Below are 72089 nucleotides of genomic sequence, written 5' to 3' on the forward strand. Positions count from 1 at the left end.
TAATGAGCATAAAGCAAACAAGTCTCTCCCTTGCATCATATTTGTCATTTAATTTTGCCTGTGTGGTACTGGGAAGATTAGCATAGCTAGATGTAGCAGCCCAAGCACTGACTAACTCATTCGCCCTATGTAAGGGATGAGGGTGCGCGATCTGCCCAGTTCTGTTACCCTTAATTCTATTTATGTCCCTCCATGCTCGGCTAAGTGGGGTGTGAGCATTAAGACAGTTGACAAATTTTTCCCAGTCTGTTTGCCGCAGCTCTGTCATACGCTCTCTGGCAGCAGCAAGGGCAGTTTGGAAGAGCCTCAGCATTCCAGGGGTACGATGTTTTCTATAGGCTAGGCCTAGTCTGCGAGCAGTACGTTTCAGTGTACGAAGTTTAGAATCATTGTAATAAGTATGGTTTTTGAAGGAGGTACGATTATTATGGAAGTTTGTTGGGTTTAGAGTACCAAGAGGTTTCAGTGGCGGCTCTAAGTAGTTCTGAATACTGCTCACAAGATCATTGTTAAAGGTCTCTACAGAGGAACACTCATAGGAATTATACCAGTCAGTCATATGTGCAACAAAGTCATCATGCTGATCAGTGGGAACATTAAAACGTTTCCGTTTGAATATCCCACCAGGAAGGATAGTATTACCAATATCTAGTGAGGTTAGCCTAGGGAAATGATCAGACGCTATATCTGTTACAATGGAAGACTCACAGCTGGCAGAAGTAATGTTGAAGCCCAGGTACAGATCAAGGATGCCTCCATAGATATGTGTGGGTTCAAGGTCACCTACAATTTGGACATTATCATGACTGTTTAAGAGTGACAACAGTTGATTGCCATTATGATTACCAAACTGTGAGTTTCCAATGCTTTTGTGTCTCGCATTGTAATCGCCAATAATAAGAGTAGGCTCAGAATAAGCACAAGTTGGGAGCTCCAAGTAATTGAATTTATCAGCAGGAGCATACAAGTTAAATATGTTGAGAGCAGAGTTCCCTATATAAATCCTAACACCGTGATATTGTAGCCCCTCTGTTTTCTTGTGTGCAAGAAGGTGATGGGGAAGCGATTTTTTAATATATAGAACACAAGAGTTAGTAGATTTGAGGTTATATGCAACAAATGATGGTAATTTAGGGGGTTGGGATTTTTCAGGGACTCTGCACTCTTGTAGACACACAACATCAATGGGTTCGGTGGTTACTTTATGATGAAGGTCAGGAAGTCTTTTTCTAAGTGATGCAATATTCCAGCTTAATATAGAAAGTTTATACGAGTTTTGATCCATTATAGTAGTCCTGGGATCATCTTGAGGTTCTCAGCATAATGAAAAAATTGTTCATATAAATAGCAGACCTTATCAATGTTAACAGTGCTACCCTTGTCCATGAGTTTAAGTGCACCTCCAGTTGTAAGGCCTCGTGGGAGTCTTCGTAAACCCAGAGCATGACGCTGTTTATGTGTGAATGTATGATAGGTGACACCACCACTCACATTCCCTCCTCCACTAACATTACACGCAACACTACAACTGTCATCACCAGCGCCACTACCAACATTGTGTTCATTACATTTATCAACAGTATTGTATTCAACATTAATGTCTATGTGGTTAACCTCATCACACTCTGCACCACCACTTATATTACGCTCATCACTATTACTAACATTATAGACACCACCGCTCTCATCACTCTCTTCACCACCACTTATATTACGCTCATCACTATTACTAACATTATAGACACCATTGCCCTCATCACACTCTTCACCACCACTTCCATTACGGTCATCACTATTACTAACATCATTGACACCATAGCCTTCATTATGATGCTCACTATAGTTATCAACACAAGTATTATATTCGTCATTACTGTAATTAAGAACACCACCACCACCTTGTTCAGCAACCTTATACTTGCTTTCACAGATTGTGACAATCTTGTTATTGGTACACTCTACACATCTTTCCTTGTGTTGTTCAAGTTGTTGTTTCAGGAGAAATTGTTGTGTTTCCAGTACTTTTATGCGCGACATCAGGTTGTATACCACAGAAGCAAGACTTGGAACATCTGGAGACGTGAAGTCCCGTTCAGCTGAGCTCGTTGGCTGACTGTCAGCTGACTCAGCTAGGCTAGTATTGACAGCCGACGTGATGGGGGTCTGTTGACGTGCTCCCCAGGTGAGGTGCTCAACCCCATTGTCTGAGGGCAGGTATGAGCCAGTATTCAGACTCGAGGAACCTGGTAGTCCTGGGGGGTCATAATGAGGGGTACAGTGTGAAGTGCGGTTGGCTGCGATGCGATCAGCCCTCACACTGCAGTCAGTATGAGCTGCTGTGACTCCTGAGGTCTTACAATTGATACATTGTTTAGCAACAGTCTGTTGCTGTTTGATCATATCATAACACCGTTCAGAAGGATGAGCATTGGCACACATTGCACACCAGTGTGACTTAGATGGGCATTTCCTGGCAATGTGGCCCCAGCGTTGACACTTATAACATCGACGTTGAGGAGGTCTGTACAATGCAATGTAATAGCGTCTGTTGAGGGCTGTGCGGGATTGAATATAGCGTGGCAGAGTCCCCTGGCCAGTCCACTCAGCTAATATCAGACCGTTGGAAAGTCGACAAGGGCTTGCAACTTGCTCTGACACCAGATATTGAGGATTCAAGTGCTTGTTGACGTTATAGATGACAATAAGCACTTTATGTGCCCTTGGTGGGGCTGCTCGGAGTTTGATGTTGGCATATTCGCGAGTGAGAAGTTTGTCTATAAATGCTGATTCATTAGGCACAAAGACATAGTTATCCTCATCGTGGACAAACTTGATCGTTTTCTCTAGGTTGTCTGTACTAGCTTCGAAAAACCAGTTACACTTGGTCTCTTGATCAGTGTTGTTAGGGAAATCTAACCTGACAGCTTTGGGAGGGTGTGCGCCCACTGTATTGCTTTCAGCAAGCTTTCTCTGGAAGCCTCGTTCTTTTTTCCGAGCCTGTTTACTAAAATATGTTTCAAATCTGCCTTCACCATCATCTATGTCAACACCATCAGCTATACTCATAGCTGACAGGAGTTTCACACTGGCGATGGGCTAAAGGATACCGGTGAATAGAAGGGACAAGGAAGGGATATTCACCTCGCTAGACACAGGCAATATGGGTGTAGTGGCCTGCGGGTCGCAGTGCGATTTTCAAGGTCATTCACGGGGCCACAGTCGTCTCGAGAGTTACCAATATTGCACTACTCGTTAATTACTCCAAACCCACAGCACTTAACACAGCTAGCACACGTGTCTAGGAATGACAGACAAATTTTCACTGTGGACAAACAAATCAGCACAAACTTAATATGTTTATAGATGAACCTCTGGCTTGTTACAGTTAAAAAGCCGTCTCCAAAGGAGTTACCAGGTACTAGCCTTTCAAAACGGAAAACTAATTCCAGTGTTTCACTAAGTATATCCCCAGTCACAACTCACACACAAGAGTTCTCACAACACCAAAGATACGGCCGGAACACTGTAGAACGTTCACAAAGGCATTCTGGGATTCAGAACAGATGTAACTGCATGTAACTTGGCCTTCACTGGCTGGCTTGGAGTGCTGTTCATCCTGGATCGGCTAAACTCGCCCTTATCCCATATGTAGATAATGGCGACGAGCTAAGGGATACCAGTGAATAGGAAAGTCGAGGAAGGGACATTCACCTCACTAGACACACGCAGTATGGGTGTAAGTGGCATGCGGGTCTTATAGTGCCATTTTCAAGGTCACCCAGCAGGCCAGACATTCCTCACTCATTTTAAGCCTACGTAGGTACTGATGGTAGCACAATGTCCTAAGTCAGTGAAATCCACTCGTGCAAATAGTTACAACAAACCTGCAGCACTTAACACTTCTAGCACACGTATGACAGAAGAATGTTCACTCTGTGGTGAATGCACTTAGCACAAACTTACTATGTTTATAGGTGAACCTCTGGCATGTCCCACTTAAAAAGTTAGTACTGCAATGCTCGTTAAATTGTTCTTAACTAAGCCACTACAGGAAACACTGGTACGCCAGCAGCACTGTAGAACGTATACGTAGACATGCTGGGGGTCAGGAGCTGTAACTGCAGGCTGCCTTAGCTTGTCCTGGCTAGCTTGGAGTGCTGCTCTCAAGCCTGCTTGAATGTGCTTGCTAAGCCCGTGTCAACCACTTGGATATTTGATTGTAGCAGGCAGGTAGGCACACAGGAGACATATTCATAAGATGAATGGAGTGCGGCACAGAGGACTGACACGGGCACTCAAGCATTTACGTGGTCTGGCAAAAACCGCCTCTAGACCATAAGTAAATAGAGGCGAATGGCTGAGTTCCAAATCGAGGAAGGAGGGGAGACAGGCGAGGTGGAGTGAAGGAAGGCCTCCTACAGCCACTTCAAATCAACGTTTGTGTTTCACTAGGTATATCACTGGTCACAGTTCACACATAAGAGTTCCAGCAGCAATTCAGCTGCGCTCCAATGATATTTGTTGCATGATGAGTTATCAGTCGGGTGAGATAAGCAGTTCTGATATAGAAGGCCTAGAACCTCACTCAACACACACGTCCTCTCCCCTCAACCACTCAGGCCTTACTGGGGGTTGAAGCAGTGGTGGAAGAAGTGGTTGACGCATCATCAGTCAGTGTGCCTTTGCTTATGCTGGAGTGAGCATTAGTCTCCACACTTTCAAACATTTCACAATAATTCATTGTGTTTGGTGCTTGCAGATTGAGTGCAACTGGAGTGGTTGAGGCACTGGTTGAGGCAGTGGTAGAGGCAGTGGTTGAGGCAGCAGTTGAGGCAGTGGTTGAGGCAGCAGTAGAGGCAGTGGTTGAGGTAACGGTTGAGGCAGTGGTATTTAATAAGATACATGTATGTTATTAATAATAATACATATTATTAACCCCTTCAGGGTCCAAGGCCAAAATCTGAAGTGGTGCTCCAGTGTCCAAGAAATTTTGAAAAAAAACAAAAAAAAATTTTTTCTTACAGAATTGAAGAGTATATTTTTGTGAAGGTAATAAGACAAAAAAAAAAATTCTGATCAGTACTTGCTGAGATACAGCGGCGAGAAGTTGACCCAAAATTACCGGGTGGCGGCAACATCAGTGACTTCCGCAAAATCCCATTTTTTTTATTTTACGTTTTTTATACTTTTTTCTTTTCTTTTCTAATTTTTTCTTTTTCTAATAACATTTGTGGCCTGTGAGACCAGTATAATGTATACTGTATAAGTGTACACTCATTGTATTCCATGCAATAACTGCACTAATTTGTTTATCATTATATTGCTTACAAAACTTGTTTACAAGTTTATTGTAAACAAAATGATGAAAATATTAGTGCGGTTATTGTGTTGAATACAATGGTACCATATAGTACCATATGGTACAATGGTGCCATAGGGTGCAATGGTACCATATGGTACAATGGCACCATATGATACAATGGTACCATATGGTACAATATGGCACAATGTCACATGATACCATGGTACCATATAGTACCATATGGTACAATGGTGCCATAGGGTGCAATTGTACCATATGGTACAATGGCACCATATGATACAATGGTACCATATGATACAGTGGTACCATATGGTACAATGGCACCATTTAGTACAATGGTACCATATGGTACAACAGCACCATTTGGTACAATGGTACCATATGATACAATGGTACCTTATGGTACCATATGGTGTAATGGTACCATATGATGCAATGGTACTATATGGTACTGTTGTATTCAACACAATAAACACTAATATTTTCATTATTATTTTGTTTACAATAGTTGTTTACAACAAAAATATGCAAAAATGTTATATATTAGTAATGTTCTATTATATATTTACAAGTGTACAGGATCTTGACGTGTTCCTTGAGGTGGATGACAAAGCACTTTGTCTAGGAAACTAGGCGCTGTATAATCCTCCGGGCTTAGCGCTTCCCCCTTGATTATAATAATAATAATCATAATGGTGCTCATTTGAACTGGTGCTCCCACAAGGTACTAAATGGTTCCAGATTTTTTTAATACAGTGCACACTGAGTGTTAAGACCCATTCTATGCTGTGGCATGCAAAGAGTATGTAACCTTTATTCGGTGCATGTACACACCCTCATTGAAAGGCTATCCCCCCCCCCAACCAGCGAACCAGGTACTAAGGGTTGATGATGGGGCCCCATCATTCAATCAGTACCCAGGTTCCAGCCAATGAGTACCACACACCTGTCTGCCCTTGTCATTCCCATTCTAGAGCTGGTTGAAGCACGGTCTACTCTCTAGTGGCTTCTATTCTGCCTTGCTTACTGTGGAGTGCACTAATACCTATTGTTGTACATAGTGTACATACTTCTGTTCTAAATTGGTGAAGGATAATACAAATCAAAAGTTTTTCTGCTGTATTTATTTTGCTCTCTTTACACCCGTTTGGGGAACTAGCGGTAAGAACGTATATATACGTTTGTACCATTTACAGATTAAATATCAAATTTAACACATCGATAAATTGTTCCCTGATTACAAGACACACTAAGGGTAAATTTCTAGGTCTTCACCTTGACTGTAATCTTAAGATTTCATTCCCACATCCAGCATATATCCAAGAAAATTTCCAAATCAGTAGGCATCCTTCCCAAGATACGGTACTATGTACCTCAAACAACACTCCTTGCCCTGTACCACTCTCTAATATATTCCTACCTCACCTCTGGTATTTGTGCCTGGGGATTGACCACGTCCAACCACCTTAAACCTTCAAGAACCCAACAAAAAGCTGTGGTGCGGATGATCACCACCTCCTGTGCTAGACAGCACACCTCACCACTTTACAAAAAGCTTGAACCTACTAAATATACGAGACATACACTCATATTGTGTATGTATACTATGTATACAGGACATTATACTCCAGTATAAGCATTCCACTCAAACTTCTTCATAGCTACAACAGAACGCACTCTCTAGAAAGGCGTAGAATTAGGGGATATGACTGAGGTTTATAAATGGAAAACAGGAATAAATAAAGGGGATGTCAATAGCGTGCTGAAAATATCCAGCCAAGACAGGACTCGCAGCAATGGCTTCAAGTTGGAAAAGTTCAGATTCAGGAAGGATATAGGAAAGCACTGGTTTGGTAATAGAGTTGTGGAGGAGTGGAACAAACTCCCGAGTACTGTCATAGATGTTAAGACGTTGTGTAGTTTTAAAAATAGGTTTGATGAATACATGAGTGGGCATGGGTGGGTGTGAGTTAGACCTGACTAGCTTGTGCTACCAGGTCTGGTGCCATGCTCCTTCCTTAACCCTTTGACTGTCGCAGGCCCCTTTCTGAAACTGTCATTCCATGTCGCAAAATTTTTGAAAAAAAAAAATTATTTTTTCTTGTGAAATGATAGAGAATCTTTTCCTGGTGGTAATGACACCAAAAGTTCGAAATTTGGTCGAAAACTCACGGAATTACGCTCTTGCAAAGTTAGCGGTCTCGGCGACATATACGTATCGGTGATTTCACCGACTTTGAGCCGTTTTTAGCCAATTCTGTTGTTCCAGTTGACCAAACTCATAACTATTTCTTATGAACTCCATTTTATCTATCAGTTGAGTACAAGAAACCGCCCATTTACTGATTAGAACTACCCAATAAAGTGGTCAGAAATTGGCAATTTGGCCAATTTCACGCAAATCAAAAAAGATGCCAATTGCAAAATAGGGTCCAGAATAAACAAGGTAGACATTTTTGGCACTAAAATAACATATCCTCTGTTCATTAGCCACATCTCTAGGCCCCTCTTATATTACTATTGCTTTCTATTTTGATTTTTTATTCATACAAAAAAATACAAAATTTACTGGTATGCAGACTACTGCATTATTTTAAAAATGGTATAAATAATATCAGTGCACTAGTGAAAGAATATTAGACTCCCCAGTTGACATGTATTGGACGTGTGGTGTGATTTGCTTACTCCTGAACATTGGTAAAAATTGAACATTTCCACTACTTTGAGCTCAGTTTCAAGGTTGTTTTCATCGTGAAAGTAATGAAAATCATCTCTATTTCTGTAATATGTTTTCCATTTTATCACCTAAGACCATGAAAATGAGAATACAACGATAAATATTATACGAAAATACACCTCAGAGTCGGCATTTTTATCCAAAAAAATGGTCAGTTTTTTGTTTTTTTTATCATTATGCACTGTGTGCTGCAGGATTTTTTTTATGTGGTGCACACTGACCACACAGACCCATTCTCTCACATGTGGGCCTACCAGGTTTCTCCTGCTTGATTTGAAACTGCTAGAATTTATGAGTATATATACATCAGAAACAGTGGCGCGTAAGACGTATTTATATGGTGTAAACAGTCAAAGGGTTAAATGGAAGTGACCTGACTAAGTGGTCACTGTTCTAGGCCAGGGGGGTGGCATGGACCTGCTTTGCATGGGTCAGTAGACCTGTTGCAATGTTCCTTCTTTCTTATGTTCTTATGTCACAACACAAGGCACAAAGCACTCTTTGACATCCCTTGTGTCAATCTCTCACTTTGCAAAAATGCATTGCACATAAAGGGCCCAAAGATCTGGAATTTACTACCTGAACTGAAAAAAGATCTGACTGCGTACAAATTTAGGGCTATGCTTAAAAATCATCTCCCATCTCAATACTAACCAAAACAATGTACTTATCCATAAAATAGTACTATTTGAACCATTATTTGTAATATTTGTTATGTGCAACTACAAGATTATTATTCTGATAAACCTCCATCTTTGACTACCTCACATTAGTATTAAGATAAAATAAAGATTTATTAAAAAGATAACCACTCTTATCCTGTCTAAGTATTAGGATTAGTCTTCCCAAAGTACTCTGGCATGATAGTGGCTTTCTTTGTACTTAACAAATCAAAATTGTAATTACACATTGTAACCTTTGCAAAGAAATAAAATCTTTCTGTTTAATGCACACAAAAGGGCCCTAAGATCTGGAATTCACTGCCCGAACTAGCAAAAGGTCCCCTGCCTGCAAATCTGTTTAGGGCTATACTTAAAAATTATCTCATCTCCCAAAATTAACTATACCAACACTATGCTAAATCATTCGATCAGTTTGAATTGACTCAAAAATCCCCTAGAATTTATGATGACTTAATGAATTAAGAACATTACACATGCTTAAAATTGTACTGTCGTAACACTGTAAATTGTACTAACTGTAATAGTGTTATTTGTTTTGTTGTATCTCACTACTGTGAATCTTATTAATTATAAAATTATTTGGCTACCTCACTTTAGTAATAAGGGAATGAATAATTAAAACTTACCACCCTGTAACCCATGTCTAGTTTTAAGTAATCTGTAAGCATTAGGATTAGTCTGGTGAAATGCTCCAGCATGTTAGTGGCTTTCTTTGCACTTAACCCATTAACTATCCAAACATAGATCTACAGTCTCTTGCCCAGCATTCTGAATATTTTGAAAAAAAAAAAAAATCTTTTAAATTAAAGAGGACAATTTTCTGTGTGTAATAAGACCAAAAAATAATTTAGGGTCAGTACTTACCAAGATATAAGACCACAAAGTTGGCACTGAATGCTCACCTGACAGTAACATGAGATCCTGCCGCTTGCAGAAGTGTTGCCAAAATACCTTTTTTCCTCTTTTTTTTTTAATTTATATAATTTTTATGTTCTGATAATTACAGTTTGTAGTAGTTCTTGTGAATTCATAGCCAGTGTTTGTTCTGATACTAATACAGTATTAGGTACTCAAATAGTCACAGATACACTGACAGGTGAATATTTTCACCTGCTTTGGTCACCTACTGTTGTCTAGAAATATATACAAAGTATTTCTAGATCCCAGCAATGTTTTAGACATGCTGGAGTATATATCAAACTCCTTGAAGCACTGTGTAAGACAAGTGTCACTCCATTGCTGACAGTGCAGCAGTAGAATGACACTTGATGATCATGCACAGCTTTAGCTTTGTTTGTTTTCACTGCTATATACGAACATGTCTGTTTGTCTGTCTATCTATTTGTCTGTGTCTATTTATCTCTGTCTGTCTATTTGTCTGTCTAGCTCTATCTCTTCATCTCTGTCTCTGCTTATCTGTCTTTCCATCTGCCTGTGTGTCTGTCTGCTTGTCTCAACAGAGAGTTTGCATAAATGGGGAAAAATTAGAATGGGGGCACGTCACAAGCGGTATTCCTCAGGGGTCAGTGTTGGGCCCGTTGTTGTTCACAATTTACATAAACGACATAGATGAGGGAATGGTATAAACCTTGGTAATAAATACCGACAAGTTGGTTTAGAAAGACACATAAGCAAACACTATAACATATTTATTAGAAAACATTTCGGTCCTGGGACCTTGATCACTTCTAACATACAGAGGTAGAAAGACATTATATATATAGGCGGAGAGTGAGATGTGACGCACGTGACCTGAGGAATGTCATAAGAACATAAGAATGGAGGAACATTGTAGAAGGCCTACTGGCCCATGCGAGGCAGGTCCTTATCAAAACAACCTCTACCTATGATGAGGACGGGTAGACGATGAAATCATGTGACTCCTGTGTTGTTGGGTTGGTGCTGCTTAAGTATCCTGTATGCCAATGGTTTTGAAATTTTGTAGTTTCCAGTGTTGCGTTCTATAGTGTCGGTAACGGCGATTAGTGAGGCTTCTAGGCACCGTCAGCGTCTGAGGTCTGGTTCGGTGAGAACGAGTTGTGCCTTGTTCCAGTTCATCAAATGCCCCGTGGAGTCTCTGTGGAGGACACAGGCGTACCTTACATCGTCTCTGTTAGAGGCATTTCGATGTTCATTCAGGCGGACTGCAAGATCTCTGCCTGTCTCGCCTACATATTTCTTGGGACAGAACCCACAGGGGATAGTGTAGACGCCTGCTGTAGAAGTTAGTGGTGTGGGGCTGCGTTTCGTAGTGAGGTCTTTGATAGATGATGTGTTTATGGTGGAAACGTTGATGTTACTCATAGCAAGTGCCCAGCGAGTATTCGTGGCAACATCGCCACATGGGAGTACATACTATGAACTGTTTAGGGGGCTGTTCCATGGGCGGTTTGTTGAGGATAGCTTGTGCCTTGAGTCTGCAATCTCGGATGAAGAAAGATGGGAACTGAAGACATGTAAAGGCTTGTGTTATGTAAGTGCATTCTTCTTCTAGAAAACAAGGGCTGGAGATGCGAAGAGCTCTCAAGAAGAAGCCAATGAGGACTCCTCTCTTAGTGCGGGTGTCTTGGTGGCCTGGTGGTTAATGCTCTCGCTTCACACGGTGAGGGCCTGGGTTCGATTCCCAGCCAGAGTAGAAACATTGGACGTGTTTCTTTCCACCTGTTGTCTATGTTCCCCATCAGTAAAATGGGTACCTGGGTGTTAGTCGACTGGTGTGGGTCGCATCCTGGGACACTGACCTAAGGAGGCCTGGTCACAGACTGGGCCGCGGGGGCGTTGACCCCCGGAACTCTCTCCAGGTAATCCAGGTAATAGGTAGAGGTTGTTTTGATAAGGACCTGCCTCGCATGGGCCAGTAGGCCTTCTACAATGTTCCTCCATTCTTATGCTCTTATGACATTCCTCAGGTCACGTGCGTCACATCTCACTCTCCACCTATATATATAATGTCTTTCTACCTCTGTATGTTAGAAGTGATCAAGGTCCCAGGACCGAAACGTTTTCTAATAAATATGTTATAGTGTTTGCTTACGTGTCTTTCTAAACCAGATGAGGGAATAAATAGCGACAAAAGCAAATTTGCTGACGACACCAAAATAGGCTGTCCAATTCATTCTAATGGGGACACTAGAGCACTCCAGGATGATTTCAATAGACTGATGCAATGGTCGGAGAAGTGGCAGATGCAGTTTAATATAGACAAATGCAAAGTTCTAAATTTTGGACAGGAAAATAACCATGTGACATATAAACTAAATGTAGATTTTAATACTACTGATTGCGAAAAGGATTTAGGAGTTCTGGTTAGCAGTAATCTAAAACCAAGACAACAGTGCATTAGTGTTCGCAATAAAGCTAACAGAATTCTTGGCTTCATATCTAGAAGTATAAATAATAGAAGTCCTCAGGTTGTTCTTCAACTCTATATATCCTTGGTTAGGCCTCTTTAGACTATGCTGCTCAGTTCTGGTCACCGTATTACAGAATGTATATAAATGCTCTGGAAAACGTACAGAGGAAGATGACAAAGATGATCCCATGTATCAGAAATCTTCCCTATGAGGATAGACTGAGGCCCCTGAATCTGCACTCTCTCGAAAGGCGTAGAATTAGGGGGGATATGATTGAGGTGTATAAATGGAAAACAGGAATAAATAAAGGGGATGTAAATAGCATGCTGAAAATTTCCAGCCGAGACAGGACTCGCAGCAATGGTTTCAAGTTGAAAAATTCAGATTCAGGAAAGATATAGGAAAGCACTAGTTTGGTAATAGAGTTGTGGATGAGTGGAACAAACTCCCGAGTACAGTTATTGAGGCTAAAACGTTGGTGTAGTTTTAAAAATAGGTTAGATAAATACATGAGTGGGTGTGGGTGGGTGTGAGTTGGACCTGACTAGCTTGTGCTGCTGGGTCTGGTGCCGTGCTCCTTCCTTGAGTGGTGACCAGACTGGGTGGGTCATTTGGCTAATCTGGGGGAGGGGTGACATGGACCTGCTCGAATGGGTCAGTAGGCTTGTTGCATTGTTCTTTCTTTCTTATGTTCTGTCTGCTTGTCTCTCTTTCTGTCTCAGAGAGCCACTCATGAACTAACAGGTATTACATATGATGCAAAGTCATCACATCTGATTCCTGAACAAGTGAAAATGTGTATTATTTGCCAGTCATGCTTTTTATGCCCTATATCTACAAGCATTTCAGGTAGTAGGTTGGTAGACAGCAACCACCCAGGGAGGTACTACCGTCCTGCCAAGTGAGTGTACAACGAAAACCTGTAATTGTTTTACATGATGGTAGGATTGCTGGTGTCTTTTGTCTGTCTCATAAACATGAAAAATTTCAGGTATGTCTTGGTACTTCTACTTACACTTAGGTCACACTACACATACATGTACAAGCATATATATACACACCCCTCTGGGTATTCTTCTATTTTCTTTCTAGTTCTTGTTTATTTCCTCTTATCTCCATGGGGAAGTGGACAGAATTCTTCCTCCGTAAGCCATGCATGTTGTAAGAGGCGACTAAAATGCTGGGAGCAAGGGGCTAGTAACCCCTTCTCCCGTATAAATTACTTAATTTAAAAGAGAAACTTTCGTTTTTCTTTTTGGGCCACCCTGCCTTGGTGGGATACGGCCGGTGTGTTGAAAGAAGAAAGAAAGATCTACAAGCATGGTATAACACTTTGTCTGGATTTCTGGGGTTATCCTAGGTAATTTACACTATGTATAATAACTATTTGTGTGTACAGTACCTGTGAGGTAGAGAGAGAGAGAGACAGAGACAGACAGAGATACAGAGACAGGCAGAGATAGATACAGACAGACAGACGGAGATAGAGACAGCCAAAGTCAATTAGCCACCCACCCACCCAGCCTGCCAAACATGTATTACACATGTTCCAGAATTGTTTCTCTTTACTTAGGGCATAGGTTATAGGATATTCTGGTAAGATGACACTACCAGTGGTATCAAAATTGAAAGTATGTTGCACATGGGTTATTATCGAGGTTTTTGATATTTCCTCGACCACTTGTGACCACATCCATCTCAAAGTCACTAAATTCGGGGTGAACATTACTTTCCTCTTAAAAAGGGGACTGTTAATACAACATGACATTAGTGAATCCCTGGTGTTTGCCACACTCTTTGCTCTAGCTGGTGCTTAATTGAACTGGTGCTTCCACAAGGTATTAAGCGGTCCCAGATTTTTTTAATACTGCACACACTGAGTGTTAAGACCCATTCTATACTGACCAGGCATCTCGGGCAAATTGTCCCAAATTTGGAGGCAGGAAAAATAAAATGTTGATCTATGTTTGGAGCACTAGCAGTAAGAACATAGATCTACATTTAGACAGTTAAGGGGTTAATGGTTTAAGGTGATCAGTCGTGCTTGATCCCCAGGTACAAATATCATAGGTGAGGTAAGGGTAGATTAGAGAGTGGTATAATGTAAGTAGTGCCGTTTGGGGTACATAGTACCATGTCTTGGAAAAGATGCCTACTGTTTTGGATACTTTCTTGGATATACAGTAGGGCCCTGCTATATGGCATTTCCCTAATACTGACATTTCAAATTATGACCAAAACTCGTTATACGGCTCCCCCCCCCTACTTAACTCTCTAATATGGTCACCGTGTGCCACTCCATTTACATCCTCCATGAGCTCTGCATCTCTCCAGTATGTCTGGAAACTTTCCAGAATTTCAAGTGTTATAAAATTATTGCGTATTTTATATATACTCTGATAATTATACTGATGTGTACCTGTACCTAAATAAACTTACACACTGTGCTGGCATGCAGGTACACATTAAAATCACTAAAAGTTTCACTAATCTTGAAGATGCCATATTATTAATAATAATAGTACTGGTCTCCCTCCATATTCGTGTTTTTTACTTTTGTGGGCTTCGAACATTCGCTAATTCCCAGACACCAAATCATATTTATGTTGAGGGCTTTGAAGGCAATGAACGACATTGATAGAGGCATAATTCTCTACAAACTCTGTTTGTAGATATAAAGAAATGGCCCATCACAATGTTCTTCACAAGGAAGCCTGCCACAACAATCCCCATCCCTTTACCCAAGGTCCTATCGAAGCTAAAACCTTGGGTGGTTTCAAATTTAGGTTGGATAAATACATGAGTTAGAGGGGTTAGATTTGAGTGGGACTTGCATAATGAGTAAATAGAATCATCAAAACTTATTTCTTTGGTAGCACTGAAAATTGGGTTGGGCAAATATTTTGTCAGTGAGGATTGTAAAGGACCTGCCTAGTATGGGCCAACAGGCCTGCTGCAGTGTTCCTCCTTTCTTATGTTCTTATGTTCAATAGGTTAAGGAAGCAATATTGTATTATATTTCCCTACAATATATTGGGGCACCAAACATTCGTGATTTCTCAACATTCGCGAGGCTCTTGATCCCCTAACCCTCGCGAATGTTGAGGGAGACCTGTAATAGTTACTGAATGCTTTAAATGTCATATGTTATGTTAATATAGACATTTTCATTAATCCATCTATGATATATTTTCAAAATTACATAAGAAACACATTACATAAGATATAAACATACATACACCCACAATAGAAAAAAACTGACATAAATATGAGATGTGAATTTATGTAAATGTACAGTGGAACCTCAAAAATCGAACTGCTCCCAACACGACCAATTATTTAAGTGTATTTTTGTAAGTGCTTTTATAAGTGTATTTTTGAGGGTCTGAAATGGATTAATCTAATTTACATTATTCCTGATGGGAATAAATTCATTCGGTAAAGGCACTCGAACAGCCTTCTGGACCGAAGAAAGTTCGATATTTGAGGTTCCACTGTATTTGTATACCTGTACCTGAATAAACTTAATGTGGTAGCCGGGCAGGTTATGAGTGATGGAAAGAATTATGTTTTCTCTAGTCCAACACCAGAGAAAATGTGTAGACAATAGTATTACTGGAGGTAACTGTAGAAAATTATTCCTTTCATATGCCTTCTATTGTTAGCAATATTCTCTTCAAGAATGGCATGTTGCATGAGAATGGGAGTGTTGCTGTTATTTATTCTACTGAACCAATATGAAGACAACTTGTACACAGTGTAAGGTGTTTGTATTGTGGTAAAAGCCTTACCAATGTATGCGGAATGAAACATGAATGAACCAAAATTGGACAGGTATTAATATGCGTTTGTGTTTGTTTCACATTCTCGGCATGTGTCTCATTTACAATGGCATCCAAGGGTATACCTACCATCTGATTTATGACCTGCTCGACATACGACCACTCGACTTACAACCATGTTTTATATGCAAATGTTCTGGGAAATAAACAACTGTTTGTGTTGTACACAGTGCTTCTCCTAAACCTTACAGTATAAAATACAGTATTAACAGCATAAAAAGTAAAGTAAAAAATGAAATACCAAAATAAAACAATAAAATAAAATCATTACATAATGTGATAGATGCTGATATTCAGTAGTAAGGTTCGACTTTCCATTTTGACTTATGACCGGTTAGTTGAAACCAAGCTTGGTCGTAAGTCAGATGGTAAGTGTAGTTGTTAGAAATAATCAAACTCGGTAAACAAGGTATGTCGATGGTAATAATAATAATATTAATGGGTAGACTTCAGGCTGTGCATATTTATAGAGAGGGCAACAGATACAGCGGAACCTCGACTTACGAGTGTCCCAACACACGAGTTTTTCGAGATACGAGCCATTGCTCAGTCAATTTTTTGCTCGAGTTATGAGCCAACATTCGAGTTACGAGCGAGCTTCCCCCTCAACCCACAACCCTCACACCTCACTTGTTTATCTATGATTTCATACTTTAATGCCATGGACATCATCCTCTTTCTCTTCTCAGCACTGTTCTTTGCACTTACTTTCTTAGGACCCATGGTTAGAAAAAAGAATTTTGGCAAATACAGTGGACCCCCGCATAGCGACCTTAATCCGTGCAAGAGGGCTGGCTGTTATGCGAAATGTTCGGTATGCGAATGAATTTTCCCCATAAGAAATAATGGAAATCAAATTAATCCGTGCAAGACACCCAAAAGTATGAAAAAAAAAATTTTTACCACATGAAATGTTAATTTTAATACACACAAACTGAAAAAGGCATGCACAATTACATGACACTTACTTTTATTGAAGATCTGGTGATGATTGATGGGATGGGAGGAGGGGAGAGAGAGTGTTAGTGTTTAGAAGGGGAATCCCCTTCCATTAAGACTTGAGGTGTCGAGTCCTTTTCTGGGGTTACTTCCCTTCTTCTTTTAATGCCACTAGGACCAGCTTCAGAGTCACTGGACTTCTTTCGCACAACATATCTGTCCATAGTGGCCTGTACCTCTCGTTCCTTTATGACTTCCCTAAAGTGTTTCACAACATTGTCAGTGTAATAGTCACCAGCACGGCTTGCAATAGCTGTGTGAGGGTGATTTTCATCCATAAAGGTTTGCACTTTCAGCCACATTGCACAGATTTCCTTAATCTTTGTAGTAGGCAATTTCTTCAATTTCTCTCTCCCCTCCTTTGAACCAGTTTCCTCAGGTCTGGCCTCTTGCTGTTGAAGTTGATCTATCAGCTCATCAGTGGTTAGTTCTTCATTGTCCTCCTCCACCAACTCTTCCACATCATCCCCACTAACCTCCAACCCCAAGGACTTCCCCAATGCCACAATTGATTCCTCAACTGGCATACTCCTCTCAGGGTTAGCCTCAAACCCTTCAAAATCCCTTTTGTCTACACATTCTGGCCACAGTTTCTTCCAAGCAGAGTTCAAGGTCTTCTTAGTCACTCCCTCCCAAGCCTTACCTATAAGGCTTGAGGATATTAAAGTGATCTCTCCAAAAGTCTCTTAGAGTCAGTTGAGTTTCTGAGGTCACTACAAAGCACCTTTCAAACAGAGCTTTTGTGTACAGTTTTTTGAAGTTTGCAATAACCTGCTGGTCCATGGGCTGCAGGAGAGGAGTGGTATTAGGAGGCAAAAACTTCACCTTAATGAATTTCATGTCCCCATAAAGTCGCTCTGCCACGTCTGTAGGATGACCAGGGGCATTGTCTAACACCAGGAGGCACTTAAGTTCTAATTTCTTTTCAGTTAGGTAATCTTTCACATTGGGGGCAAATGCATGGTGTAACCAGTCATAGAAAAAGTCCCTAGTGACCCATGCCTTACTGTTTGCCCTCCACAGCACACACAAATTTTCCTTGAGGACATTCTTTTGCCTGAACGGTCTGGGAGTTTCAGAGTGATACACTAATAAAGGCTTCACTTTGCAATCACCAGTAGCATTGGAACACATCAACAAAGTAAGCCTGTCTTTCATAGGCTTATGTCCTGGGAGTGCCTTTTCCTCCTGAGTAATGTAGGTCCTGCTTGGCATTTTCTTCCAAAACAGGCCTGTTTCATCACAATTAAACACTTGTTCAGGTTTCAGTCCTTCACTGTCTATGCACTCCTTGAATTCCTGCACATATTTTTCAGCCGCTTTGTGGTCCGAACTGGCAGCCTCACCATGCCTTATCACACTATGTATGCCACTACGCTTCTTAAATCTCTCAAACCAACCTTTGCTGGCCTTAAATTCACTCACATCATCACTAGTTGCAGGCCTTTTTTAATTAAATCCTCATGCAACTTCCTAGCCTTTTCGCTTATGATCGCTTGAGAAATGCTATCTCCTGCTAGCTGTTTTTCATTTATCCACACCAATAAGAGTCTCTCAACATCTTCCATCACTTGCGATCTCTGTTTCGAAAACACAGTTAAACCTTTGGCAAGAACAGCTTCCTTGATTGCCTTTCTGTTGCCCACAATAGTAGAGATGGTTGATTTGGGTTTCTTGTACAACCTGACCAGGTCGGCGATACGCACTCCACTTTCATACTTATTAATGATCTCTTTCTTCATCTCTATTGGAATTCTAACCCTTATTGCTGTAGGGTTGGAACTAGAAGCTTTCTTGGGGCAGATGGTCACTTATTTTCCAGATAAAGCACCGAAAACACTGTAATAATACGAAATATTCCGATTGTATGCTTGGATGTTACCGCGGAGGCTGGCTGGTAAACAATGCCACCGGCGGAACATATGAGGCTGGCTCAGGCCGCACACTGGACGCGTCTCGGACGAAGGGCGGTGAGCGGGTTTTTGGGCGGTATGTGAGGCAAAATTTTAGCGATCAAAGCGTCCGGTATGCGGATTGTACGTTATGCAATGCGTCCGGTATGCGGGGGTCCACTGTATGAGAGAAATGTTTCCACAGCAAGGTAAAAAGTGTAGTGAGTTGGCAGCATTCTGAAGCTCATTATTATTATTATTATTATTATTATTATTATTATTATTTTTATTAATTTAAGGAACTGAACCTCACTTGTTAATATTATTATTATTATTATTATTATTATTATTATTATTATTATTATTAATATTATTATTAATATTAATTTAGAGAACTGGAGCACAGATCCAATTCCCTAGATCAAGAGCCTTTCACCAGTGTCAAGGTTCCTTGATGCTGGTGAGGGGCTCTTGATCTAAGGAATTGGATCTGTGCTCCAGTTCCCTAAATTAATAATAATAATAACAATAATAATAATAATAATATGTAATAATAATGAGCGAGTTTCAGAACCTCGCCACTAGGTGGCGCAGTGACTGCCACAGCATCAGCTGAGCTGTGCATGTGTTTACGTCGCAGTGGAAGCATTTCTCATGCTATTACTACCAAATTTTTTTTTTCTAACCATGGGTCCTAAGAAAGTACAAGTGCAAAGGACAGTGCTGAAAAGAAAAAGAGGATTATGCCCATGGAATTACAGAATGAAATCATAAGTAAACAAGTGAGGTGTGCAGGTTGTTTGTGAAGCAGTGCGAGCTAGTAGCAAGTAGCCTATCTTCCACCCTCCACCTCAGACATACACTTTATAAAACCAGTTTATTTCTTTACATTCTCTATTAACTTTTTATAAAATATTTCTTATTTATAAATACATTGTTTCAGTGTTTTCCTTATGAAACTAGTGATCTAGTGCAGTTAGCCTCACAAACACTCCGTTTTCTCTTATAAGAGCATGTGAAGATATAGTAGGCGGGAGTGGGAATGGCTGCCGACACCACCGCTAGTCGCATGACATATTTTATTCATTCTAGAGTATATATCATGTTTCTATGTTATTTATATTGTTTATTATGCCATATTAGATGAATTGTGATGAATAAATAAGCCGTAGATTTCATATTAGCATTATATTGAAGTATATTGTCCTGCCTCCTGAGAGCAGGAATTCCCCTGGAATGGATTTGGCATTTCAGTTAATTTAAATGAGGAAAATTGATTTGATATATGAGCAAACTGAGTTACGAGCTAGGTCACTGAATAGATTAAACTCACAAGTCGAGGTTCCACTGTAGTATATCGGATCATTATTTCATTGTAGTAACAGAGTAAGAGATAGATGGAGCAAAAGGAAAATGGCAACAGTAACTAAGAGAGAGGTGAAAGTTTATAAACTAAGGGAGGAGGAAGTTAGGGTGAGATATAAGCAACTATTGGGAGAAAGGTGGGTTAATGAGAGTATAGGTAGTGTGGGGGTTGAAGAGGGGGTGGGATAGTTTTAAAAATGCAGTGTTAGAATGCAGAGCAGAAGTTTGTGGTTATAGGAGGGTGGGTGCAGGAGGAAAGAGGAGTGATTGGTGGAATGATGAGGTAAAGGGTGTGATAAAACAGAAAAACATCGTGTATGAGAGATTTTTAAAGCAGACGTGATATAAGAAGAGTGGAGTACATGGAGAGTAAAAGAGAGGTCAAGAGAGTGGTGAGGGAGTGCAAAAGGAGACCAAATGATAGAGTGGGTGAGGTGCTATCAACAAATTTTGCTGAGAATAAGAAAGCAGTTGGAACTGATGGGATCATGGCAGAAATGTTAAAAGCAGGGGGAACGTAGTTTTAGAGTGGTTGGTACTTTTGTTCAATAAATGTATGAATGAGGGGAAGGTACCCAGGGATTGGCAGAGAGCATGTATAATTCCTTTAAGGGAAAGGGAGACAAAAGAGATGGTAAAAATTATATAGGAATAAGTTTACTGAGTATACCAGGTAAAGTGTATGGTAGGGTTATTATTGAAAGAATTAAAAGACAGAGAGCAGGATTGCAGATGAACAAGGAGGCTTTAGAATGGGTAAGGGATGTTTAGATCAAGTGTTTACATTGAAACATATAAGTGAACAATATTTAGATAAAGGATGTTTTCATTGCATTTATGGATTTAGAAAAGGCATGATAGGGTGGATAGGAGAGATGCTGCAAGTGTATGGAATAGGTAGTAGGTTACTAAATTTTGTAAATAGCTTTTAAGAGGATATTGAGGCTCAGATTAGGGTGTGTAGGAGAGAGGGAGATTACTTCCTGATAAAATTAGGCCTTAGACAGGGATGTGTAATGTCACCATGATTGTTTAACATATTGTATTTATAGATGGAGTTGTAAAAGAAGTAAATGCTAGGGTGTTGGGGAGAGGGGTGGGATTAAATTATGGGGAATCAAATACAAAATGGGAGTTGGCACAGTTACTTTTTGCTGAAAGTTGCAAAGGATAGTGGACAAGTTTGAGAGGGTTAGTAAAAAAAGTTGAAAGTTAACACAGATAAGAGTAAGGTGATGAGGGTATCAAATGAGTTAGGTAAAGAAAAATTGGATATCACATTGGATGGAGGGAGTATGGAGGAAGTGAATGTTTTCAGATATTTGGGAGTAGATTTGTCAACAGGTGGGTTTATGATGGACGAGGTTAACCATAGAAAAAAGGTGACTAGTGCACTGAGGTATCTGTGGGGACAAAAAAAAAACTTATCCATGGAGGCAAAGAAGGGAATGTTCGAGAGTATAATAGTACCAACACTCTTATATGGGTGTGAAGCTTGGGTTGTGAATGCTGCAGCGAGGAGGAGGGTGGAGGCTGGGGAGATGTCATGTCTAAGGGCAATGTGTGGTGTAACACATTGCCCTTAGACATGACACATTGCACATCTGCCATACTGCTCCCCTATTCTCCCTCTCATATGCTTTTCTAAATCCATAAAAGCAACAAAACTTCCTTACCTTTATCTAAATATTGCTCATCTGCCATCCTACTCTCTGTCTTACCTCTAATTCTTTCAGTAATAGTCCTAGCATACACTTTACTTGGTATACTCATTAAACTTATTTCCCTATAATTTTTACACTCTTCTGTGTTCCCCTTCCCTTTATGTAAAAAGAGCTAAGCACACTCTCTGCCACTCCCTAGGTACCTTCCCCTCTTTCATAAATTTACTGAACAAAAATACCAACCACTCCAAAACTATATCCCTACCTGCTTTAACATTTCTGTCCTGATCCCATCAGTTCCAGCTCCTTTACCCTCTTTCATTTCTACCCAATGCCTCGCATCTCCCCCATATTCACATCTGGCTCCTCTTCTTTACTCCTAAAAGATGTTATGCTGATAAAAAGAAGAAAAAACTGTGCAAACTATGTTGTTCAACTATTTTTAAAAATGAAAATTATCTTTTTCTTTACCATATGCATGGTACATTGTTTATTCACAAGTGTAATAAAAATCTTTAGTATTACAAGTTGGCTATCACTAATCTGGCATCATCGAGATGTATAGTATGCTGGATTAGTGATTTTGCTGGATTACAGAGTGGTTAGGTTAGAATACACTTAACCCAATGGCAATATTTACACATCACCGATTTCACCCAATTTACGCCCTATTTTTGGCCCATTTCATTGTTCCAGTCTACCAAACTCATAGCTATTTCACTAGTATTCCTTCTATTCTGTTGATTGAGTACAAGAAATGGCCTAATTACCTATCCAATAAAGTGGTCAGAAATCGGTAATATGGCCAATTTCACACAAATTGCAAAAGATGCCAAATTCAAAATAGTCAAGAATAAACAATGCAGACATTCCTAGCACTAAAATAACATTTTTCTCTGTTCATTAGTCACATCTCCAGCCCCCTCTTATATTATGCTTCCTTTCCATTTTGAATTTTTATTCACATAAAAAATAGGAGATTTACTGCTATGCAGACTACTGCATTATTGACTCAAGAAATCGTAATGACACGATTGCAAACAAACCATACCCCCGGCCGGGATTGAACCCGCGGTCATAGAGTCTCAAAACTCCAGCCCGTCGCGTTAGCCACTAGACCAGCTAGCCACAATAAGATTCATCCAACTAGGTATATTTCTACACCATAGGAAGGTTAGCACAGGCACCACTGTGACCACAAATGCAAGTTTTTACAGACGAATCTCCAGCTAGCGTGGCCGTGACGAACTCTAGCTCAAGTCCCTTCACTGCCGTCAACATGACTCAAGAAATCGTAATGACACAATTGCAAACAAACCATACCCCCGGCCGGGATTGAACCCGCAGTCATAGAGTCTCAAAACTCCAGCCCGTCGTGTTAGCCACTAGACCAGCTAGCCACAATAAGATTCATCCAACTAGGTATATTTCTACACCATAGGAAGGTTAGCACAGGCACCACTGTGACCACAAATGCAAGTTTTTACAGACGAATCTCCAGCTAGCGTGGCCGTGACGAACTCTAGCTCAAGTCCCTTCACTGCCGTCAACATGACTCAAGAAATCGTAATGACACAATTGCAAACAAACCATACCCCCGGCCGGGATTGAACCCGCAGTCATAGAGTCTCAAAACTCCAGCCCGTCGTGTTAGCCACTAGACCAGCTAGCCACAATAAGATTCATCCAACTAGGTATATTTCTACACCATAGGAAGGTTAGCACAGGCACCACTGTGACCACAAATGCAAGTTTTTACAGACGAATCTCCAGCTAGCGTGGCCGTGACGAACTCTAGCTCAAGTCCCTTCACTGCCGTCAACATGACTCAAGAAATCGTAATGACACGATTGCAAACAAACCATACCCCCGGCTGGGGGTATGGTTTGACTGCATTATTGTAATAATTGTATAAATAATGTCCACCCATTTGTGACTGCATATTAGACTGGCCAGTTGGACACATGTTGAATGGTGACATCATCTGTTTACTCTTGAGCATCAGGAAAAATCAAACATTTACACTAATTTGAGCTCAATTTTAAGATACTTTCCGGCATGAAACCAATCAAAATTATATCTATTTCTGTTACGTATCTTCCATTCTATCAAATGAGACCAAAAAAGGAGAATACAACCATACAAACCATATGAAAATACACCTCAAAATCACTGTTTTGCACCAAAAGCACAGTCGTCTTTTTTTCTCACTATGCACTGTGTGGTGTAGGATTTTTTAATATAATGCACACTTACTACACAAACCTATTCTCTCATATGCAGGCCAAAATTTGGTCACGTCTCCAGGCCCCTCTTATATTATGCTTGCTTTCCATTTTGAATTTTTATTCATACAAAAAATAGAAGACTTACTGTTATGCAGACTACTGCATTATTGTAATAACTGTATAAATAATGTCAACCCATTCATGACTGCGTATTAGACTGGCCAGTTGGGCACGTCTTGGATGGTGACGTCATTTGTTTATTCTTGAACACTGGCAAAAATCGAATATATCCACTACTTTGAGCTCAATTTTAAAGTACTTTCCAGCATGAAACCAATCAAAATTATATCTGTTTCTGTAAAATATCTTCCATTCTATCAAAAAAATGGAAATACAACCATACAAAAATATACCACAAAGTTGGTTTTTGCACCATAAACACGGTCGCAGTGTTTTCTCCTCATTATGCTCTGCATGCTGCAGGAATTTTTTTATGTAGTGCACACTTACCCCACACACCTATTCTCTCGTATGTAGGCCCAAATTTACCGGTCACAGCTTATCTGAGTGAGCTGGGCTTATGGCGACCAACAGTGACTTCAAAGCCACCTTATCTTTTATGGACAATATACAGTGTATGTGCTTTACACAATGAGAAGCATTTCTTTTATTCATTGGAATGATGGCTAGGGCTAAAAGTGAGCAGGTTATAACAATAAATGGAGAAAAAGAAATTGGAATGACTCGTGCGGCAAGTAGTGCCACCAAACGGTAGTGGCAGGTTGGTGTGGCGACTCTGGAAATTTGAAGTTATGTTAACTGAAATTAGTACCAGATTAATGATGGAACCGGATTACTGACTGCTGGATTAGTGATGGCCAACTTGTACTATTTTTTTTATTTTCAACATGCTGGCTGTCTCCCACCAAGGCAGGGTGACCCATAATCACTGCCTTTGCAGGGGTGCACAGATACAACAGTTCGGATGTCACTCCAAACAGCAAATATTCCCTGCTTATTTTCATAATTTGTAATTTCTTTATTTGCAAGTGTGTACAAGAGTTTCCCATATATTGATTTGTACTAAGCAAACAGCTATTTCTGCAATCCAATGCATTTAATCATACTGCTGGAATGCATTAAATTAAAACACATTATAATACCTTGATCAGTATAGATAATCAGGCTGGAGTAGACAAAAAGGTAGCTCCAGTTCTTTGGATCAAGAGCCCTTGACTAGCATCACTGCAAAGAGAAAAGTATTAATGCCTTCTCCCATCAACACTTCTTGGCTTCAAGTTTATATACCTTTGCCTTAAAGAGATATACTTTTGAAGAGTTTCGAGAGTTTCTCTACTCTCTAAGCCAGGCCATGGGCCAGGCTCATCTGGTGTTTACCTGGTCAACCAGGCTGTTGCTGTTGGAGGCCTGCTGCCCCACTGTACTTTTCACAAAGCCTCATTAGTTCCCTGGTATGTGCCTGTTGAGCCAGGGTGCTTCCCGGAGGTATTTCTGGTATAAAATTACGTTGAGCCATCTTCCATTTTACATGAGGGAGATTAAAATCTCCAAGGAGTAAAATATTTGGTGTGGGATTTTCTAGCCTATCCAGATAGCTATCTATCTTCCTTAACTGAGCTGTGAATTCCACTGCAGTTGCTGATGGTTTGTATACTAGGATAATTACCAAATTTCTATTTTCAACTTTAATGCCTAGGATTTCTATTACTATATCATTCATAGAGTTCAGCACTTCTGTGCAACAGAAAGCATCTTTTACATATTATTATTATTATAATCAAAAAGAAGCGCTAAGCCACAAGGGCTATACAGCGCTGCATCTTTTACATAGATTCCTACTCCTCCCTGTGACCTATTAATTCTATCACACCTATACATGTTATAGTTTTCTATCTTTCTCTCTCCATCCAAAACATCCCTTGTATGTGTTTCTGTAAATGCACCTACGATAATGTCTTCCTTTATTTGTCTTATATCAAACGATCAAGGGATACCTTAAACGGTTATTTTCACAACATTACGTGCTCTTTAAAAGCATAATTAGATGGAAACTAAAAATTTGCCCAATCCCTACCTTCTAAAGAGAATTTCACGAGAGCATGTAACATGAAAGGGCAGAGAAAAATAGATCATGATTACTCTTTATTGAGGTTTACCAGTCAGTACCATCAACTGCACCACCCCAATCACCACCAGTTCCAGTTGCAGGAGCAGCCCAGTCATCACCCTGGAAAAGAAATACTGACTTTAAAAAAATTATTTTATCTTAGGGAGTCATACATGCATTCAGAATTAAAATGGTATAATTTTTTTTTATTTAGCACAGAAACGAAATATACCCCAGGTTTTTAAAATTAATGTAATAGAATTTCAGGAGGTCCCTGCTTTACTGTGCTTCATTTTACAGCATTTCACTAGTGTAGTGGTTTTCAATTATACCCATTCTTCATTTATTCAGACTTCCTACAATAAATTTATTCACCATTTGATATAAGGATAAAAATATTTTAAAGTAAGTAATATGTGTACTGTATATGCATTTTTTCTGGCCTAGCTCTATTGCCTGGTAACTTTTACAATCACAAAACCTAATCTACACATGTGTAAGCCTTGTCACAGTGCTCATCAATCCAGTGTATGTCTTCTAAATATTGTATAGAAATGCAACTACTATATCTGTTGCATGTTTAATGTCTTAACACAAACACCTAATCCACATTCACTGCTCTTTCTACAGCAACTGTCCTTGTGCAACCACCTTGAATTTTATTTCAGATTACTATAACTAGTCCAGTACATTGGACCCTCGAATTTCGTAATTAATCCATTCGAATGTGACGAAAGTTTAAATTTACGAATGGCAAAACCATTTTCCCCATAAGAAATAACATAAATCCAATTACTCCATTCCAGACACCCAAAAGTATTAACATAAAATATTTTTTTACATAAAATATAGATTTACATACAGAAAAGAATGAGAAATCAAGTATAAAACAATAATATCACACTTACCTTTATTGAAGACTCTTGTTGGTGTATGGAAGACAGGAGTAGGGGAGAGGGTTAGGGTAATGTTCCTCCACAAATGTTTGCACCTCACTCCACTTCACACAAATGTCCTTAATCTTTGAAGAAGGCACCTTCTTCACTCTCTCTTCCTCCTCCTCTGAAGTAATTTCCTCAGCTGATGTACATAAGAACGTCACAACAAACGACACCAAGGAAGGTAAAAATGTTGTTGTTGGGGATAGCCAGGTTAGGTACATGGACAGGGCCTTCTGCTTGAAGGATAGGAGTAGGAGACAGAGGGTTTTACTTTCCTGGGGTTGGGATGGAGGATATTGTTAGCCGGCTTGACAACATCATGAATAGTGTAAAGTAAAAGGACACAAGTGCAACTAATGTGACATTTATTGTGGCAACGTTTCGCTCTCCAGGAGCTTTATCAAGCCATTACAAACAATACGAGGACACAGAGGGTATATAAAGGCTCAGAGTGAGGTGCAATACTAGTGAGGTACCATTTCGATGTTCACTAGTGGTAGTAGTAGTAGTAGTGGTAGTGACAAAAATAATACAATATGGTAGAGCAATTAATTCGTACATGAGTAAAAGGATATAAAAGCTATTACTTGGGTAACATAAAAATAGGTTGGACAAATATAGAGTGGAAAGAGGCAGCTTGTTTCAGTGTTCACTCTCTGTAATGTGCTTTGTGTAATATAACAGGAGAGACTATGTGATGGCAGGGTTTACTGTTTTCAGGAGGATTCTTGCTAAGACTTCAGAGATGGTGAAGCTGCCGTTGTTTTGTTTAATTGTATTTGAAACAGCGATCAGTGCTGATTCGAGGCACTTTCGTTTGCGGAAATTAGTTTCTTTGATCACTAATTGGGCGTCTCTGAATTTCATGAGATGATTGGTGGAATTTCGGTGTTGTACACAGGCGTTGTTCAAGTTATCGTTCCTACATGCGTAAATGTGTTCATTGAGGCGGGTGTCGAGGTTTCTTGCTGTTTCATCTACGTAAATCTTGTCACAGCCTCCACAGGCGTGTGTCCGCGTATTGTTTGTAATGGCTTGATAAAGCTCCTGGAGAGCGAAACGTTGCCACAATAAATGTCACATTAGTTGCACTTGTGTCCTTTTACTTTACATATTGTCAGTAATTCTACCAACTTTATTACAATCATGAATAGTAATGGGATCAATCCTATTATCTGCCTCAGTGCTGGAGGCAATAATGTAGGCAAGCGTGGAGGCTAGGATTTAGTTAGATGTTACAGGACAGCACTAGACATAATTAGGAAGGATGGGGGGGCACCCTGTTATATGTGCCAGTTTGCCAAGAAGGGGTGTTGGAAATGAATGGTTGTCCAGAGCAATTGGTATTAATTGTTGGCTGGACAAACACTAAGAATAATGCAGTACCATTCATTGACAACTGGGACCACTTCTATAGCTGAAATGACATGTATGCCAGGGATGGGGTTCACTTATCAAAGGCAGGTGTGGGATTTCTTGCTAGCTCAGTTGAGGATGTTGTTAGGGCTTTAAACTAGGATTAGTTAGAGGCATGGGTTTAGAAATGGAAAATAATGAGTGCCGTAATATTGATTTAGGCTTTGATATCATAAATCTTAACAATAACAAGGAAAGTAATAGGTATAGTAGAAAAACAGAAATGAGCAGGAAGGGTAATGAGAAAGGAGGGTCTTTAACCCCTTGACTGTCGAAATCCCAAATCCTGAGGTGTCTTCTGGTGTTGAGAAAAAAAAAAATCTTACGAAATGATAGAGAATCTTTTCCCAATGGTAATGACACCAAAAGAATGAAGTTTGATGGAAAACTTTCGGAGATACGCTCTCGCAAAGTTAGCGACATTTATGAATCGGTTATTTCGTCCACTTTGAGCCCTATTTTAGGCCAATTCCATTGTTCCAGTCAACCAAACTCATAGCTATTTCTTTAGAACTCCATTCGTTCTATCGGTTGAGTACACGAAACTGCCCATTTACCGATTTCAACTACCCAATAAAGTGGCCAGAAATTGGCAATTTGGCCAATTTCACGAAAATTAAAAAATAAGCCAATTTCAAAATAGGGTCCAGAATGAATAATGCAGACATTCCTGGTTCTAAACGTTTTCTTTGTTCATCAGTCACATCTCCAGGCCCCTCTGATATTACTCTTGCTTTCTATTTTGAATTTTTATTCAAACAAAAAATAGAAGATTTACTGCTATGCAGACTAATGCAATATTGCAATAATTGTATAAATAATATTAACCCATTCATGACTGCATATTAAAATGGCTAGTTGGACATTTACTGGACAATGACATCATTTGTTTACTTTTGAACATCGGGAAAATCAAACATTTCCCCTACTTTGTGCTCCATTTCAAGGTTCTTTTCATTATAAAACCAATCAAAATCACCTCTATTTCTATAATATGTTTTCCATTCTATCAAATAAGACCAAGAAAACAAGAATACAACCATAAATACTATACAAAAATAGACCACAAAGTCGGCATTTTAATTAAAAAAAAAAGGTTGGAATTTTTTTTTTTCTCATTATGCACTGTGTGCTCCAGTATTTTTTTTATATGGTGCACACTGACCACACAGACCCATTCTCTCACATGTGGGCCTACCAGCTTTCTCCTGCTTGATTTGAAGCTGCTAGAATTTATGAGTATATACACCTACCATCTGACTTACGACCTGCTCGACTTACGACCATTTTTTTTTTTGCCAAATTTCTGGGAAATAAACAACTATTTGTTTTGTACACAGTGTTTATCCTAAACCTTACAGTATAAAATACAGTACTAACAGCATAAAAAATAAAGTAAAACATGAAATACCTAAATAAAACAATAAAATAAAGTCATTACAAAAATGTGATGTTGATATTCAGTAGTAAAGTTCGACTTATGTCCATTTCGACTTACGACCGGTTTCTCGGAACCGAACTCGGTCGTAAGTCGGATGGTAGGTGTATACATCAAACACGGTACCTTGTAAGACATACATGTATATATACGACCTCGACAGTCAAAGGGTTAAATTCAATCGTATTTCTCACCTTCTTTACCGAAGGCTTGGCACTAGGAGCTTTCTTTGGAGCCATGGTAGCTTATTTAGTATGCTTGCAAGCACTAAAATGAATGGAATATTATGAAATACAGTGGACCCTCGACCAGCGATATTAATCCATTCCTGAGAGCTCATCGTTAATCGAAATTATCGTTAGTCGAGTTAATTTTCCCCATAAGAAATAATGGAAATCAAATTAATCAGTGCAAGACACCCAAAAGTATTGAAAAAAAATTTTTTACCACATGAAATACTAATTTTAATATGCACAAACTGAAGAAGACATGCACAGTTACATGACACTTACCTTTATTGAAGATCTGGTGATGATTGATGGGATGGGAGGAGGGGAGAGTGTTGATGGTGTTAGTGTTTAGAAGGGGAATCCCCTTCCATTAGGACTTGAGGTGGCAAGTCCTTTTTTGGGGTTACTTCCCTTCTTCTTTTAATGCCACTAGGACCAGCTTGAGAGTCACTGGACCTCTGTCGCACAACATATCTGTCCATAGAGGTCTGTACCTCCCGTTCCTTTATGACATTCCTAAAGTGTTTCACAACATTGTCAGTGTCACAATTAAACACTTGTTCAGGTTTCAATTCTTCACTATGTGCTCCTTGAATTCCTGCACATATTTTTCAGCTGCTTTTAGGTCTAAACTGGCAGCTTCACCATGCCTTATCACACTATGTATGCCACTACGATTCTTAAATCTCTCAAACCAACCTTTGCTGGCCTTAAATTCACTCACATCACCACTAGTTGCTGGCATTTTTCTAATTAAATCCTCATGCAACTTCCTAGCCTTTTCACATATGATCGCTTGAGAGATGCTATCTCCTGCTATCTGTTTTTCGTTTATCCACACCAATAACAGTCTCTCAACATCTTCTATCACTTGCGATCTCAGTTTCGAAAACATAGTTGCACCTTTGGCAAGAACAGCTTCCTTGATTGCCGTTTTCTTGGCCACAATAGTAGCGATGGTTGATTGGGGTTTTGTGTTCAACCTGGCCAGCTCGGAGACACGCACTCCACTTTCATACTTAGCAATGATCTCTTTCTTCATATCCACAGTAATTCTCACCTTTTTTGCTGTAGGGTTGGCACTAAAAGCTTTCTTGGGGCCTATGGTGACTTATTTTGCAGGTGCAATCACTAAAAATGCTGTGATAATATGAAATGTTCCGATTGTATGCTTGGAAGCGACCGCGGTGGCTGGCTGGCTTGTAAACACTGGCCAGAAGTGGATGTGTCTCAGACGGAACGAATAGTGTTGGTTGAGTTTTTTAGCGCTAGTCGAGGCAAAATTTTTGCATTAAAATGTATCGCTATTCGGATTTATCGTTAATCGATGCCATCGTCGGTCGAGGGTCCACTGTATTTCGTAGGAGCACGTTGGGGGACCTTCACTCACTGGTAAACAATGCCACACTGGCTGGGTAGGGAGGCCGCCCCGGCTCACACCGTGCGTACGAGTCCCGGACGACCTACTATTTGCGAGTCAATCTACAATTAGTGAGCCCATGTTTATATGAAAATATCGCTATGATTTCCGAAATCTACGACTCTCAAGCCCTACGAGTATTGATGGACCACTGTTTGTAGTTTTAGTTCACTGTTGTGATATATTATGTCATTTTTACTGCTTAAGACAACAAATGTAACAGAAATAATAGTATTTCTTACCATAACCCCTAAACAGTCCAAATGTATATATGTTTTAATATTCTTGCCTCCAAATTTGGCACGATTGCCCTGAGATGCCTGGTCAGCACAGAATGGGTCTTAACACTCGGTGTGCACCATATTAAAAAAATCTGGGACCACTTAGTACCTTGTGGGAGCGCCAGTTAAATTGAGCATCAGCTGGAGCAAACAGTGCGACAAACACCAAGGATTCGCTTATGTAATGTCATACTAACACTTCTCTTTTAAGAGGAAAGTGATGTTAACCCCAAGATTAGGGTCTATCTCTGTCTCTATCTCTGTGTCTATCTGTCTCTGTCTATCTCTTTCAATCTGTCTCTACCTATCTCTGTCTCACAGGTACACATAAATACTGCAAGTATACATAGTGTAAATTACCTATGATAACCCAAAAAATCCAGACAAAGTGCTATACTCTGCTTGAAGATGTGAGTAAACGTGATGAGGCAGTCTTGTGGCTCTCTCTGAGACAGAGAGATAGACAGATAGACAGGTAGACAGGGAGCTTCACAGACAAATAGACAGACATGTTTGTGTACCAGTGAAAACAAAGGAGGGCCGATGCTCATCAAATGTCACCTTTAATCTTTTCTTATCAAGTGTTATCACTGCACCCTCATGTATGCTCATCAAATGTCAGCTCTTATCAAATGTTATCTCATCTTATCATGTCACTGTCAGGGGTTGACTGTTTTTTATGCTTCAAGGGAACTTATTATTACCTATTATTATTTTTACGTATTCTCCTCCTCCTCCTTCTCCTTCCTCCTCCCTCCTCCTTCCTCTTCTTCCTCTTTTTCTCCTCCTCCTTCCTACTCCTCCTCCCTCCTCCTCCTTCCTCCTCCTCCTCCTCCTTCCTCCTCCCTCCTCCTCACTCCTCCTCCTTCCTCTTCTTCCTCTTTTTCTCCTCCTCCTCCCTCCTCCTCCTTCCTCCTTCTCCTTCTCCTTCCTCTTCCTCCTCCTCCTCCTCCTGCCTTCTTCTACTTCCTCCTCCTCACTCCTCTTCTTCCTCTTTTTCTCCTCCTCCTTCCTCCTCCTCCTCCTCCTGCTTCTTCTTCTTCTTCTTCTTCTTCCTCCTTCTTCTTCTTCTTCCTCCTTCTTCTTCTTCCTCCTTCTTCTTCTTCTTCCTTCTTCTTCCCCCTTCTTCTTCTTCCTCCTTCTTCTTCTTCCTCCTTCTTCTTCTTCTTCTTCCTCCTTCTTCTTCCTCCTTCTTCTTCTTCCTCCTCCTTCTTCTTCTTCTTCCTCCTTCTTCTTCTTCTTCCTCCTTCTTCTTCTTCTTCTTCCTCCTTCTTCTTCTTCTTCTTCCTCCTTCTTCTTCTTCTTCCTCCTTCTTCTTCTTCCTCCTTCTTCTTCTTCTTCCTCCTTCTTCTTCTTCTTCCTCCTTCTTCTTCTTCCTCCTTCTTCTTCTTCTTCCTCCTTCTTCTTCTTCTTCCTCCTCCTTCTTCTTCTTCCTCCTCCTTCTTCTTCTTCCTCCTCCTTCTTCTTCCTTCTCCTCCTTCTTCCTTCTCCTCCTTCTTCTTCCTCCTCCTTCTTCTTCCTCCTCCTCCTCCTCCTTCCTCCTCCTTCTTCCTCCTCCTCCTTCTTCTTCCTCCTCCTTCTTCTTCCTCCTCCTCCTTCTTCTTCCTCCTTCCTCCTCCTTCTTCCTCCTCCTCCTTCTTCCTCCTCCTCCTTCTTCTTCCTCCTCCTCCTTCTTCTTCTTCCTCCTCCTCCCTCCTCCTCCTCTTCCTCCTCCTCCTCTGCCTTCCTCCTCCTCTGCCTTCCTCCTCCTCCTCCTCCTCCTTCCTCTTCCTCCTCCTCCTCCTTCTCCTCCCTCCTCCTCCTTCCTCCTCCCTCCTCCTCCTCCCTCCTCCTCCTCCTCCTCCATCCTCCTCCTCCTCCTCTTCCTTCTCCTTCCTCCTCTTTCCTATTTTTCTCCTCCTCTTCCTTCTTCTCCTCCTTCTCCTACTCCTCCTCCTCCTTCCTCCTCTCCTCCCTCCTCCTCCTCCTCCTTCCTCCTCTCCCTTCCTCCTTCTCCTTTCTCCTTCTTGTTCATCCTTCTCTTCCTCCTCCTCCTCCTCCTCCTTCTCTTCCTGCTCCTCCTCCTCCTCCTCCTTCCTCCTTCTCCTTCCTCTTCTTCCTCTTTTTCTCCTCCTCCTTCCTCCTCTTCCTCCTTCCTCTCCTCCTTCTCCTACTCCTCCTTCTCCTTCTCCTCCCTCCTCCTCCTCTTCCTCCTTCCTCCTTCCTCCCTCCTTCCTCCTTCTCCTTCCTCCTTCTCCTTCCTCTTCCTCCTTCTCTTCCTCTTCCTCCTTCTCCTCTTTCTCCTCCTCTTCCTCCTTCTCCTCTTCCTCTTCCTCCTCCTCTTCCTCTTCCTCCTTCTCCTCTTCCTCTCCCTCCTCCTCTTCCTCTTCCTCCTTCTCTTCCTCCTCCTCTTCCTCCTCCTCTTTCTCTTCCTCCTTCTCCTCTTACTCTCCCTCCTTCTCCTCTTCCTCTTCCTCCTTCTTCTCCTCCTCCTCCTCATTATTATTATATACTTCCACATATCCAAAACATTGCTGGTACCTATAAATACTTTGTATATATTCCAAGACAAGAGTAAATGACCAAGGCAGATGTAACTGTCCACCTGTCAATGTCTTTGTGACAATTTGAGTACAATTTCAGTACCTAATACTAGTGTCAGAACAAAGATTGGTTATGAAATGACAAGAACTATTATAAACTGTAATTATCAGAACAAAAATTATATATAATATGAAAAATAGAAAAAAGGTATATCAGCAACACTTCTGCAAGCGACAGGACTCGATGTTGCTGTCACGTGAGCATCCAGTGCCAACTTCTCCGCCTCATATCTCTGTAAGTACTGTCCCAAATTTTTTCTTTTGTTATCCTATAACACTTACTTACGGAATTATGCTCTTGCAAAGTTAGCGGTCTCGGCAATGTTTACGCATCGGCGATTTTGCCCACTTTGAGTCCCATTTTCGGCCAATTCCACTGTACTAGTCGACAAAAAATGTGAATATTTCGCTAGAACTCCATTTTTTTCTATTGAATGGGTACAAGAAACCACCCATTTATGAAATTCAACTATCCAGTACAGTGGTCAGAATTTAGCAATTTTGCCAATTTCACATAAATTTCAAAAGATGCCAATTTCCGAATAGGGTTCGGAATAAACAAGAAAGACATTCCTGGCACTAAAATGACATTTCCTCTGGTCATTAGTCACGTCTCAAGGCCTCTCTTATATTCTTTTGCTTTCCACTTTGAATTTTTATTCTCACAAAAAATATAAGATTTACTGTTATGCAGACTACTGCATTAGTGTAAAAAATGGTATAAATATTATTGGCGCACTTGTGAAAGAATATTAGACTCGCCAGTTGACGTGTATTGGATGCTTGGCATGATTTGTTTACTTTTGAAATTTGGAAAAAAATTGAACATTTCTGCTACTTTGAGCTCAATTTCAAGGTACATTTCATTGTAAAACCAGTCAAAATCATCTCAATTTCTGTAATATGTCTTCCATTCTATAAAATGAGATCAAGAAAACTAGAATACAACAATAAATACCATACGAAAATACAGTGCAAAGTCGCTGTTTTATTCCAAAAAAAACGGTCAAAGTTTTTTTTTTCTCATTATTCACTGTGTGCTGCAAGATTTTTTTTAGACTGTGCACACTGACCACATAGACCCATTCTTTCATATGAAGGCCTACCAGCTTTCTCCCACTAGATTTGAGGGCGCTAGAATTTAGGCGTACTAGTACGTCAAAAACCCTGGGTCGTAAGCCGTACCAAAGGGTTAAGGATTAAATTGTGGGTGTTGGTATTTGTGGATGATTGTGAAGAGAGTGGAGAGTTATGTTGTGGCCCTACTGGGCTGAGGTGGATGGTAAAGGTTCTGGTACTGAAGTTGATGGTTGTACTGGAGTGTCTACCTTAAGTCATTCAGTCAGTCAGTCAAGTCATTCAGTAGCTTAGTCAAGTCATTCAGTATGTCAGTCAAGTCACTCAGTAAGTCAGTCAGTTAAATCACTCCATAAGTCAGTCTAGTCATTCAGTAAGTCAGTCAAGTCATTCAAAAGGTCAGTCAAGTCATTCAGTAAGTCAGTCAAGTCATTCAGTAAGTCAGTCAAGCCGCTCAGTAAGTCAGTCAAGTCATTCAGTAAGTCATAGTCAGTCACATACACTCATGTTTACCTCTTTTTCTTTGTACAAAGTAACAATTCAATATGGCTACAGGTTATCTCTTGTCTAATATCTTTGTTTCTTTGTTAATTCTAAAACTAAAGTGCTTATACCTCTTAGTGCCACTTTCAGCAACACTGATATGGCTAATGGGTGTCATAATTGCTTGGCAGATAGAAGATAGAGCAATTAAAATATAACAATTCACAAACACAGCTGCCTTGTAGCAGAGAAAGAATGGACTGGACATGTATGAATTACGAATGCTGGGATGGTGGGGTGGTGTTGGGGAGTGGTAGGGGATGGTGGGAGGGCTCCCCGGCTGCTCCACAACAAGGTGGACTCTTGAGCAAAAGAGATTTTTTTTCCTTCCCACAAACTGAACCGTGTTAAATTAATTATACGCGTTACATAAAATTGCACAGCAATTCTTCAATCATGCAATAACCAAATCGGCCCAAATAAACTCGTCCTACATGACAGTCTACTGTACCATACAATGCTTTTATCTACTTATACAGTCGACCCTCGACCAACGATGGCATCGTCTAACGTTAAATCCGACTAGCAATACATTTTAACAAAAAAATTTTGCCTCGACTATCGCTAAAAAACTCGACCAACGCGATTCATTCCGTTCCAGACACATCCACTTGAGGCCTGAGCGCGCCTCACTTGTCCCGTGGGTGCCAGTGTTTACAAGCAGCCAGCCACCACGGGCGCACCCAAACTTACAATCGGAACATTTCGTATTATCACAGCGTTTTTAGTGATTTCACCTGCAAGATAAGTCACCATGGGCCCCAAGAAAGCTTCTAGTGCCAACCCTACAGGAAAAAGGGTGAGAATTACTATGGATATGAAGAAAGAGATCATTGTTAAGTATGAAAGTGGAGCGCGTGTCTCCGAGCTGGCCAGGTTGTACACAAAACTCCAATCAACCATCACTACTATTCTGGCCAAGAAAACGGCAATCAAGGAAGCTGTTGTTGCCAAAGGTGCAACTACGTTTTTGAAACAGAGACCTCAAGTGATAGAAGATGTTGAGAGACTGTTATTGGTGTGGATAAATGAAAAACAGATAGCAGGAGATAGCATCTCTCAAGCGATCATATGTGAAAAGGCTAGGAAGTTGCATGACGATTTAATTAGAAAAATGCCTGCAACTGGTGATGATGTGAGTGAATTTAAGGCCAGCAAAGGTTGGTTTGAAAGATTTAAGAATCATAGTGGCATACATAGTGTGATAAGGCATGGTGAGGCTGCCAGTTTGGACCAAAAAGCAGCTGAAAAATATGTGCATGAATTCAAGGAGTACATAGAGGCTGAAGGATTGAAACCTGAACAAGTGTTTAATTGTGACAAAACAGGCCTGTTTTGGAAGAAAATGCCAAGTAGGACCTACATTACTGATGAGCTGCTAGATCATCTTCAACAGCAAGAGGCCAGACCTGAGGAAACTGCTTCGGAGGAGGGGATAGAGAAACTGAGGAAGTTGCCTACTTCAAAGATTAACGAAATGTGTGCAATGTGGCTTAAAGTGCAAACCTTTTTTGATGAAAATCACCCTGACACAGCTACTGCAAGCCGTGTTGACAACCTGTACAATGACAATGTTGTGAACCACTTTAGGAATGTCATAAAGGAATGGGAGGTACAGGCCTCTATGGACAGATATGTTGTGCGACACAAGTCCAGTGACTCTCAAGCTGGTCCAAGTGGCATTAAAAGAAGAAGAGAGGTAACCCCGGAAAACGACTCGACACCTCAAGTCCTAATGGAAGGGGATTCCCTTTCTAAACACTAACACCATCGACACTCTCCCCTCCTCCCATCCCATCAATCATCACCAGATCTTCAATAAAGGTAAGTGTCATGTAACTGTACATTTCTTCTTCAGTTTGTGTGTATTAAAATTAATATTTCATGTGGTAAAATTTTTTTTTCATACTCTGGGGTGTCAGGAACGGATTAATTTGATTTCCATTATTTCTTATGGGGAAAATTAACTCGACTAACGATAATTTCGACTAACGTTGAGCTCTCAGGAACGGATTAATATCGTTGGTTGAGGGTCCACTGTATATACAATTGTTGTCATATTCGTTAGAGTTAATTCTATTCTGTGTTTATCTTTAACCCTTTGACTGTTTTGGCCATATATATGTCTTACTAGCCAGTGTTTTGGACATACAGGTCTCCCTCAACATTTGCGAGGGTTAGGGGATCAAGAGCCTCGCGAATGTTGAAAAACCGTGAATGTTTGGTGCCCCAATATATTGTAGGGAAATATATTACAATACTGCTTCCTTAACTTGTTGAACCATGAATAATCATAAAATACATCAAAACATCGTAAATTGTACTAAATATATACATGTTATGCTTTGATAACGTATGTTATTTAATAACATGTATGTTAATAACATGTATGTTATTAAATACCACAGACTCCACCACTGCCTCCACCAATGCCTCCACCACTGCGAGTCCCTACTACCCTCCCTCCGACCCCTGCAACTGGCAGCCAGCCCTCCCACCACTCAGTGTGGCAAGTGTTTTGTTTGTTCATTATTTGCTATTAAACTACAGAATAAATAATGTAAACCCATTCATGACTGCATATTGGAATGGCTATTAGGAAAGGTATTAGACGGTGACATCATGTGTTTACTCTTGAACACAGCAAAGAATCGAACATTTCTGCTATTGCTAATAATAACAATAGTAATAATAATAATAAAAAATACGATATAATTGAAGAAGGAAATTGTACAAAAATACAAGGGAGTGGTTGACACATCATCAGTGTGACTTTGTTTATGCTGGAGTGAACATTAGTCTCCCTGCTCTTCCAAACATTTCACAATAATTCAGCAGTTGAGGCAGTGGTATTTAATAACATATATGTTATAAATAATAATAGTACATGTTATTATTAATAACGTATTATTATTAACATGTATGTATTTAATAACATATATGTTATAAATAATAATAGTACATGTTTTTATTAATAACGTGTATTATTATTAACATGTATGTATTTAATAACATATATGTTATAAATAATAATAGTACATGTTATTAATAACATGTATTATTATTAACATGTATGTTATTAACCCTTTGAGGGTCGACAGGCCCTCTCCGAAACTCGTTCTCAGGGTCGGCCAAATTTCAAAAAAAAAAAAAATATTTTTTCTTATGAAAAAATAGAGTTTTTTTTTCTAAACATTATAGGATAAACAAAAAAATTTTACCATCAATACTTACGGAAAATGAGCCGCGTATGGGAACAGCGGCGACTGCCGCTCACCCGGTAAACTTTGATTTACTTGTATTTGAAGGTTTGTTGTTTTTTTCACTATTTTATTTTTTCACATAACTTATGTGGCCTATGAGACCAAAGTAAGGTGCAATGTACATATATACACTCGTTGTATACAACACAATAAGCACACAAACATAATTATCAATATATTGTTTACAAAACTTGTTTACAAAAACAAACAATACAAAACATTGTTTATTATTATTGTTCTATAATATATATACCAATATACAGTCACTGAACATATTCCTATTAGTTCTGCAGCTTGTGGAACTCTGAAACATGGTGTCATACACAATGGTGTTTTATCTTTCCTCCCTCATTCTATCTCTTTCAATCTGTCTCTCTCTTTCTATCTGTCTGTCTATCTCTGTCTCACAGGTACACATAAATACAAGTAGTATACATAGTATAAATTACCTAGGATAACCCAAGAAATCCAGACAAAGTGCTATACTCTGCTTGAAGATGTGAGTAAAAGTGATGACACAGTCTTGTGGCTCTCTGAGACAGAGAGCTAGATGGATAGACAAATAGACAGGAGCTTGACAGACAGACAAATAGACAGACAGAAATGTTAGTATACCAGTACCAGTGTACTAGTGTTCCACCCTCCTCCTCCTCTTCTTCCTCTTCCTCCTCTTCCCCTCCCTACTCTTCCTCATACTCTTCCTCTTCCTCCTACTCCTTCCTCCTTCCTCCTCCTCCTCCTTCCTCCTCCTCCTCCTCTTCCTCTTCCTCCTACTCTTCCTCCTCCTCCTCTTCCTTCCTCTCCTCCTCCTTCCCCCTTCCCTAATCTTCCTCCTACTATTCCTCTTCCTCCTCCTCCTCTTCCTTCTTCCTTCCTCCTCCTCCTCCTTCCTCCTTTCCTCCTCTTCCTTCTCCTTCTCGTCCATAGTGTAAATTACAAGGAGTCGGCAGCTGTCAAAGTGACATATTGGCTTACTCCTTTCCCCTCCGGCCTGTCAAAACAATGGGGTCGGATGCTGCTTCCCTCCTCCATTCTATCTAATTATCTTTCTCCCTCATTCTATCTGTCTGTCTATCTCTGTCTCACAGGTACACATAAATACAAGTATACATAGTATAAATTACCTAGGATAACCCAAGAAACCCAGACAAAGTGCTATACTCTGCTTGAAGATGTGAGTAAAAGTGATGACGTAGTCTTGTGGCTCTCTGAGACAGAGAGCTAGATGGATAGACAGGGAGCTTGACAGACAGGCAAATAGACAGACAGAAATGTTAGTATACCAGCAAAAACAAAGGGAGGGCGATGTTCATCTCATCTTTTGGCATCAGCTCTACCCTCATTTACCCTCATCAAACGTCAGCACTTATCAGATGTTATCTCCCCTTATCTTGTTACTGTCATAAGGGTGAACATTTATTATTACATATTATTATTATTACCTATTATTATTATTATTATTATTATGTATTATTATTATTATGTATTATTATTATTGTATTATTGTTATCATTACGCATTCTTCTTCTTCCTTCCTCCTCCTCCTCCTCCTCCTCCTCCTCCTCCTCCTCCTCCTCCTCCTCCTCCTCCTCCTCCTCCTTCTTCCTCCTCCTCCTCCCTCCTCTCCTCCTCCTCCTCCTCCTCCTCCTCCTCCTCCTCCTCCCTCCTCCTCCTCCTCCTCCTCCTCCTCCTCCTCCTCCTTGCCTCCTCCTCCTCTTGCCTCCTCCTCCTCTGCCTCCTCCTCCCCGCCTCCTCCTCTGTCTCCTCCTCCTCCTCCATTCTTGGAACAAGTTTGAAAAGCTTGTAGTTCATAATCACTATCATTATCATCACCAATGCTCACATCTGAGTCTGGGATTTTGGAAAATAGGAGTTTCCTCTTTGATTCTGGTACAACTGAACGACGGCCCAGCACCAGAGGTGGAAGGCTGTGGGTTGTCTGGGCTTTCACTATTACTCATATTATGGTCATTAGTTTCGGTCAAAACCTCACCAGAACCTTGAAACTCATCTTCACTGTCACTTCCATCAGTATTAGAACTGTTACTGGGGAACAAAAGTGTCCCAATTCGCCGAGGAGTGAGGAACTTCTTACCGCAGGGCATGGTGGAAATTGTGTACTAGGATGGCATTCCCACAATGCACCACTGGGTCCCAGATTTTTTTCCTACTGCGCACACCCACCACACAGACCCATTCTCTCACATCTAGGCTTATCAGCCTTTTCCTGCGAGATTTGAGGCCGCTAGAATTTATGCGTACTAGTACGTCAAAAAACCCTACGCGTAAGACGTACTAGTACGACCAAAACCCTCAAAGGGTTAAATACCATTGCCTCAACCGCTGCCTCAACCACTGCCTCAATCGCTTCCTCAACAGCTGCCTCACCCACTGCCTCAATCACTGCCTCAGCTGCCTCAACCACTGCCTCAATCGCTACCTCAACAGCAGCCTCAACAGCTGCCTCACCCACTGCCTCAATCGCTGCCTCAACAGCTGCCTCAATCACTGCCTCTACCACTCCAGTCACACTCAATCTACAAGCAGCAAACACAATGAATTATTGTGAAATGTTTGGAAGAGCAGGGAGACTAATGTTCACTACAGCATAAACAAAGTCACACTGACGATGTGTCAACCACTTCCTCGTATTTTTGTACAATTTCCTTCTTCAATTATATCATATTTATTATTATTATTATTATTATTATTATTATTATTATTATTATTATTATTATTACTATTGTTATTATTAGCTGTAGCAGAAATGTTTAATTCTTTGCAGTGCTCAAGAGTAAACACATGATGTCACCGTCTAATACCTGTCCGAATAGCCATTCCAATATGCAGTCATGAATGGGTTTACATTATTTATACTGTAGTTTAATAGCAAATAATGAACAAACAAAACACTCACCACACTGAGTGGTGGGAGGGCTGGCTGCCAGTTGCGGGGGTCGGAGGGAGGGTAGTAGGGACTCGCAGGTGGCGGGAAACTTAAATATGATTTGGCGGCTGGGAATTTGGTGGCTGGGAATTTGGCGGTTGGGAATTCGCGAATGTGTGAAGCCCGTGAAAGTTGAAAACGTGAATGTTGAGGGAGACCTGTATATACAGTGGACCCCCACCTAACGAACGCATCGCATAACGTTAATTCCACCATACGTAGCATTTGAACACAAAAATTTTGCCTCGCCTCACGATAAAAAACTCACCCAACCTGATTCCTCCCAAACCTGTCCGTCCAGCTTGAGCGCCTCAGCTGCCCTGCCGTCATTGTTTACAAGCCAGGGTAGCCGGTTGCATGCATACATTCGATACATTTTGTATTATTCCATTTTTTTAGTGCTTGTAACTGCTAAATAAGCCACCATGGGCCCAAAGAAAGCGTCTAGTGCCAACCCTGTGGTAAAAAAGGTGAGAAATACTATCGAAATACTATCGTACCACAGTCAGCTGCTGCTGCACCACCGTTAGCTGTTGCTGGACCAGTCAGCTGTTGCTGCACCATGGTCAGCTATTGCTGCACCACAGTCAACTGTACTAGTCAAAGGTGTGGAGAGTGTGTTGTTGGTGTGGCTTAACCGGAAACAATTACCGAAAAACAATTACCCCAGAGGGTTAGCCACCCAGGATAGCCCAAGAAAGTCAGTGTATCATCGAGGACTGTCTAACTTATTTCCATTGGGGTCCTTAATCTTGTCCCCCAGGATGCGACCCACAACCGTCGACTAACACCCAGGTGAACAGGAAAAAATGCCTGGAACTAGTGCTCATATTGGTGAATTTAAGGCCAGCAAAGGTTGGTTTGAGAGATTTAAGAATTGTAGTGGCATACACAGTGTGATAAGGTATGGCGAAGCTGAAAAACTCCAACCCCAACAAGTGTTCAATTGTGACGAAACAGGTCTGTTCTGGAAGAAAATGCCAAACAGGACCTACATTACTCAGGAGGAAAAGGCACTCCCAGGACACAAGCCTGTGAAAGACAGGCTAACTCTCATGTTTTGTTGTAATGCTAGTGGGGATTGTAAAGTGAAGCCTTTACTGGTGTATCACTCTGAATATCCCAGAGTGTTCAACAAAAACAGTGTCTCATCACTCATCAATACTCTTCAATAAAGGTAAGTGTCATTTTAACATTTATTTATGTAGTTATTGTGCATGTCTCATTGTTTTCTTTGTAGGGAAATGTATATTTCATGAAAAAAAAAAAAACTTAATACTTTTGGCTGTCTGGAACGGATTAATCTGATTTCCATTATTTCTTATGGGGAAAATTAATTCGGCTAACGATAATTTCGGCTAATGATGAGCTCTCAGGAACGGATTAATATCGTTAGGCGAGGGTCCACTGTATACTCAATAATTCTAGCAGCTTCAAATGAAGCAGGAGAAAGCTGGTAGGCCCACATGTGAGAGAATGGGTCTGTGTGATCAGTGTGCACTGTATAAAAAAAATCTTGCAGCACGCAGTGCATAATGAGAGAAAAAAACTCCAACCATGTTTTTGGCTTAAAACACCGACTTTGAGGTGTATTTTCCTATAGTATTTATGGTTGTATTCTCGTTTTCTTGGTCTCATTTGATAGAATGGAAAACATATTATAGAAATAGAGATTATTTTGATTAGTTTCATGATAAAAACGACCTTAAAATTGAGCTCAAAATAGCGGAAATGTTCGATTTTTGCCAATTTTCAAGAGTAAGCAAATCACACCACACATCCAATACATATCAACTGGGGAGTCTAATATTCTTTCACTAGTGCACTGATATTATTCATACCATTTTTACAATAATGCAGTAGTCTGCATAACAGTAAATTTGCTTTTTTATGTGTGTGAATAAAAAAAATCAAAATAGTAATATAAGAGGGGGCTGGAGACGTGACTAATGAACAGAGAATGTCTGCATTGTTTATTCTGGACCCTATTTTGAAAATGGCATCTTTTTTAATTTGCGTGAAATTGGCCAAATTGTCAATTTCTGACCACTTTATTGGGTAGTTGAAATAGGTAAATGGGTAGTTTCTTGCACTCAATTGATAGAAAAATGGAGTTCTAAAGAAATAGCTATGAGTTTGGCCGAATGGAACAATGGAATTGGCCGAAAATAGGGCTCAAAGTTGCCAAAATTGCCAATGCTCACATATCGCAGAGATCGCTAACTTCGCAGGAGCGTAATTCTGTAAGTTTTTCATCAAGTTTCGTACTTTTGGTGTCATAACCATCAGGAAAAGATTCTCTATCATTTCATAAGAAAAAAAAAATTTTTTCCAAAAATTTTTTGACACCAGGAGACACTTCAGGTTTAGTATACAGTAGCCGCCCCCCCCCCCCCCCAATATCTACAGCAGATATGTTCCAAGACCTACCACAGATGTTAAAACCGCGGATAGTGGCGAACACTATATACGAGTTTTTTCATTTACATACATACCTATGATTAAGTTTAATTGATAAATAATACACAATAAGACATTAACCCCTTCAGGGTCCAAGGCCCAAATCTGAAGTGGTGCCCCAGTGTCCAAGAATTTTCAAAAAAAAAAAATTTGTTATTTTTTCTTATGAAATGGTAGAGAATCTTTTTGTGAAGGTAATAAAAGAAAAAGAACGAAATTTGATGGAAAATTGACGAAATTATGCTCTCGCGAATTTTGATGTGTCAGCGGTGTTTACAAATCAGCGATTTTGCCGACTTTGACTCCCATTTTAGGCCAATTACATTATTCTAGTCAACCAAATTCTTAGCTATTTCACTAGTATTACTTCTATTCTATTGAGCACAAGAAATCGCCAAGTCAACTGTTTCAACTACAAATTAAAGTGATCGGAAATTTTTAATTTGGCCAATTTAACACAAAGTTCAAAATATTCCAATTTCAAAATAGGGTCCAGAATAAACAATGTAGGTATTCCTGGAACTAAACTAACATTTCCTCTGTTCATTAGTTACGTTTTGAGGCTTTACAAATAAATTCCATTTTGATTTTTTATTCACATAATGAATTTTTATTCACACCAAAAAATAGAAGATTTACTGTTATGCAATACTGTAATAATTGTATAAATATCATCACCATATTTGTGAATGCATATTAGACCCACCATCTGGCGTGCATTAGACGTGTGAGGTCGTTTGTTTACTCTTGAATATCGGCAAAAATTTAACATTTCTTCTACTTTGAGCTCAGTTTCAAGCCATTTCCAGTGCTAAAACCAATCAAAATCATCTCTATTTCTGTAATATGTCTTCCATTCTATCAAATGAGACCAAGAAATCACAAATACAACTAGAAAAAACATATGAAAAAACACTGCAAAGTCGCTGTTTTAATCGAAAAATCATGATTTCAGTTTTTTTTCTCTCATCATACACAGTGTGCTGCAGGATCTGTTTTATGTGGTGCACACATACCACATAGATGTATTCTCTCATATCTAGGCCCAAATGTACCACTCACAGTTTATCAGAGTGAGCTGAGCTCATGACGTAGATCTATGGTTTGGACCCTGAACGTAAAGCCGTAGATCTACGAGACGGACCCTGAAAGGGTTAACATTAAATAATAATAAAATACACTCCACCTCCAGCACCACCACCCATGCTGATGATGCAAATCCAATGTGAGATGAACGTGAGAAATAGAGAGACCCGTACCAACAGTGCCAGTAGACAGGTAAGAAATTATTATTTATTTTTTTTTTATTATCACACTGGCCGATTCCCACCAAGGCAGGGTGGCCCGAAAAAGAAAAACTTTCACCATCATTCACTCCATCACTGTCTTGCCAGAAGGGTGCTTTACACTACAGTTTTTAAACTGCAACATTAGTGTAAGAAATACGTTAGGTAAGAAATACGTACAGTATACTGTAAATCACCCAAAACACTGACACCATAAACACTGCTACTACTACTGCTACTTCAGCATTCATCATCTTGTCAGTTTTCTGAACCATTTATATAACAATTCCGGTCATCAGACAGCAACATCTTAGGATCTTGATATAGGGAATTCTACGCTTGCCTAACCTATAGTCATGATCCTAACTGCTGCAGTAACAACAGCAGCAGTTACAGCTACTGCAGTTGCTGCTTCTAGTACATCTGGTCTTGATGGTGCTGCAGCAGTTATTACTACTGCAGTTGCTATTGCTGCTGGTGTAGTAGTAATAGTGGTGGTATCAGTGTTTTGGGTGGGCAGTTGGATTTATATGCATTTCATACTTGTCTACTGGTGTTGTTGGTATGTCTCTCTCTTGTATTCTTCTCACATTAGATATGCATCATCAGCAAAGTGAGAGATACAACTGACTCAGTTCCACCAGCAAATGCTGCTGCTGCTCCAGCTGCTCTTGCTGCTGCTACAGCTGACCTTACTGCAGTTGCTGCTGCTATGGCTGCTCCTGATTCAGCTGCAGCAGTTGCTGCTGCTGTTACTGCAGCAGCTGCTGCTACTACAGCTGCTCTTGCTGCAGCAAGCACTGCTGCTGCTATTGTAGCAGTTGTTGTTGCTGCTAAAGATGACTTTCATGGTACCAGTAAGTGCCCCGTTTGCTACCAAATTCAATTTTTGGTATATTTTTCGTTCATTTGCTTGTTGACTGATCTTAATGATACTTTATATGACCATGTCTTATGCACTCTTATTCAAACAGTAAAAAAAATAATGAAATCAGACAATAAATAAAAAAAACTGAAACATCAAATTGCAACCTCCTTAACACTCTAAGGGTCCGTCACATAGTTCAACGGCTTTGAAGCCAAGGTCCGAGCCATAGTACTACGTCATGAGCTCAGCTCACACAAATAAGCTGTCAGCAGTAAATCTGGGCCTAGGTATGATAGAATGCATCTATGTGGTAAGTGTGCACCATATAAAACATTTCCTGCAGCACGCAGTGCATAATGAGAAAAAAACTGACTGCATTATTGGATTAAAACAGCAACTTCGCAGTGTATTTTCATATATTTTTTATGATTTTATTCACGTATTCTTGGTCTCATTTGATAGGATGGAAGATAAATTACATAAATAAAGATGATTTTGATTGGTTTTAGTACTGAAAATCACTTGAAATTGAGCTCAAAACAGCAGAAATGTACAATTTTTGCCAATGTTCAAGAGTAAAGAAACCACATGACGAGTCCAATATACGTCAGGTAGTGGGTCTAATGTGCATTCACAAATGCAGTGATATTATTTATACAATTATTACAGTAATGCATAAGAGTAAATCTTCTATTTTTTGGTGTGAATAAAAATTACTTATGTGAATAAAAAATCAAAATGGAATTCATCTGTAAAGCCTGGAAACATAACTAATAGACAGAGGAAATGTTATTTTAGTGCCAGGAATGCCTGTATTGTTTATTCTGAACCCTATTTTGAAATAGGAATATTTTGAACTTTGTGTGCAATTGGCCAAATTACCAATTTCCCATCACTCTATTGGGCAGCTGAAATAGTTCACTGGGCAATTTCTTGTGCTCAACAGATAAAATGGAACACATACTAGTGAAATAACTAATAATTTAGTCTACTAGAACAATGTAATTGCCCAAAAGTAAATTTCAAAATGGGCAAAATCACTGATGTATAAATATCGCTGACACTCGAAAATTAGTGAGAGTGTAATTTCATCTATTTTTTTATCAAGTTTTGTACTTCTGGTCTTATTACCTTAAGAGAAAGATTCTCTACCATTTCATAATAAGAAATAATTTTTTTTTTTTTTAATTCTTGGACCCTGTGGAGAATTTTCCCTCAAGGGGTTAATATTTTCGAGCCGAAGTAAACTGCAGATAACCAAAACCATGGAAACCGAATCTGTGGATATGAGGATTCTACTGTACACATATATGACGGAGTTCCATTCCTAAGACCACGTCGGTAAATGAATTTATCGCTAAGTGAGGAGCATACGTACTATAATGGTAGTGGATTTGTTCTAATGTCACTTTTGCACCATTTATAACATTTCTGGTATATTTTTAAATGTTTATACATTAGTGTACTGTATATTATAATAAACAGAATAAGAGGAAATCAGCTCTAATATACAGTGGAACCTCTACTTGCGAGTGCATCCATGTGCAAGTTTTTCCAAATACAGTGGACCCCCGGTTAACGATTTTAATCCGTGCAAGAGGGGTAATTGTTATGCGAAATAATCGTTATGTGAATGAATTTTCCCCATAAGAAATAATGGAAATAAAATTAATCCGTGCAAGACACCCAAAAGTATGAAAACAAAAATTTTTTTACCACATGAAATGTTAATTTTAATACACACAAACTGAAAAAGGCATGCACACTTACATGACACTTACTTTTATTGAAGATCTGGTGATGATTGATGGGATGGGAGGAGGGGAGAGTGTCGAACTTATTGTTTAGAAGGGGAATCCCCTTCCATTAGGACTTGAGGTAGCAAGTCCTTTTCCGGGGTTACTTCCCTTCTTCTTTTAATGCCACTAGGACCAGCTTGAGAGTCACTGGACCTCTGTCGCACAACAAATCTGTCCATAGAGCTCTGTACCTCCCGTTCCTTTACGATTTGTCTAAAATGGGCCACAACATTGTCATTGAAATAGTCACCAGCACGGCTTGCAACAGCTGTGTCAGGGTGATTTTCATCCATAAAGGTTTGCAGTTCAACCCACTGTGCACACATTTCCTTAATTTTTGAAGTAGGCACAATGGATTCCACAACTGGCATAGGCTTCTCAGGGTTAGCCCCAAACCCTTCAAAATCTTTCTTAATTTCCATACTAATTCTCACCCTTTTTACCACAGGGTTGGCACTAGAAGCTTTCTTGGGGCCCATGGTCACTTATTTTCCAGAAACAGCACGAAAAACACTGTAATAATACGAAATATTCCGAGTGATGCTTGGATGTTACCGCGGAGGCTGGCTGGTAAACAATGGCACGGGCGGCACATGTGAGGCTGGCTGAGGGCGCACATTGGACGCGTCTCGGACGAAAATCGGTGAGCGGGTTTTTAATCGAGCAGTTGATGGGTTGATTTTTTGCTTCCATATGCGAGCAAAATTTCCATAAGCGAGCAGGCCTCAAGGCAGGTTCCTTGACGCTGGTGAGAGGCTCTTGCTCTTGATCTAGGGAATTGTATTTCATTTGTTTGTTGGACTATCTTTTTGAAACTTGGGCACTGTATGATGGAAAGATGCTTCTTAACGTACACCAAAAATAAAAGAAATCAGAGCATAAATAATGGAGCTCACTTCTCAGCAATTAGCCACCCCTCAGGAGTATTTTCTTACGGTTTTTATGGTTATATTCTCATTTTTTTGGTCTCATTTGATAGAATGGAAGATATATTACAGAAATAGATATGATTTTGATTGCTTTCACAACGAAAAGTACTTTGAAACTGAGCTCAACGAGGGAGAAATGCTCGTTTGATTGACTATGTTCAAGAGTAAACAATATACAGTCGTGAATGGGTTGACATTATTTATACAATTATTGCAATAAGGCATAACAGTAAATCTTATATTTTTTGTGTGAATAAAAATTACAAATTAGTATTTATATTGAAATAATAATAATAATAATAACAATAATAATATGTATAATATTAATACATATAATAATAATATGTATAATAATACAATAATAACAATAATAATAATATAATACGTATAATAATAATGCATATATAATAATGCCTTGGTGGGATACGGCCGGTTTGTTGAAAAAAAAAAAAATAAAAAATAATAATAATGTACCACATAATAATTATAATAATACATGGCTTCAAAAGGCTGTCACTAGATGGCAGTGTTTACCACAACAAAGAGACTGGTTGTGGCCGCCTCCACCTCTTACATAATGACATATTTTATTCATTCTGGAGTATATATCAGGTTTCTATATTATTTATATTGTTTGTTATATCATATCAGATGAACTGTGATAGATAAATAAGCCATAGAGTTGATGATAGCGAAATATTTAAGGAGTATTTTGTCCTGTCTCCAAACTCTCGTTGGCCGCCGTCGCCGCCACACATATAATGACATATTTTATTCATTCTGGAGTATATATCAGGTTTCTATGTTATTAATATTGTTTGTTATATCATATTAGATGAACTGTGATAGATAAATAAGCCGCAGAGTTGATGATAGCGAAATATTCAAGGAGTATTGGAAGTTAGGAGGAGGTGCGGGATTACCAAAACTGTTGTCCAGAGGGCTGAGGAAGGGTTGTTGAGGTGGTTCGGGCATGTAGAGAGAATGGAGCGAAACAGAATGACTTCAAGAGTGTATCAGTCTGTAGTGGAAGGAAGGCGGGGAAGGGGTCGGCCTAGGAAAGGTTGGAGGGAAGGGGTAAAGGAGGTTTTGTGTGCGAGGGGCTTGGACTTCCAGCAGGCGTGCGTGAGCGTGTTTGATAGGAGTGAATGGAGATGAATGGTGTTTAATACTTGACGTGCTGTTGGAGTGTGAGCAAAGTAACATTTATGAAGGGGTTCAGGGAAACCGGCAGGCCGGACTTGAGTCCTGGAGATGGGAAGTACAGTGCCTGCACTCTGAAGGAGGGGTGTTAATGTTGCAGTTTAAAAACTGTAGTGTAAAGCACCCTTCTGGCAAGACAGTGATGGAGTGAATGATGGTGAAAGTTTTTCTTTTTCGGGCCACCCTGCCTTGGTGGGAATCGGCCAGTGTGATAATAAAATAAAAAAAAAAAATATTTTATCCTGTCTCCAAACTCTCGTTGGTTGCCGCCACCGCCACACACATGATGACATACAGTGGACCCCCGGTTATCAACTGTAATCCGTTCCTGAAGGTCGGCTGATAACCAAAATGGCTGATAACCGAATTAATATTTCCCATAAGAATTAATAGAAATAAAATTAATTTGTTCCCAACAAAAATATTCACAAAAAAAAAAAAAAAAATTTACAATTATGTAAGTATTACATACCTTTATTAAAGGCTAATGCTGGCTTCTGGAAGATAGGGAGGAGGAAAGAGGGAGGAGGTAGTATTTGGAAGGGGAATCCCCCTCCATGAAGACTTTAGGTAGTAATGCCTTCTCTGGGGTTACTTCCCTTTTCTGTCTTTTAATGCCACTAGAACCAGCTTGAGAGTCACTGGACCCCTGTCTCACAAAATAACTGTCCAGAGTGCTCTGTTTCTGGCATCTCTTTAAGATTTCCCTGAAGTGGGACAGGGTTTTATCACTAAACATGTTGCAGATATGGCTTGTTTCAGCTTTGTCTGGGTGGTGTTTCTCTACAAAAGCTTGCACCCTGGTTCACATTGCACACACCTCTTTAATCTCTGAAGACGGCACCTCCTTCACTCCCTCTTCCTCCTCCTCTGAAACAAGTTCCTCAGCTGCAATCTGTTGCTGTTCAAGTTGAAGCTCTTGCAGCTCTTCAGTGGTAAGCTCTTCCCTGTGGTCCTCCACCAACTCTTCCACATCCTCACCACTCACCTCCAACCCAGGGACTTCCCCAAAAACACAATAGAGTCCACAGGGTCGACAGGGTCAGGGTCATGATGAGTCTCACACCCTTCAAAATCCCTCTCTTGGACACAATCTGACCACAGTTTTCTCCAAGCAGAGTTCAAAGTCCTGGAAGTCACTCCCTCGCAAGCCTTACCTATAAGGCTTATGCAATGGAGGATACTGAAAGTGATTCCTCCAGAACTCTCTTAGGATCAACTGAGTGTCCGAGGTCACTTCAAAGCACTTTCGGAACAGCGCTTCTGTGTAGAGTTTTTTGAAGTTATAAATGACCTGCTGGTCCATAGGCTGGAGAAGAGGAGTGGTGTTAGGAGGCGAGAACTTCACTTTTATAAAACTGAAGTCCCTAAACACTTGGTCTTCCAAGTCTGGAGGATGTGCAGGAGCACTGTCCAGTAACAGGAGGCACTTGAGTGGCAATTTCTTTTCCAGGAGGTATTTTTTCACACTTGGGCCAAACACATTAACCCACTCTTTGAAAATTTGCCTTGTGACCCATGCCTTATGATTAGCTTTCCACATCACACACAGTCTATTCTTCATGACACTGTTTTTCTTAAATACTCTGGAATTTTCTGAGTGATACACAAGTAAAGGCTTCACTTTGAAATCCCCACTAGCATTACCACTAGCATTGTGCCCTGGCAGTGCCTTTTTCTCCTGGGTAATGTAGGTCCTCTTTGGTATTTTCTTCCAAAACAGGCCTATTTCGTCACAATTGAAAACTTGTTGGGGTTCGTGAAGATACTCTTCAGCTGCACATTTGTAAGAACTTGCAGCCTCACCATGCCTTACAACACTGTGTATGCTACTATGCTTCTTAAATCTATCAAACCATCCTTTGCTGGCCCTTAATTCACAAACTGCAGCACTTGTTCCAGGCATTTTCTTTGCAAGATTCTCATGCAACTGCTTTCCCTTTTCACAAATAGTAGACTCCACAACACTGTCTCCCACTAATTCTTTTTCCTTAATCCACAATAATAATAACTTTTCCATCTCTTCCATTATCGGTGTCCTTTGTTTAGTTAGAAAAGCTACCCCTTTTGCAACATTAGCATATTTGATTTGTTCTTTCTTTGCCAGGATAGATGTAATTGTTGATTTATTCTTGCTGTACATCCTGGCAAGCTGCATCACCTTCATACCACACTCAAACTTTTCGGTCACTTCATGCTTAGATTCCATGGTGTTTCTCACTTTCTTTACCACAGGAACTTTACTAGGAACTTTCTTTGGAGCCATGGGCACTTATTTCACAGTTTCACTGCAAGAAAAACCACTAAAAACAATGGTAAACAAGTAAAATGTTTGGATGTATGAGCAGAAGCCTCCTCAGCCACCGAAAGACAAAGCCAAACTGAAGCGCAAGGTGCCCCAGCCGGCGGATGGATGCATCCAAAACCACCGATAACTGAGCAAACGGCCGATAACTGGGCGCCGAAAAACTCGCCGATAACCAAACCAGCCGATAACCAGGGGTCTACTGTATTTTATTCATTCTAGAGTATATATCAGGTTTCTATGTTATTTATATTGTTTGTTATGTCATATTAGATGAACTGTGATAGATAAATAAGCCGTAGAGTTGATGAAGGCGAAATATTCAAGGAGGATTTTATCCTGTCTCCAGACAAACTCTCTTGGTCGCTGCCGCCGCCACACATATTATGACATGTTTTATTCAATCTAAAGTATATATCAGGTTTCTATGTTATTTATATTGTTTGTTATGTCATATTAGATGAACTGTGATAGATAAATAAGCCGTAGAGTTGATGACAGTGAAATATTCAAGGAGTATTTTGTCCTCTCTCCAAACACTCGTCGGCCACCGCCGCCACCACATATATAATGACATATTGTATTCATTCTAGAGTACAGTCTCCCTCAACATTCATGAGGGTTAGGGGATCAAGAGCCTCGCGAATGTTGAAAAATCGTGAATGTTTGGTGCCCCAATATATTGTAGGGAAATATAATACAATACTGCTTCCTTAACTTGTTGAACCATGAACAATCATAAAATACATGAAAATGTCATAAAATATTGTACTAAATACATACATGTTATGGTTTAATAACATGTATGTTATTAAATACCACTGCCTCCACACTGCGGCGCACTGCTCGTATTTTGGTACAATTTCTTTCTTCAATTCTATCATGTTTCTCAATTTCTTTGCCAAAGGGCTGGCACTAGCAAGTTTCTTTGGGCCCATGGTTAATTATGTGGCAGTCGCACTCAATCTGCAAGCACCAAACACAATGAATTATTGTGAAATGTTTGGAAGAGCGTGGAGTGGAGACTAATGCTCACTCCAGCATAAACAAAGGCACACTGAATGACGATGCCTCAACCACTTCCTCCACCACTGCTTCAACCGTCGTATTTTTGTACAATTTCCTTCAATTCTATCGCATTATTATTATTATTATTATTATTATTATTATTATTAGCAGTAGCAGAAATGTTTGATTCTTTGCCGAGTTTAAGAGTAAACATATGATGTCACCGTCCAATACCTGTCCGAAGAACCATTCCAATATTCAGTCATAAATGGGTTGACATTATTTATACTGTAGTTTAATAGCAAATAATGAACAAACAAAATACTCACCACACTGAGTGGTGGGAGGGCTGAGTGTTGGGGTTGGAGGGAGGGTAGTAGGGACTCGCGGATGGCGGGAAACTTAAATATGATTTGGCGGCTGGGAATTTGTTGGTTGGGAATTTGCAAATGTGTGAAGCCCGCGAAAGTTTAAAATGTGAATGTTGAGGGAGACCTGTACATATCAGGTTTCTATGTTATTTATATTGTTTGTTATGTCATATTAACCCTTTGACTGTCGTAACCCCCAATCCTGAGGTGTCTCCTGGTGTCGCAAAATTAAAAAAAAAAAAAAATGATTTTTTTCTTATGAAATGATAGAGAATCTTTTCCCGATTGTAATGACACCAAAAAAACAAAATTTGATGGAAAACTGACGGAATTATGCTCTCACGAAGTTAGCGACCTTGGCGATATTTACAAATCGGCGATTTCGCCCACTTTGAGCCCTATTTTCAGCTAATTCCATTGTTCCAGTCGACCAAACTCATAGCTATTTCTTTAGAACTCCATTTTTTCTATCGATTGAGTACAAGAAACTGCCCATTTACCGATTTCAACTACCCAATAATGTGGTCAGAAATTTGCAATTTGGCCAATTTCACAAAAACTAAAAAATATGACAATTTCAAAATAAGGTCCAGAATGAACAATGCAGACATTCCTGGCTCTAAAATAACATTTTCATCGTTCATCAGTCATGTCTCCAGGTCCCTCTGATATTACTCTTGCTTTCTATTTTGAATTTTTATTCAAACAAAAAATAGAAGACTTACTATTATGCAGACTACTGCAATACTGTAATAATTGTATAAATAACATCAACCCATTCATGACTGCATATTAGAATGGCTAGTTGGACATTTATGGGACAATGACATCATTTGTTTACTTTTGAACATTGGCAAAAATCAAACATTTTTCCTACTTTGAGCTCCATTTCCAGGTTCTTTTTATAGTAAAATCAATCAAAATCACCTCTATTTCTGTAATATGTTTTCCATTCTATCAAATGTGACCAAGAAAATGAGAATACAACCATAAATACTATACGAAAATAGACCACAAAGTCGGCATTTTAATTAAAAAAAGCGGTCCGAGTTTTTTTTTCTCATTATGCACTGCGTGCTCCAGGATTTTTTTTATATGGTGCACACTGACCACACAGACCCATTCTCTCACATGTGGGCCTACCAGCTTTCTCCTGCTTGATTTGAAGCCGCTAGAATTTATGAGTATATATACGTCAAACACGGTACCTCGTAAGACGTATATATACGGCCGCGACAGTCAAAGGGTTAATATTGTTTGTTATGTCATATTAGATGAACTATGATAGATAAATAAGCCATATAGATGATATTAGTGAAATTATTCAAGAAGTATTTTGTCTGGTCTCCAAACAGTCGTCCACCGCCGACACCGCCCATACCACTACATGAACAGCATATTTTATTCATTTTAGAGTATATATCAGGTTTCTATGTTATTTATATTGTTTATTATGTCATATTAGATCAATTGAGATAGATAAATAAGCCGTAAAGTTGACATTAGCGAAATTATTGAAGTACAGAATTCCACTGGTACGGATTAATTGCATTTCAATTAATTTAATTAAATGAGAAAAATTGACTCTGCAGACGAGCAAATCCAGTTGCGAGCAAAATCAAAGAAAGGATTAAACTCGCAAGTAGAGGTTCCACTGTATATTATTTAGATATGAATACTGGTCAGAAAGCTCATCGTAAGTCTAAGTGGTCGGTAAACGAGTATGTTGCTAAGTGAGGAGAGGCTGTATAAAATGTTTATTGTCCTTTGTCTTAACCCTTTCACTGTCACTTCCATAATATAACGGCTTGCAAGCTAGTGTTGGTCCTGTAATACAATGACAAAATTCTAGAGGCTTCCAGTCTTGCGGGAGATAGCTGGTAGGCCTACATATGAGAGTATGGGTCTGAGTGGTCAGTGTGCACAGTATAAAAAAAATCTAATGTGCTGTGCATAACGAGAAAAAACTGTGACTGTTTTTGGTTTAAAACAGCGACTCTGCGGTGTATTTTCGTATGGTATTTATAGTTGTATTCTTGTTTCTTGGTCTCATTCAATAGAATGAGAGACATATTACAAAAATAGAGATGATTTTGAATGGGTTACAGACTAAAAGTACCTTAAAATTAAGCTCAAATTAGCAGAAATGTTCATTTTTTGCCGGTGTTCCAGAGTAAACAAATCACGTCATGCACCCAACACATGCCAACTGATTGGTCTAATATGCTTTCACAAATGCGCTGATATTATTTACAGCATTTTTACAATAATGCAGTAGTCTGCATAACAGTAAATATTCTATTTTTTTGTGTGAATAAAAATTCAAAATGGAAAGCAAGTTTAATATAAAAGGGGCCTGGAGACATGACTAATGAACAGATAAGATAAGATAAGATAAGATTTCGTTCGGATTTTTAACCCCGGAGGGTTAGCCACCCAGGATAACCCAAGAAAGTCAGTGCGTCATCGAGGACTGTCTAACTTATTTCCATTGGGGTCCTTAATCTTGTCCCCCAGGATGCGACCCACACCAGTCGACTAACACCCAGGTACCTATTTGCTGCTAGGTGAACAGGACAACAGGTGTAAGGAAACATGTCGAAATGTTTCCACCCGCCGGGAATCGAACCCGGGCCCTCCGTGTGTGAAGCGGGAGCTTTAGCCACCAGGCCACCGGGCCACCGGGAATGTTTGCAGTGTTAATTCTGGACCCTATTTTGAAATTGGCCTTCCTTGAATTTTGTATGAAATTGGCCAAATTACCAATTTCTAATTACTTTATTGAGTAGTTGAAATAGGTAATTGAGTTGTTTCTTGTACTCAATTCTAGTTAACCCTTTTAGGGTCCAGAGGCCAAATTTCAAAGTGTGCACCAGGGTCCAAGAATTTAAAAAAAAAAAAATTTGTTATTTTTTCTTATGAAATGGTAGAGAATCTTTTTCTGAAGGTAATAAAACAAAAGGTACGAAATTTGATGGAAAATTGACGAAATTATGCTCTCACGAATTTTGATATGTCAGCAATATTTACGAATCGGCGATTTTGCCGACTTTGACTCCCATTTTAGGCCAATAACATTATTTCAGTCGACCAAATTCTTAGCTATTTCACTAGTATTACTTCTATTCTATCGATTGAGCACAATAAATCGCCCAGTCAACTGTTTCAACTACAAAATAGAGTGATCGGAAATTAGTAATTTGGCCAATTTAACACAAAGTTCAAAATATTCCAATTTCAAAATAGGGTTCAGAATAAACAATGCAGGCATTCCTGGCACTAAACTAACATTTCCTCTGTTCATTAGTTACATTTTGAGGCTTTACAAGTGAATTCCATTTTGAGTTTTTATTCACATAATGAATTTTTATTCAAACCAAAAAATAGAAGAGTTACTGTTATGCAATATTGTAATAATTGTATAAATATCATCACCACATTTGTGAATGTATATCAGACCCACCAGCTGGAGTATATTAGACGTGTGAGGTCGTTTGTTTACTCTTGAACATCGACAAAAATTTAACATTTCCACTACTTTGAGCTCAGTTTCAAGCCATTTCCAGTGCTAAAACCAATCAAAATCATTTCTATTTCTGTAATATATCTTCCATTCTATCAAATGAGACCAAGAAATCGCAAGTAAATCTATAAAAAACATACGAAAAAACACTGCAAAGTCGCTGTTTTAATCGAAAATCACGGTCTCAGTTTTTTTTCTCTCATTATACACTGTGTGCTGCAGGATTTGTTTTATGTGGTGCACACATACCACATAGATGTATTCTCTCATATCTAGACCTAAATTTACCACTCACAGCTTATCAGAGTGAGCTGAGCTCATGGCGTAGATCTATGGTTTGGACCCTGAGCATAAAGCCGTTGATCTACGGCACGGACCCTGAAAGGGTTAAATAGCTATGAGTTTGTTCAACTGGAACAATGGAATTAGCCAAAAATAGGGCTCAAAGTGGGCAAAATTGCCAATGTATAAATATCACCAAGACCGCTAACTTTGCGAGATCATAATTCTGTAAGTTTTCCATCAAATTTTGGACTTTTGGTTTCAGTACCATTGAGAGAAGATTCTCTTATCATTTCATAAAAAATTTTTTTTTTTTTTTTTAATTTTTCGACACTGAGACCAAGTTTGTGAGTAGGGGTCTCAACAGTAAAAGTTCTAAGTTACATCAAAGGGTGCCAAAAATGCTCTGCATAACTAGTGGCTTTCCTTGTGTGATATTATGTCATCTATTTATGTATTACAAACAATGTATTATGTGGAAATAAATCATTCAAATCTGAATGTGAATGTACACAATACAAAAATATTTATTATGGAAATAGCATAAGAAATAAATATGGAGGGGTATATAATGGACATCAACCACCAACGAAGGAGCAATTTTAAGTGTTAACATTATTATACATGTTCAATGATAAACTAATTCACAAGTTGGCCATTTATAACAGAGCAGAAAAGGCCTGATCTATCATCTGCTAACCACAACTGACCAGTGAGGATGTTGTCAACTGTACAGTATTCTACAAAGTTAAAATAATAATAAAAATAAAACTTACAGCTTGACCCCAGTCATCAACAGTTGCAGGAGCAGCAGGTGGTATGCCTACACCAGCCACTGGAGCTGTACTAGCAACAACAGGTGTGACAGGTGCAGCAACAGGAGCCTCTGCATCAGCTACATCACTGACCCAAGTTTCTGGGGCTGGAGCTTCTGTCTTAGCTGCTTCTGCTTCAGCCTTGGCAGCCTCAGCCTTGGCAGCTTCTTCTTTCTCCTGTTCCTCAGGGTCACTAAGGGAAATTTAAATTTGAAATATGATAAGATATAATAAGATAAAGCCAGACAAACTTTCACATTATTACTGTTATCATTATTACTGCATATTCAAAACATTCCCAAACCCATATTTGTCATAAAGCCCAGTAAATCAGAAGGAATCTATCAACAAAAGGAAGGGGTGTGAATGGTGAACTTGTGGATTAATAAGGCAAGTCAAAGTTGGCATAGCAAATCAGCTTGTCAAAAAATTCAATGTGTCTGTTTCATAGGCAGGCCTTTCTAAAGAGAAGGCAGGTAAAGTTAGGGGTGCCCAGGCACTGAAAAAGAGACTGGAAATGAATTCTACAAGCTCTATGATTAACCCTTTCAGGGTCCCCAGGCCCTCTCCCAGACTTCTTCTCAGGGTCGTCCAAATTAAAAAAAAAAATTATGTTTTCCTATTAAAAGATAGAGAATCTTTTCCCGATCATAATGGCATCAAAAGTATGAAATTTGATAGAAAACTTACGGAATTATGCTCTCGCGAAGTTATTGGTCTCGACGATGTTTACGCATCGGCGATTTTGCCCACTTTGAGCCCTATTTTTGGCCAATTCCACTGTACTAGTCGACAAAAATCATAACTATTTCACTAAAACTCCATTTTTTCTATCGAATGAGTACAAGAAACCACCCATTTACCGATTTCAACTATCCAATACAGTGGCCAGAATTTAGCAATTTTGCCAATTTCACACAAATTTCAAAATATGCCAATTTCCAAATAGGGTCCAGAATAAACAAGAAAGACATTCCTGGCACTAAAATAACATTTCCTCTGTTCATTAGTCACGTCCCCACACCCCACTTACATTCTTTTACTTTCCACTTTGAATTTTTATTCTCACAAAAAAATAGAAGATTTACTGTTATGCAGACTACTGCATTAGTGTAGAAATGGCATAAATAATATCGGCGCACTTGTGAAAGAATATTAGACTCACCAGTTGATGTGTATTGGACGTTTAGCATGATTTGTTTACTTTTGAACTTTGGTAAAAATCGAACATTTCTGCTACTTTGAGCTCAATTTCAAGGTACTTTTCATTGTAAAACCAGTCAAAATCATCTCAATTTCTGTAATAAGTCTTCCATTCTATAAAATGATACCAGGAAAACTAGAATACAACAATAAATACCATACGAAAATACAGTGCAAAGTCGCTGTTTTAACTCAAAAACACAATTTTTTTTTTTCATTACACACTGTGTGCTGCAGGATTTTTTTTATACTGTGCACACTGATCACATAGACCCATTCTTTCATATGTAGGCCTACCAGCTTTCTCTCGCTAGATTTGAGGGCGCTAGAATTTAGGCATACAAGTACGTCAAAAACCCTGGTGTGTAAGCTGTACTAGTACGCCCGAAACCCTGAAAGGATTAATGATACAATGAAAATGTGTTTCACCATTAACAAGATCTAACAATTTTCAATTTTCAGAGGAGTGCCAGGAGAAACATCATATGGCAATTATGCCTGAGTCTTGTGTGGCCAATACACATCCATATGAGAATTATTTCTCAAACATGACAGCAATTAAAAAAAAAGGTGACCAAGACCTCAGCTGTGGTTTGATCAATAAAAACTTATTTTCCTGTAACTCTTACCAAGGATGCTACTATCTATACCAAATGCTCAATGACAAAACAAGACTATAAATAACCTGAAAAGGGCAGATCCCTGCAAAAGATTGTTAGGCCTTGAACTGGGGAGCATGCAGAGGATTCTACTAATTGCCTTGTACACCAGAATGACAAGGGACTCAGCAAAAGACAATATCTATATGCTTGCTGAAGAGGCAACACAGCCAGCACTGAATGTAGTAGATGATAGAATGTGAAGATAGAAAATCTCTGGCTCTTAATGCATGTTAAGAATAAGAGACTACAATAAAGGAAGAAGGGAGAGAAGCAAAGTGGATGACAGATGAAAGAAGTGCATGTAACTCTGCTGTTTCTGTTAAGCATCCCTACTGTATCCAGAAAAACTTCAGCATATGCTAACATCATCTAAGGATTTAGGGGTGCCATTGTTCACAGTGGTCATATGTGAGTGCAACCAAAAATGCTCCCTCTTAAGAAAGAGGGAGTGTGTCTACAGCAGAGATATAAGACTTAGGAAGAAAGGAAGGATATACTCTAACAATCTGTAACTTCCAAGGTGGGGTGAAAAAGAAATGAACAAGGTAAACAGACATTAAAAGGGGGACAGACTGAGAGAGGCAACTACAATTAGAATGTGGACTTAAAAAGACAAAATAAAGAAGGGTGAGGACTGAAAGTGTCAGCTTTACTATGTCAGTGATTCTTCTATAGGTTGCAGGGTCATGAAGATCATGAAACCAAACAAAACAGCATAAACAATGATTATCTTGACAGTCTCGTAAAGAAGGTTTTATAAACGGGAATGACCAAAAAGATACCAAGACATAAACACAATCCTTCATAATGGACAAAATCAAGCTTCCAAAGAATAGCTGGTAGGTCATATGAATACATCTGATCCCCATAATAAGGTAAAGATAGAACCAAGACTATATGGAGATGAAGAACTCTCTTCTGAACTCCCCTCCCCCTCAAGTAAAATGTGACAAAATTTTAAGTAAATCCAGTCTGCTAGGAAATGCAGATTTAACCCTTTGACTGTTTACGCCGTATAAATACGTCTTACGCGCCACTGTTTCTGACGTATCTATATGAATAAATTCTAGAGGCTTCAAATCAAGCAGGAGAAAGCTGGTAGGCCCACATGTGAGAGAATGGGTCTCCATGGTCAGTGTGCACCATATATAAAAAATCGGGGAGCCAGTGGTACATTGTGGGAATGCCATTTCTGTTGTCCTTTTTCAGCATGCCTAGCGGTAAGAAATATGTGATTCCCCAGCAAATCTGGGACTCTTCTCTTCCCAAGTGATGCTCTAAAACAGATAGAAGTGTCAATGAAGATCAATTTCATGGTTTTGAGGAGTTTGAGACCAAAAGCAATTCCAAGGATACCAGAAGAATGGAGGAGAAGGAGGAGGAGGAGGAGGAAGAAGAAGAAGAGGAGGAGGAGGAAGAAGAGGAGGAGGAAGAAGAGGAGGAAGAAGAGGAGGAGGAAGAAGAGGAGGAAGAAGAGGAGGAAGAAGAGGAGGAAGAAGAGGAGGAGGAAGAAGAGGATGAAGAGGAGGAGGGGGAAGAGGAGGAGGAGGAAGAAGAGGAGGAGGAAGAGGAGGAGGAAGAAGAGGAGGAGGAAGAGGAGGAGGAAGAAGAGGAGGAGGAGGAAGAGGAGGAGGAGGAAGAGGAGGAGGAAGAAGAGGAGGAAGAAGAGGAGGAGGAAGAAGAGGAGGAGGAAGAGGAGGAGGAAGAAGAGGAGGAAGAGGAGGAGGAGGAAGAAGAGGAGGAGGAAGAAGAAGAGGAAGAAGAAGAGGAGGAAGAAGATGAGGAGGAAGAAGATGAAGAAGAAGAGGAGGAAGAAGAGGAGGACGAAGAAGATGAGGAAGAAGAAGAGGAGGAAGAAGAAGAGGAGGAGGAAGAAGAGGAGGAGGAGGAAGAGGAGGAGGAAGAAGAGGAGGAGGAAGAAGAGGAGGAGGAAGAAGAAGAGGAGGAAGAAGAGGAGGAGGAAGAAGAAGAGGAGGAAGAAGAGGAGGAAGAAGAGGAGGAGGAAGAAGAAGAGGAGGAAGAAGAAGAAGAGGAGGAAGAGGAGGAGGAAGAAGAAGAGGAAGAAGAAGAGGAGGAAGAAGAGGAGGAGGAGGAAGAAGAGGAAGAAGAAGAGGAGGAGGAAGAAGAAGAGGAGGAGGAAGAGGAGGAGGAAGAAGAGGAGGAAGAAGAGGAGGAAGAGGAGGAGGAAGAAAAGGAGGAAAAGGAGGAGGAAGAAGAGGAGGAGGAAGAAGAGGAGGAGGAAAAGGAGGAGGAGGAAGAAGAGGAGGAAGAGAAGGAAGAGGAGGAGGAAGAGGAGGAGGAGGAAGAAGAGGAGGAAGAGGAAGAGGAGGAAGAAGAAGAGGAGGAAGAAGAGGAGGAAGAAGAAGAAGAGGAAGAAGAGGAGAAGAGGAGGAGGAAGAGGAGAAGGAAGAAGAGGAGGAAGAAGAGGAGGAGGAAGAAGAAGAGGAGGAAGAAGAAGAGGAGGAAGAAGAGGAGGAAGAAGAGGAGGAGGAAGAAGAGGAGGAAGAAGAGGAGGAGGAAGAAGAGGAGGAGGAAGAGGAGGAGGAAGAAGAGGAGGAAGAGGAGGAGGAAGAAAAGGAAGAAGAAGAGGAGGAAGAGGAGGAGGAAGAGGATGAGGAGGAAGAGGAGGAGGAAAAAGAGGAGGAGGAAGAGGAGGAGGAAGAGGAGGAGGAGGAGGAAGAGGAGGAGGAGGAAGAGGAAGAGGAGGAAGGAAGGAGGAGGAAGAAGAGGAAGAGGAGGAAGAATAATAATATGTTCCCTTGAAGCATGGAAAACAGTTCACCCATGACAGTGACAAGATAAGGCGAGATAACATCTGATAAGAGCTGACGTTTGATGAGCGTAAACGAGGGTGGAGGGAGGGTGCAGCTGATAAGAAAAGATTAGATGACCATCCCCCTCCCTCTGTTTTTGCTGGTACACAAACATTTCTGTCTGTCAAGCTCCCTGTCTATCCGTCTAGCTCTCTGTCTCAGAGAGAGCCACAAGACTGCGTCATCATGTTTACTCACATCTTCAAGCAGAGTATAGCACTTTGTCTGGATTTCTTGGGTTATTCTAGGTAATTTACAATATGTATACTTGTATTTATGTGTACCTGTGAGACAGAGATAGACAGACAGATAGAAAGAGAGACAGATTGAAAGAGATAGAATGAGGGAGAAAGATAATTAGATAGAATGGAGGGGAATCAGCATCTGACCCCACTGTTTTGACAAGCGGTAGGGGGAGTGAGTAATGAGACAATATGTCATTTTGACAGCTGCCGACTCCTGACTCAAAACAATTATAAGCCACACACTCACACACAAGACAAGCTTGCTGAATGGAGATAATAGCAGTTATATGAAAGTATCTAGTGACTATATATGTGTATATATATTATAGAAACCAGAAGCAAGAAGGGAAGGCAGGAATGAAGGAAGGACAGATGAAGGAATGTAGGAAGAGAGGTAGGAAAGGAATGCAGGAAAGGAATGAAGGAAACGAATGCAGGAAAAGAATGCAGGAAAAGAATGAAGGAAAGGAATGCATGAAAGGAATGAAAGGGATGCAGGAATGAAGGAAAGGAATGCAGGAAAAGAATGAAGGAAAGGAATGAACATTAAAATGGTATAAAATACCGACAGGTTGTTAGGTAAGACACATATGCAACAGTTAGGTATCTTTATTTCGAAACGTTTCGCCTACACAGTAGGCTTCTTCAGTCGAGTACAGAAAAGTTGATAGAAACAGAAGAGACTTGAAGACGATGTAATCAGTCCATCACCCTTAAAGTTTTGAGGTGGTCAGTCCCTCAGTCTTGAGAAGAGCATTGTTTCGTAGTCTGAAACAACATGGAGTTGAAGTGACAGGATGGAGCCTTATATAGCGCCAGGAGGTGAGATGTAGGTCACTAGTAGAAATAAGAACGCTGATGTTGGGAGGTCAGGTCCCTCTCAAATCCAGCCGTTCTCACTAGTAGAGGTTGTCGAAGTTGATTGCAGGTCTGTACCAAGATACCCTTGTGTGGCGCTATATAAGGCTCCATCCTGTCACTTCAACTCCATGTTGTTTCAGATTACGAAACAATGCTCTTCTCCAGACTGAGGGACTGCTCACCTCAAAACTTTAAGGGTGATGGACTGATTACATCGTCTTCAAGTCTCTTCTGCTTCTATCAACTTTTCTGTACTCGACTGAAGAAGCCTACTGTGTAGGCGAAACGTTTCGAAATAAAGATACCTAACTGTTGCATATGTGTCTTACCTAACAACCTGTCGGTATTTTATACCATTTTAATGTTCAATCTGTCAGACACTGCAACACAAGGGGTATCTTGGTACAGACCTGCAATCAACTTCAACAACCTCTACTAGTGAGAACGGCTGGATTTGAGAGGGACCTGACCTCCCAACATCTGCGTTCTTATTTCTACTAGTGACCTACGTCTCACCTCCTGGCGCTATATAAGGCTCCATCCTGTCACTTCAACTCCATGTTGTTTCAGACTACAAAACAATGCTCTTCTCCAGATTGAGGGACTGACCACCTCAAAACTTTAAGGGTGATGGACTGATTACATCGTCTTCAAGTCTCTTCTGCTTCTATCAACTTTTCTGTACTCGACTGAAGAAGCCTACTGTGTAGGCGAAACGTTTCGAAATAAAGATACCTAACTGTTGCATATGTGTCTTACCTAACAACAAGGAAAAGAATGCAGGAAAGGAATGAAGGAAAGGAATGAAGGAAAGGAATGCAGGAAAGTAGGAAGGAATGATGACACATGAACATTTACCAAGGATAACTACATAACACAACTGCCTGCTAATACAGTGGTCCCTCAATAATCGTCCATAATCCGTTCCTGGAAGTGGGACTATTATCGAAATGGACGATTTTTGAATCAATTTTCCCCATAAGAAATAATGTAAATACAATTAATTCGTTCCAGACACCCAGAAGTATCAACAAAAAAAATTTTTTTACCTAAAAGATAGATTTACATGCACAAAAGAATGAACATTCAACATGACAGTTACCTTTATTGAAGGTTGTTGTTGATGAATGGAAGACAGGGAGGAGGAGAGAGGGAAGAGAGGTTATTTGGAAGGGGAATCCCCCTCCATAAGGACTCTAGGGCACTAATAAAATGTATAAATGAACATTGGTAATAGGGGTAGTTGATGAGTGGAACGGTCTGCCTAGTAGGGTGATCGAAGCTAAAACATTGGGTAGTTTCAAATTTAGGTTGGATACACGAGTGAGAGGGGTTGGATTTGAGTCAGACTTGCACCTGAGCTTATTACTTGGGTAGCATTTGTTCTGTTAGTGGGTTGGATTTGTGAAGGACCGGCCTAATATGGGCCAACAGGCTTATTGCAGTGTTCCTCCTTTCCAATGTTCTAAAAGCTATGGCTTGGGTAGTTTCAAATTTAGGTTGGATAAATACACGAGTGAGAGGGGTTGGATTTGAGTCGGACTTGCACCTGAGCTTATTGCTTGGGTAGCATTTGTTCTGTTAGTGGGTTGGATTTGTGAAGGACTGGCCTAGTATGGGCCAGCAGGCCTGTTCCAGTGTTCCTACTTTCTTAATTTCTTATTTAACACCACACTTACCAGTAGGGTGATCGAGGCTAGGACCTTGGGTAGCTTTAATTAATTAAGAAGAGATTAGACAAATATACGAGTTGGAGGAGCTGAGTTTGATTTGTCATTGGGTACGGGAGTAAATTCTTGGGTAGCTTTGGGTGGAGGTCATTTTGATAAGGACCTGCCTTGTATGGGCAAGTAGACCTGCAGTGTTCTTCCATTGTTATGTTCTTATTGGCTATTTGTTTGTGTGAGGGAGGGATGGCAAGTTTATTGTTGGAGAATATGACACTAATATCAACTCTATGGCTTATTTATCTTTCACAATTCAACTAATATGACATAATAAACAATATTAATAACATAGAAACATGGAATATACTCTAAAATGAATAAAGTAAGTCATTACGTATGTCACGAGAGGTGTTGTGTTGTGTTGTTGTTAGGTATATAAGGGCCACTGAGTGTAAGCCGTCCATAATGGTGGTGAAGCAGCAGCTGAGTCGGCGGTGGTTTCTGTAGCCCTATATAACTCCAACAACATTGGAGGAAATATAAACACAAATGCAGTATAATGTGATCCTTTATTGACAAGGTTTCACCCACACAGTGGGCTTTTTCAAGTCACACACGGATCTACCTGGGGTTGGAAGGTACGAGAGTATTTATAGTCATGTTAAGAATGTTGAGGTCAGGTGGAGAATGCTGCATCTGATAATCTACCGGGTGGGGTTATAGAGTCTTGGGTAGCTTGGCAGGGGTATTGGACAAGTTTTGAGTAGACCTTCTGCAGTGTTCTATGTTATGTGGGATAGCGATGAAGAAGTTTCTTGGCGAGTGGTTCAGCTATGTTATAGAAGCCATTGTTCTGGTTGAAATTGTTGGTTGTAGAGATGAGCGATGATTCCAGGATTCTTCTGTATTGAGTGTTGTCTTCTGTGGCTATAAGTCTTGAGTTTCTGTAGTTAACTAAATGGTTGTGTGAATTGCGATGTTGTACACAGGCATTCCTTGTATCGTCAGTCCTGCTTGCATATTGGTGTTCTGAAATACGTGTTTGGAGGTCTCTTGATGTTTCGCCCACATATAATTTGTTGCAGTCATTACAAGGGATTATGTATACCCCTGCAGAGGATGGAGGCTTGTCCTGTCTACTACTGGTGATGTCCTTGATGGTCGTGGTTGTGGAGGTAGATACTTGGAATGATGTTTTGGCAAAGATGTTGGAAACATGTTTGGCAATGGAGTTGGTTGGGAGGACTATGTATCTCTTCTCGGCAGTGTCTTCTCTGGGTGTGTTGAAGATGTTTAATGCCCGCCGTCTGCAGTCTCTGATGAAGTGACGAGGATAGTGGAGATTAGAAAATACTTGTTCAATTATAGTGCATTCTTCCTCAAGGAACTCATTGCTGCAGATTCTGAGTGCACGTAGGAAGAAGCCTATAATTACACCACGTTTGGTTTTGGTGTCGTGGTGAGAGTAGAAGTGGAGAAGATTGTTTTGGTTGGTGGGTTTTCGATAGACTTTAAAACGAAGTTCGTTGTCAGCTTTGCAGAGCAGAACATCAAGGAAAGGAAGAGTGTTGTCGACTTCTTCTTCAAGTGTGAACTGGATTGAAGGCTCGACCTGGTTGAGCTTGTCTTGGAGAGCTTGAACGTTGAAGCGTTTAGGAGTTATGAGGAGAATGTCGTCAACATAACGGAGCCAGGTGACAGACGAAGGAATAATGGTGGAGAAACGTTCGGCTTCTAGATGTTCCATGTATAGGTTCGCCAGGACTGCACTGAGTGGCGAACCCATGGGTAGTCCAAAAGTCTGCTGAAAGAGGTGATTTTCGAAAGAGAAACACGTAAAGCCAACACATAGTTCAACAAGGTCGATGAAATCGCTGGCTGGAATGGGAAGATCAAGTGAATCGTCAATTTTCCTGGGCAAGAGATCGATGGCTTGTGTAGTAGGTACTTTGGTGAATAGGGAAGTCACGTCAAGGCTGGAAAGTTTCTTGTTCCTGATGTTGATGTTGCGAATGCGATTGAGAAGATCACCCGAGTGTTTGAGATGTGCTGGACTGATAGTGCCCAAGAGTTTAGAGAGGTGTTTTGCAAGAATTCCTGAGAGCTGGTGGGGAGCACTGCCTATTCCAGAGGATATGGGCCTCAGTGGGATACCAGGCTTGTGAGTCTTTGGCAGGCCATACATTCTGGCAGGTCTGGGGTTGCTGGGCATGGTGTGCAGAAGTTTCTTCCCTTGTTCTGAGCCCCTCAGAATGCGGCGAGTCCTTTGAAGAAAAGTTTTAGTAAGGTTGTCCACTTGGTTAGTTGTGAGAGGTTTGTAGGTATCTGGGTCATTAAGTAGATTGAGCATTTTGTTCCTGTAATCGTCAGTGTTCATGATAACAACACCACCTCCTTTATCAGCGGTGGTGACCCTGATGGTCGTGTCTTCTGCTAAACCTTTGAGTGCATTGATGTAACGTCGAGGTATGACTGGGGAGCTGCGTGTTGAGATGGCTGCTGAGATGATGCCTTGAAGATAGCCTTTTTGGAAGTCGGAGTCACTGTGTCTGTAGTTTTTGGCGATGAAATTAAGGTCTTGTTTTGGTTTCGTAATTCCTGTTGCGAATTTGAGGCCTAAGCTGAGGGCTTCAGTTTCTGTGGTTGACAGTGGACGAGATGAAAGATTACTACAGAAACTCAAGACTTATAGCCACAGAAGACAACACTCAATACAGAAGAATCCTGGAATCATCGCTCATCTCTACAACCAACAATTTCAACCAGAACAATGGCTTCTATAACATAGCTGAACCACTCGCCAAGAAACTTCTTCATCGCTATCCCACATAAGAACATAGAACACTGCAGAAGGTCTACTCAAAACTTGTCCAATACCCCTGCCAAGCTACCCAAGACTCTATAACCCCACCCGGTAGATCATCAGATGCAGCATTCTCCACCTGACCTCAACATTCTTAACATGACTATAAATACTCTCGTACCTTCCAACCCCAGGTAGATCCGTGTGTGACTTGAAAAAGCCCACTGTGTGGGTGAAACGTTGTCAATAAAGGATCACATTATACTGCATTTGTGTTTATATTTCCATTGTGTCGGTATTTTATACCATTTATTTCCAACATTGGAGGAGTTGGTAGAATCACTGAATCACTAAAGAAGGAACCCACTACCACCATCACTACGACCTTCTACCACTATTAACTGTTACCACCATCACTACTACCTTCTACCACCATCACTACTACCTTCTACCACCATCACTACTACCTTCTACCACCATCACTACTACCTTCTACCACCATCACTACTACCTTCTACCACCATCACTACTACCTTGTACCACCATCACTACTACCTTCTACCACCATCACTACTACCTTCTACCACCATCACTACTACCTTCTACCACCATCACTACTACCTTCTACCACCATCACTACTACCTTCTACCACCATTACTACTACCTTCTACCACCATCACTACTACCTTCTACCACCATCACTACTACATTCTACCACCATCACTACTACCTTCTACCACCATCACTACTACCTTCTACCACCATCACTACTACCTTCTACCACCATCACTACCACCAAAGAAAGCTTCTAGTGCCAGCCCTTTGGTAAAGAAAGTGAGAAACACATAATTTATGAAAAAGTTTGTAGAAAAATACAAAGATGGTGGTGGTAGAGTGGAAGCAGTTGTGATAGTGGTTGGCGAACATAAGAAAGGAGGATCACTGCAGCAGGCCTGTTGGCCCATGCTCGGCAGGTCCTTTACAATTCATCCCACTAACGAAACATTTTCCCAACCCAGTCCTCAATGCTACCCAAGAAATAAGCTCTGATAACTCTATCCACTCATTTGCAAGTCCCAAATGAGTGGATAGAGTTATCAGAGCTTATTTCATACACCATTGTGTATGACACCATGTTTCAAAGAGTTCCACAAGCTGCAGAACTTCTAGGAATATGTTCGGTGACTGTACATTGGTATATATATTATAGAACAATAGTAATGAGCAATTTTTTGTATTGTTTTTTGTAAACAAGTTTTGTAAACAACATATTGATAATTATGTTTGTGTGCTTATTGTGTTGTGTACAACGAGTGTATATATGTACACTGCACCTTACTTTGGTCTCATAGGCCACATAAGTTATGTGAAAAATAAAATAGTGAAAAAAAAAAAAAACTTCAAATACAAGTAAACTAAAGGGTGAGCGGCAGTCGCCGCTGTTGCCATACGCAACTCATTTTCTGCAAACTTCACAGCTCTATATCTCGGTAAGTACTGATGGCAAAAAAAAAATTTCAGACTAAAACACTCAGAAAAATAATCTTAACATTTTTATAAGAAAAAATCATTTTTTTTTCAAATATTTTGCGACACAGAATGACAGTTTCAGAAAGGGGCCTGCGACAGTCAAAGGGTTAAAGGATGTCACACACGATTTCCATCAAATCCTCCTATCAAAGTGGAAGTCAAGAAATTTATCAGGGAGTGTATGAAAAGGGGAATGACAGGGCACAGTGAATATGATTGAGTTCAAATTAGATACTGAGAGACTGAAGCTTTATGATTTTTCCCAGCTGGACATTCAGTAAACTGCATTCTGTAAGGAGATGGCCATGCTGAAAGTTTGAACCAGCAATGGCAAATGGATGTGCTGCATGAGTGTAAGCAGGGTAGCTTTTATGAAGGGATTCAGGGAAATTGGTTAGCCAGATCTAAGTACTGAAGGTGGAAAGGGCAGTGCCTGCACTCTGAAGGAGCAGTGGGGATGTTGCAGTCAGAGAGGTAATCTGCTTTTGATGTCAACACATTTCTAGAAAGACAGCAATTGAGTGAATATATTTTCTTCTTTGGGTTACCCTACCTTGGCGGGAAACTGCAGTTGTGTTAAAAAAGAGATAACCATATTCCCCAAGGCTAGATCATTAGTAACTAAGAACACCTTTTTTTTTTTTTTTTAGCAAAGTCAAACAATGAATGCCACCACAAACCAACTTTCAGCAAAGACATCACAAATTCATATATCATGCCTGAATAGCATTAGTGGTGGAACAGCCTCTTCTGTATCCAAACTATGGTAAGATATATAGTTGTGGGTCTCCATGTACCACACTTGTCTCCCAATATGCTGAGGTCAGTGGTCACATGAAGTCATCCTGCCTTAAGCTGTCAGGGAATTAGTGTGGGGTGTTACCAAGCACCATGGCTTGCTGTAGTGCTTTAGAATCTCAGGTTAAAGTGTTGAAGAAGGAGGTTCTACTTCTTCAGGAGGAAAATAGGAGGCTGAAGCTTTGCCTAAATGGGTTTGGGAGTGAGTGTGAGATGGCTGGTAAGGAAGAAAAGGTTGCCAGCAGTGAGTTGGAGAGTGCCAGCCGCTTTAAGTGGCAAGTGGTTCACAATTCAGGAAGAAGAAA

The 72089-nt window shown here is 40.1% G+C and overlaps 1 long non-coding RNA gene across 1 annotated transcript; it reads right to left on the bottom strand.

The window, feature by feature from the left end:
* Positions 1–26236: 26236 nt before the first annotated feature.
* Positions 26237–59390, bottom strand: LOC138853204 (uncharacterized). The gene is made up of 2 exons (XR_011392417.1): positions 59163–59390; positions 26237–26334 (listed from the first exon to the last, which is right to left on the bottom strand). It is a non-coding gene; the product is annotated as an uncharacterized lncRNA (long non-coding RNA).
* Between the last annotated feature and the right edge of the window lie 12699 nt (positions 59391–72089).

The sequence above is a fragment of the Cherax quadricarinatus genome, chromosome 25, assembly GCF_038502225.1.
Source record: "Cherax quadricarinatus isolate ZL_2023a chromosome 25, ASM3850222v1, whole genome shotgun sequence".
Taxonomy (NCBI): Eukaryota; Metazoa; Arthropoda; class Malacostraca; order Decapoda; family Parastacidae; genus Cherax; species Cherax quadricarinatus.